At 45.0% G+C, this 68,706-nt stretch overlaps 1 protein-coding gene across 2 annotated transcripts; it reads left to right on the top strand.

Moving 5' to 3' along the window:
* Positions 1-8,501: 8,501 nt before the first annotated feature.
* KATNAL1 (katanin p60 subunit A-like 1) lies at positions 8,502-41,693 on the top strand. 2 transcript variants are annotated; one of them, XM_010572707.1, is made up of 11 exons: positions 8,502-8,663; positions 17,450-17,610; positions 19,568-19,736; positions 26,921-27,045; positions 27,548-27,653; positions 32,435-32,593; positions 33,464-33,590; positions 34,556-34,690; positions 37,011-37,137; positions 38,680-38,899; positions 41,265-41,693. In XM_010572707.1, exons 1-10 carry the CDS (start codon positions 8,502-8,504, stop codon positions 38,876-38,878), a joined length of 1,470 nt encoding a protein of 489 aa, XP_010571009.1. In that variant the 3' UTR covers positions 38,879-38,899; positions 41,265-41,693. The 2 variants fall into 2 exon arrangements, with proteins under 2 accessions (XP_010571009.1, XP_010571008.1); XM_010572706.1 differs by lacking the exon at positions 41,265-41,693 and having other exon boundaries at positions 38,680-39,235.
* The last annotated feature ends 27,013 nt before the right edge of the window (positions 41,694-68,706 follow it).

Raw genomic sequence — 68,706 nt, 5'->3', positions numbered from 1 at the left:
CCGGGGGAGGGTGGATTGGGCGGCGTGTGGATGGAAGCGGGGGACTCTGCTGGAGGTTGAGGAAGGAAGGAGTACGAGGAAAGGGGCAGCTGGGAGCGTAGGTGGATGGATGGAAGGGGAGAGATCTGCTGGAGGAGGAGGAATGGCTGAGCAGATGCAAGGGGAGGGCTATGCGGAAGGCAGAGTGCATTGGAGGGTGGGTAAATGGATACGGAGGAGGCAGCGGCCAAAGAGAGCCAGGAGCTCGTGGCTGTGGAAAGTTTCCCCAACCAGTTTACTTTATAGTTTGCATTTTCACGTGTCCTACCACGCTTTGGCTCAGTTGAACTTGTTGCACTAGGTGGTCTTTACATGAGCAGACACAGCATTACTTTTTAAAATAATTTTACTTCATCTCTATTGTGCCCACATTTCTGTCATGATGTCAGTATTGGCATTTGTCTCTTTTCCCTCTCCATTTCCTCTGATGACAGTTCTAGTGTTATCCTTTATCTTGTATTCCCCAACGGGCATGAGGGGGAATAAAATTACAGTTCTTGTTCCATATCATATTTAAAATATACATATTTATGACTGGTATATTAGAGGTAGTTGTTTTTTCTTCCTGAAAATCTGCGTCTTAAAAGCATCAGTACTTCCTTTTATATGAATATTGAATGTCTATTCCTAATACAGTTTCAGATGTCACAGAGATGGGCTTCTTTCCAACGGATGTTTGATTTTTATTGCAGTTGAGGGGTTTTGGGCGGTTTCTTTTTCTTCATTCCCTCCACCCCCATGTCAGATATATCCTAGGTAGGCTTAGGCTTCTTGCAGCTCCTGATACTTAGCAGACTGCAGAAGTGAACATCACTGCTGCAGCACGCTTCCAGGGTGCTTTGCTCTCAGAGACTTGGGCTTTTGAGCAGGTAATGGAGAGGAATGGATCTTGCCCTGAGCTAATCACAGTCTCAAGATAGAAAAGTAAATGGAAGACAAGGAAACAACAATAGGCCTTTATCTGGTTTTCTGTGTAAATAATTGCAAAGAAAAAAAAAAGCTGATTCTTCTGGGGATGAGCTGAGAAATCTGAAGACTTGATGTCTGTAGCACTAACAGCAATATGCATATAAATGTATATTTTAAAGAATATATACGATTCTTTAGAACAATTTAAAAAAGCAAAAGTCTCATTAAAAAATACATACTCATAGTCCTAGAGAGCCAGTTCTTTGGAATTCAGAGGGGAATTTGAAAGGTGGAAAAGTATTCAGGCCTAAATTCTGACCTTATGAGTCAGGGTTATAAACACATGTGTGAGTCCATTAAACCTGCAATTATTCATGGAAAGTTTATCTGGGTTGCAGATTGGCTGCACTAGGAATGTAGCAGCACCAGAACTGAATCTTTGTGGAGCTGACTATGGTCTGGCAGAGCTCATGAGCTGCAGCGCTGTGGGAACATGGATATATGCTGTATCCAGGGCCAGGTGCAGAAGCAGTTTAACTGCCTTTCTTGGCACAGAGCCCGACCTAATAAACACTTTGAACCCAAGCTGGCTCTGCACAGACCCGTCTTGGGAGTCTTTGGTGGCATGTTTGCTCTACCAGAAGTGCTTACACACGGGATGTGCAGAGAAGCAAGTGGCTCCACAAAGGGACAGAGGGATTGTTGCTTTGGGCCGAGTTCCACTTTGTTGAGCTCTGGACAAGTCCTGCAGAATCCTTCAGGTATCTAAGCCCTGCATCCTGTCAGAGGAGGGGTCGGTCACCTCAGGGCTGGTGCCACCTGAACACTGGCTTGGGTTTGGTGTGGTACTAATGCCAGAAGCCCTGGAGACTGTGCTGGAGAGAAGAGAGAGGTGTGGAGCCAGCCTGGGTCCATCAGGGCTGAGAAGGGGAAGAAGCTAGCAAGCCTCTCATTGCCTAAACTGTTGTGTGTATGGAGCTGCGCTCCCTAGAGTGCCCTGTAGTGTTCGTGTTAGCTGTTTTCGTTTCTGTTACCCAGCCTAGCTGACGAACACTTCGTTACTCTGAATAATGGTGATGTGACTGTACAGATATGCCTGAAGCGGGTACGTGAGCTGCTCTGGGGAAGGACACATTTTGCTGTCAGTTTTAGGAATAGCACAGCCATCTCTGATTCTGCTCCTTCTAGTTCCTCAGAAAATTGTAGTTCAAAGGCTTTGCAAATGGCCATTTCATTGTCCAGGGTGCTTTCTGTTTGGTGCAATAGTATATAATCTCTAATTAAAACACTGACCAACTGTTTAGTGTTTCTTACGTATTTGTGTTTACTGTTAAGTTGTGGTGAATGTCTTCATTTGAAGATTTTTTTTTTTCACTTGCGTTTAAAGTAACATTCAACTCTCCCTTTCAGGTTAGCTCTCAGAAGATTCCACAGAAAAATAGTTTGAGACCTATGTGCATGCTGCTTCTCCTTCCCATTTCCATACACATTTCCCCATTAACTCCACATCTGCTATTTCAAAACAGTTTCAGTGCAAAGCAGCCAAAAAACAGTTAACAGAAAGCAGTTAACTGAATTGAAAGATCCCTCGGTGCTGGGTTTCCTGGACCACGGGGTGTGTGTATGTTTTCTCTGGTGTGTGTGCTGCTTTGGAGTGACATCTCGAACGGGGATAGCATTACCTACTGCAACTCCTGGTGCCCCTGCTGCGGTTGTAGCCGTTCTTGTCTTGCTGTGATGCACACAGCAAAAGGAAAAAAAGAAAAGCGCACTTGCGTAGCACACTTCTCGTCTTTGATTCAAGAAGCCATTTAAATGTAGTTTAAATCCAAATGTGCTGGAACTGAGCCACGTTCTTATTTATATATATATTTTTAACAGGAGTTGTGATCCTGTGAGGTAATGATTGTTCGCTTCCACACCAGTCCATGGGACCACAGCTGCAAGTTTAAACAAAGCCAAGTTAACGGGGAAAGACAGATTTGGCTGTGGAACTTGGCAAGCCTTTTGTTTGTTTGTCTTTTATCTGACAATGATCAGTTAAAATGTTGTTTTTGTCATGCGAACGTAATGCCTGCTAATTGTCTGCAGCATCAGAGATTGCTTCTGAACAGGGACAGTTAATTATTAGAAATGAAGACCAGTTTTTCTGCACCCAAGTCAAAAGAAAAGGGATAATCTTTCTGATAAAGCAGGCAAGATTTATTTAAATTTTTTTGAATAATTAAATTTTTTAATAACTTAGTCTTAAAAATAAAAATATGTCAAGCATATGAAAAAGAAATACAGCATGTATTTCCATCAGAAATAGACTTCTGTAGGCTTCTAGTAGGAATTGCATGTCATGCAGGGAAAAAATGCTTTTTTCTGCCTCTGATATTGTTCCAGTTAGTGTTGCAGTTTATGCTTTTCCAGGTAAGGTATTGTCATATTGTTGTATGTCTCTATTTTAACAAGTTTTAACTTTGAAGAGAAAATGGAAAATAGGATTGTTGTACTGTTTTAAGTGAAAACATAATCGAGGGAGAGGAAGCTGTTTGAAACTGGTCAAAGCTGGCTTACAAAACCAATATGGCCTTAAACTAAGAAGGGCGGGTTTAGATTAATTGTAAGGAAAAGCTTCCAAGCAGTAAGAAGAATTTGAGAAAGGAACAACTTCAGTTCACTGCTTAGACTCTGGTAACAGAAATGGGTGCACACAAAAAGTGGAAAAATCCAAAAATTAAAACCTCTTAACACTGGAATTTGCTTCCTTGCTTTGCTCTGTGTGGCAATCGTCCTGTTCTGGGGTTGTGCAGCAGCAGAGGGCCATCCCAGCTCTATTTTGTAGAAGTGGAAAATGTATAGTCGTACCTCAGCACTGGATTTCAGAAGATGGTGCCTAACAGCGTGGCTTTCTGTCTTGTGACGTTAGTCGGGTCTCTTACATTGCATTTTGGGATGCCTGGCATCATGCTGCATGGCTGATTTACAGAAAATGAGAAACAGAATTAGTAACCAGTCTTCATCTGTGTATGTCCAGGCCTTTCCAGATGTTCAGCTGTCCATTCAGCAATACTGCACAGCTGCTATGACGTGAGACCATATGTCCAGCAATCTGAGGGAGCTGTGGAAAATTTTTGGTCTGCCTGGCTAAAATTTCGGTCAGAGCAAGACACATGTCCAGAAAAAAACAGGTATATTATAGCCCTATCAGTGAGGAATTAACAATTGATTCAAAGAAAAAGTCTTATTAGTAGGCAGTAAATAAGGCTTGATACAACTATTGAAACAATGAGACTAAAGCAGAAATGAGTAACTGCTCATTTAACGAGTGTCAGTCCGCCCTGTGCAAGAGTCGAGTGTCTGTGGAGAAAATGGGACGCGGTTGTGTAACTGGTTGTGTCAAAACATGTAGGCATAAAAGCGACATGTAAAGATAGCAGAGATGCCTTTCATTTTGGCACTTGCGGAGTCGAATGTTCACTATCAAGCAACAGGAAAACCCCTGCTACAGCCCCCATCTATAGGGGAAGGCATTTATTGCCTCTGGTAGCACTGTGGTGAGGTTAAGTGGGAGATGGGCTGAAGGAGGGCAGTCGTCCTGCATTCCCACTGGTGTTGCTCACAAGTTTGGAATAGTGTGCTAAACAAGCTGTCCTGCTTTGCCCACCATTCACACAGCCACTGTATCTGCCTGTGGATATGTTTGTGTATGTATAATGCTTTAATGTTAAAATAGAGACTGTCTTTTGGATCTTGCTCAACCTGTGTGTTGCTTTAGTTCTGGGAGAAAAATTCTTTTCTGACCTCAGATAGGGATCAGCTCAGCTTATGTTCCAAAGAATAGAGATTAATATCCCCTGTGACCTTTTAGCCTAGTTGCTGCAGGGTTTTTCACAAGTGGGCTTAAGACCCCATGTGTGGCAGCTATGCCGACATGAATGTCTGTAATGTCTCTTCTTGTCAATGATCCGTGAACTAAGGAATCTCCAAGGATATCTTGATGTGCCGTGGAGCTGTTATGGTCTAGTGCAGGAAAGAACCATGCAATGATAGAATGAAAAGCTGGTGTCACAAGTAATGTGTAAGTTGTTCTAAATGTACCTGACAACAGTTGTCCCTGGCTGTGTATTTACTTAAAAAACGTGGCTGTGATATGGTAGGAAAAGCAAATATTTAAACAGAACCCCAAGCAACAAAAAACAAACAACGGAAGTGCTATTTATGACTTCTGTATTTCTGGTTCCTTGGATGTTTGCAATGTTGTATGAACTCTGTAACATAATGTAGAACAGATAATAAAAAATAAGTACATAACATGAAAAAGCCCCCTCCTAGTTCGAGTTATTTCTTCCTCCCCACCCCCCGGTGCTGAAGAGTGAGGTTGTCCAGAAAACAATCCAGGAAGGAATTCTTTCCTAAAAATAATTTTTCCTTCATTTTGGCTGTACTTGTTTTGACTGACTTTGGCTATTCTGAACGAACGTTGCCATCACTGGTGCATGTAAAAGGTTTGTAGTTTGTTTAAAGTATTTTTAGCCATGAGTTTAAAATAGCCAGTCTTTTTGCAATAGGACCTCAAAGAACTGCCTGGGGGTCGGGGCAGCACTGATTTAGGACTGAGGTCTGCAGTTGCTGTTTCAAACATGTCTGAGGTATATTCACCTTCTCAAGCTATATTACCTGCTTTGGTGTCTAGGGTAGGTGATAAGTAAAAATTGAAGTGCCTGAATCTAAGAGAGCTCCAGAGGCTTTTGTCAGCCTAGCTCTGGAGGCATCTACTGCTCAGTAGGTACGTACACGTACATCCACCAACCTCCCTGTATGCTCCAAGTGTCAGTGCCTGTCGATGTTTAGAAGCTCTCCAGCATGACACACTGGGCATCAAGCTCTTGCTTAAGCTTCAGTGTCACCAGTATGACCAGCTCTTGGTTGCTGGAGGAGATGGGAGACTCTCCTTTGGTTTCCCCCTGCAGTTTTAAGACCATGTAAATTTTTCTGCCTCCCACTTCCAGCTCCCTGCGCTAACCACTCTTGTGAAGTGAGCATGTGTTTGTGTGGCTGCTGTGCCTTGCCTCCTGCCCATGGTTGGCCCAGCTTCCACTGGAGACAAGGAGGTTGTCTCCTCTGGTGAGCGGGGCACTTTTCTGGGATTAAGGGGAGCTGGATGCGAGTGTCAGCCCTCTTAAGGCAAAAGGGAGTTAAACATGCCTGCAGGGTGGGAACTAGCTGTAATAAACAGATACGAGAGATTGCTGCAGTAAGTGCATGTTCTGTTTAATGGATTTCTAGGAATTGAATGCAACAGTTCCTTAGAAATATTTTATTTACTCTCTCTTTTTTGCTACATGTGGGGAAAACCTCCAGAGATTTGAGGACCATTTTCCTTATGGGGACAAGCTGGTTGTGTAGCAGATCCTAACCTGGATGTGTTTGAAGACAGGGCAATGGATTCTGCCCCAGGTGGTGTTTTGTTCATTTATAAGTTGACTCATCAGACCTGAATGGGTTGTAACCTATTTTCAGCTCTTATCATTTTATCAAATTCCAGTGCAATGTAAGTGACATCACTTTTTCCTATCAGTTATCATCTTCTGTATTTTAAAATTAAATGGTCTTAATTGCGACAGAGCTAGAGCTCTCCAGCAATGTATCCTGCCCTTCCTCAGCACTGGGAAAAAAACAAAATTAGGGTTGTCACCCTTTCCACCTTAGTTCTGCTCCTGCCCAGAAGTTTGTAACAGCCCTTGGGAATGATCTGCAACCTGAAACGTGCGGCACAGCACGAGGACGAGTAAGCCCCAATGCGTCTTGCCGTGCTTGGTGAAGTGCCAGCCGTGGGGTAGCAGCGTGTTCTTGCCATCAAAGCCTTCAGCCACGTGGAAGCTGTGTGGCCTGTGGGTTTAAGTGAGGGTAGCAGGTTTCTACGGCTTAATTGCAGGGAGCAGGGATGACGGGGTGGTGGAGCAGTCCTGGTGTGCAGCTGCAGGCAGCAGGAGGGACCGTCAGTTTGGCACTCGAGAGGCAGAGCGTATGTTTGCTATAGGCAGCGTTCAGGGAGGGCAGAATGAAGGTCGTGTGGATTTATGTTTAACTTATTGTCAGAGGTTTGACTTTTGCCAAGCACGAGGGAATACAAAGGCATAAGATACATCCTCCTTAATGCCATCTTGATCTTGTCTTGTCTGTTCTATAAAAACTACTAACGTTTTTATAACCCGCTAGGCTGTGAAAGGTTGTTTCTCCCTGTTCTGGCTTCTCTCTGCTACCACCTGCTCCTACTGCACGCACCCCCATATCACGGGCTGTCTTCAGCTGTGCAGCCTGATCTGTGTGCTGCGCCAGGCTCCGCGCCCTGCTCTCTCCCCTTCTGGCTGTATCCCTCCTTCCCTGTTTCTTCTCCACCACCTTGGTCTTGCCAAAACCTCGATGCAGCTAGTGGATGACCCTCCCGAGCCGGCCTCCTCCCCCTTGGTCAATGCAACTCTCTGCATTGGGTAGCTATGAATCGTAATTTTTTATTTTTGATTTCCAGAGGTTTATATCAGGGTGAATGTCAGGGACCCCACCCGTCCCAAGTCAGAGGACAAGGGAAAGGAACTGATGCTCTTTTTGTGTGGTAAGGACCTAGACTTTGGGTCATGTGGGATTCAGATAAAGGGGTCGGCACTGCTTCAGTCTTGAACCTTAAATACAAACCTGGCTGTACAACATAGCTTACTTTTGAATGTGTGGTTTAATATTGCTTTCTTGAATGGTTACTGGGAAAAGTTGGACTATGGGTTTGCCTTAAAGTCATGCTGCGATTTACTATTTGTATAAAAAAGTTAGTAAAATCTATAAATCTTACATTGTTTTGGGGACTAGGGGAAGGTTGTACTTTGGGAATCACTGCTTTAAGAAATCTTAAATTTGGATTGCTAACTCTGCCATAAATCCCAGAGTGACATGTTAAATTTAATGAAAAAATCCAAGTCGGCATGTAGATGTTGGAGTACTTTGAAAGAATATTTAAACAGAATGAGGCTCTCAACTTTGTCTATAGTAGAGCTGTCATTCAACCATATCATAATCTCATTAGGGTGAGGGCTCTTGAAAGTGCTAAGTGCAGACTTCCCTGATGCTGGCTGGCACATTTAGGCACGTATGTAATACAACAGTATAAAAAGCAATTTAATGCCTCCTGTGATTTGTGATTCACGGGTTGATGGCTGCCAGTATATTGTGGTGATCTACAAATTAAAGTTTGGCTTGTTAGGTTCAGTGGGGGCAGGGCATTTAATTTTCTTGCATTAATTTAACAGGATTGGGGCCAAAGACAGCAAAGAAGCTGTGTTTTTTATCACTATAAAAGAGTTGTGATTCATGATCTCAAACCTTAGGCTAGTAAAGAGATACTTCAGGGCTAAATGGTGGAAAATGAGGGGGACTGGACAGGAATGGGGGGCGGAGAGACATAATTCAGCTATGAGAGGAAAAACAAAACTAAAGTGTCATGGTCTGAATTATTCTACAGCATGTAAAATTCATTTTTCTGATGATTATGTTCTCTTTTAGACTTTTGAGTGGAGATGAATTTAGCAGAGATTTGCGATAATGCCAAAAAAGGAAGAGAATATGCACTCCTTGGGAATTATGACTCTTCTATGGTATATTACCAGGGTGTCATCCAGCAAATCCAGAGACACTGCCAGTCAATCAGAGATCCAGCAATTAAGGGCAAATGGCAACAGGTAAGGTGAAATATGGTTGCCTTTATTCTATTACTTGATATTTGAAAAACACACTATACTTCCCAAACCTTTTAAGATGTAGAGGACGTATACTTCAGTTAAGTTTACAACATTTCTTTTACAATACTTTGTTGATATTTGTGGGAAAATAATTTTTGTGGCGCATGCAGAAGGAATTCTTTTGTTCTAATTGAATCAATTTTTTTGTTGTTTTCACTTAGGATGTCTGGCTAATCACTGCTCTGTTTGTGGTGTGATTGTCTACTTTGGAAAAACTGTTTTGCTGAGGGCTTCCTTTTGGTGTTCTATCTTTTGACCATCTGATGTCCCATAAACTAAGATGTGAGCGGATGGGTTAGCATCACTAGAATGGTTGTCTGAGTAGCAGTTAACTATAATGCTACAGTGTGCAAATTCAGATCAGGTTTCTAAAACTCCAGGTAATACTCTTAGCCTGAGTCTTGCACACATGCATCTCCCTGCTAAGTAGAGTACTGTTGAACCCAAGGAAGTAATGCGCAGGTGAAATGTAAGAACTCTCATTTAACACTTTGAGTATTTAAGTCTTCCTTACATTTTGTCATCCCATTTTCCATTGTACAAAACATGCTCCATTAAGAAAAAAATAAAAATTGGAGGATAAACGTATAAAGGTGTATTCCAGAATAAAGAATTCATGTAGCATAAATATTACATTTTGAAAGAACATAGCTCCTATAAAAGGTATAATTTTGCAGTAAGTAGCTGAAGAGATGATTACAAGAAGAGTTTTTCTAAATATCATACGTTTAAATGGTGTCACTTAAAAACAGAAGCAAATTTTTCCTTTTTATTACAGCAGGTGCTTTGTTACGGTTTTGTGCTTGAAACATCTGACACTAACAGAGTATTTTGTGTACTGATAGCTACAACACTGTTAGCAATCATTTTGCAATGACAGTACTATTCATAGGTATTTATCATAGAACCGTAAAAGTCTGCTTATTAAAAGCTTGCAAAGCGTGTGCATGTACAAGCAGCAGGGATAGTGCCTAGCTTTCCTCGTGGTGTAATAAGCTGAATGTTGTATTCAAGCTCCTCCCCACCCCAGGGCATGCTGATAAAAGGTGTTCATGCCCCATGTGTGTCCTTAGTTTCTGTCAAACCTGTAACTGACGTGAAGGTAGAGCATGAAGCTTTCCTTGTTCTGCAGCTGCATCACCGCATTGCCTTCACTTCTAGTATTTAGTGTTTCCTCTGATGACACTGATTCTTCCATTAAACTTTTAACAGCTCTTATCTTGTGAAGGTTACTTCAAGTCTCATGATGTTGTGTGTTGTTTGAACTGCTTCAGAGAAGCCTGTGTACCATGGAATGCATGCTGCACATTGGAGACAAGCCTCAAGTAATAAAGGACCATTAACACAGTTCACAGGATTATTCCCTGGGGAAGGCAGCTGGCTCCTTAGCAGAGGATCTGAAGTTGGCACCTTCTCAGAAATTATCCCTTTTAGGTAAAAACAGAATGGCCCCTGACAGTGTCCCATAAATGCTTTAGAGAACTGTCCCCAGAAAGATCAGCAGCAGGTGGGGTAGTGTCTGTCACGCTGTGCGCTCATGTTAATTCTGAGACTTCCCAACACAGCGGTGGCAGATGAGCTTTGTCAGACTATCGCTTTGCTGTTGCTGGTGCCAGTCTCAGCTCAGGGACAAACACCAAAAAAGTAAGAAGTGTGATTAAAAAAAAAAAAAAAAAAGGAAGTCCTTCATCCCCAGGCAGTTTGCCTTCTCAGTCATTTATGGGACTACCCGTAGCGCTGGGAACAAAATGATATAGCCCTGAGAGCAAACGATGCAGCCCTGGAACCACTAGCTTTTCTATACCTGCACCTGAATGGTTTGGTGAGACCTATAGAGGTAGACCTGCTTTCTTACCCACTCTTGATAAATAATTGTTGTGCTTTCGCACTCCTGGAGACAGACTAAGAGGGAGTCTGATGATCTGGATGTTAGCACCGCTTTCCAGCTCCAACAGCAGCTACATCCAAACTGTCAGTCACATTTAGTAGCTGTCTGACAGACAGCCTGTTCTGAAAAAAATTAAGCCCAAAGTCGGATCACAAGAAGCACTCATTCTCAATATTAAAATAATACGTAGCTATTCTTTTTAGATCATTCTCATGAAAGAGCTATGCCATACAGATTACGTAGGTTTAGCAAAATTCAGGTCTAACCCACTTGGTATCAATAATGTGCAAAACCAAAAGATTCCCATACCTGTATGCTTCTTGCAAGCGGCACCAGAAGTAAAGCAACCCTTAGGTCATGGTTAAGGGGATGAATGCAGTTGATTTTTACTGGAAATTCTGTCTCTTCTGGTGTATGCAACTAGCCTGTTCTTTAGGTTCTTCAGTTTCTCCATCCTCTGAGGAATCTGAGGAGGATAACACCACTGGTACCTTTTGGAGGTGGAGTTTAGCAATCTCTAGCAGACACTGGGTTGGTAGAGCTTTTACTGTTGGGAGTGGTCCACAGTGTGAATGTCCATGTAGATAAGTGCTCAAAGGAGAAGATTGTTACTTAAACCAGTTCTTCTCCGAGATGTACTGTCTGCATGCACATTCACAATGTTGAACCTCCTGAAGGATTCCTGGGACACCGATGCCGAGGGGATCTGGCAGTATGAAGCATGTCCTTCCTTTCTGTACTTTTGCGCGCAGTGCACGAACAGGGTATTTGTCCTACTGGTACTTCTGAGGCAGTGAACTCAGTTTCAGGTGTTTGTGTACATGTTGGCTCATAAAATAGGAATGTTCATATGAGTACCATCTCAAAGAATAGCTATAGCCCTGGCTCTGCAGCTGACCAACTCATACCTGTTACATGAACCATTGTTCTCCCTATCTGGTCATTTCTCTATAGTCGGTGCTCCATCCTGAATAGGTACCTCGTGCTAGATGGATCTGTTTTGTTGCCTTGTATACTACATGGGATTTTTCCAGCAGTTTATTGAGCAACGTAGACCAGAGGTGAACCAGAAATAGTTGGGATTTTGGGTCAGACTCCCAAACACTCTTGATCTACCTCTCTTTGCTTAGGTGTCGTTGTTTTCAAATTTCTGCGGGTTGGTCTGGATAGAATGGTATTCTGTGCAAGTATTTGGTGGCTTGTATTTCATGTCACACAGTCAGACAGCTTCAGCTTTGCAGCTGGGCACCCTGATTTCAAGGGTTCCTCGGACTTGGTGCTGATGGTTGGGAGGAACGTGAACATGTATCTTCTGCTCCTCTGGGAACAACTGACTGGCTCAGTTCCACTTGGTGCAATACTGCTTCTGGGACTTCAAAATCAGCACTGACTGGGGGAGACAGATTGTGTTATTAGTCTGACATGACCTGCAGAACTTCAAAAGGGCAAAAGATGCATCCTGGAGGGTCCACAAAAGCAGTGATGTGACAATGTAAGAATTCTTCTGACCCTTTGGAAAATTCATTATCATTGACTGTCTGAAAACTAGCTTGGCTGGGGGATATCAAGGGCAACCTGCTCTGGAGACCCTTATTTGTTTTGCATCCAGGGAGTTCCCAGCTTGCTCTTGGGTGGCTGAGAGTAGCTCCATTCTTATCCTCACTCCTAGGCCTCTGAGCTCATTTGAAAAAGAAAAAGTTACTTCTTTGCTGGGCTTTGAGGTTTGGCTGACATGTAGGCATATTCATCCATGTAAACGCAGGCTGGGACTGGAAAGGTTCAAAATCAGAAGCAACTCATCTCTTTTTCTACTTAACAACAATAAAAGGTAGGTTTACTCCCATGACTGCTACTGTGAACTTTACTTGTGTTGACATTCCCCCTGTTTATTCTGAAAGAGTTTCTTGGCTGTTGCAGTCTTTTTACTAGACAGCTGGCTTGTAGGAAAGAGCTGCTTCAGTGACAGTTCAGCAGCTGCAGAATGACAGCAGAACGTGCCCCCGGGAGATAGTACTGGCTTACGACAAGGCCAGCGGCTGTCGAGCAAAACCTGCTGCATGTTATAACCGTGTGCTCTGTGTTGCACAATATCTGAGAGCACAGGAGCCTCAGCCAGAGCTGAGGCAGGAGTTCAATGATTCCCAGAGTGCTTGGAGCAGCCAGCATGGCACCCTTACAGACCATGGTCACTGGTGCAGGTGATTGGGTGCACTGTATTCTTGCTTAAGGAATAAAGGATGATTTTAACTTTTTTAAAAATTTTAAACACATTTCAGTCAATCAGTGCTTATGTTGTTTTTGCTTCATGCCTAGGTTACTCCATAAGTAATTAAGGAATATTCTGCAGGTAACTCATGAAGAACTGTGATTACAGGAGTTATACTTTGACTCCATGGGATCAGACTGGGTTACAGGGCATCCATTTTGGGTATAGTTTAGGGAATTGTTATTTTCACTTTTTTAAAATGGAACTTGTTGAATAACTAACACTAATTGCAGGCAGTAATTTCAGGTTTGGAAAACATTTTTATAGAAACTTGATTGGTTTTGTTCCAGCATGATATAATTTAAAAAAACCCCAAACCACCTTATTTGTATTTACCAAGGTACAAATACTCGTGCTTGTTGCTGTGGCAAGTTGTGTAGAAGTACAAGCTCTAGCATAGCAAATAAAAGCTGGTGATGCCAAAGATACAACAGTTGCCAGATTGTGAAATACAAAGGAAGTCCCTGAAATGGTTTTTGGAACTACCACTAAGAAAGAGCGAACTCAACTCTTGGTCACTGTGTTATATACCCATATGTTAGGATGTGTTTTCTGCTTAGGTACTGTAAATTGTTAGGGCTGGAATGTCAAAACAAAGCTGTGGGGCCATCCCCTGGGCTGAAGGGCTTTTTATCAGGCTTCCCAACATCACCCAATGCCCACGATGCTGCTTCTGTGGAGGAGGTAATGTGTCTGGTAGGGGTGGCTGGTGGAGTGTGGCTCTGGGGAGCAGGCAGTTTCACACGGTAGCTGAAACCCAGCTAACATCCCGCCATGCCTAGTGAGCCCAAGCTCTCTCCCACCTGGTCTTCCCTCCAGCTGCACCAGCTTCTCTCCCTCCTCTGCACCCTGCCGTTCATTCTCCTGGGATTCACCTGATCACAGCGTAGCAAGCCAGTGCAGTTTGCTAACCCAGCAAAAGTGTCCTTTATTTTCTTTCAACCCTCCTAGGCTAATTTTCTGCCATTTTACCAAGCTGGGTTACTGTATTGAGATGCCAGCATTGAATCCAGAAGAGTGGCGGCAGAGTGTGGTTGGGGAGAAGAAGCAAGGAGAAGCAAGATCTTCCTATTTGGCAGTGATGGAGCTGCTAACTTGGCTCACGCTATCTCCTGAAACTGCTTAAACATAAATAACCTAAAAGCTTTCTTCAGGCTCTTTACAACCTGAGCTGAAACGCCCCGAGGGCACTGGCACGCAAGGGAAGGGTATGACAGGAGGCAGAGAGACTGGGGGAGTCCAGACCAGTGATTGTCCTGTTTGCAGCCTTCCAAGGTTGCTTCAGAGTAGCACTGATCACTCAAAGGTGCTGCTCAGTCACCTCCATAATTACGGCACAGCCCTTCTTGGCTCATGTCTGAGTTGTTTCTCAACTGCAAGAAACTCTTTGTGCACCTGTTTCATCTGACTCGGTTTCTTTAAGGCCCCTAGGAATTTATCAGTTGGTTTTCCTTTGTGGTCCTGTTCTTTGAGTACCTTGAGGGTTTTTTGTTGGTTGGTTTGCCAGGTACTGTCTAAGCGGTAAGGGTGTGTATTTCAGAGTTTGGTCTTCTCAAGTCTGGATAAGAGAAGGCCAGCAGTTGTTACTCTATTTTCAGCTTCCAATGCATCAAAGGCTCATTTTCTCTCAATTCTCAGATACTGTCCTCCTTGCTGGTCCAGAGAGCTGAATGACAGCACTCCGGCCCTCAGTGCTAGCAAGTTGTTTTCCACCAACTTTTCCGCATGTGTTGGAAGGCTGATAGGAGGAATCCTGTCTGTATTCCTGGAGCACTGGAGTAGGAAGCGGCTGTCTCTCATGGAGCAGTGCCCTGGAGGATTTACGCTCTATCATTCCTTTGTACCTCACAGCAGCTGTTTGGCTGGATTTATTTTTGGACAGGAGGGATGCGTGTTAGACAGTTTGAAGGAACCAAATTAGTAATCAATCACATTTGTAACTCAGCTGGAAGTTCTTGCATTGGGGGATGTGTCTGCTGATTGTGTGATGAGAAAGCAAAGAGAGCAAAGCAGGGCGGGGCAGGGGGGGCATGTCAAGCATTGACTGTCTTTACCAGAGCAATCCTGCCTGAGCTGGATGTTCTGTGTCTTTGGAAAGATACAGCTACCCCATCTGAACAAGCAAGAAGGCTGCTTTGCACTGTGAAGTGATCAAGCTCTTCCCATACCGAAGGCTCCTTTTGTGCAGATGCACATGGAGGTTCTAGTGAAGTAAATGCAGTGTTGCAAGAACTGTGCAGGGCCTTGGGGATTTACCATTCACTTTGCTTCTGTCCTTGCTGGTATCTTGCTGACAACAGTCATATATATTTTCCTTCTTAAACAAGGTTTAAGTGTTAAACCAGAGAAGAATTTCTCTGTGCTGCTGAAAGCTTCTATTTTGTCCTTTTGGTGGGAAAATTCCTGGAAAATATTAGAGTAGGACAATACATTACTGCGGGATGTATCTGGTAGTATTTTAGGAGAACTGTAGGATCCAGAAAGGGGTGATGTATGTTTGTTATTGAGTGCTGACCATTTAGTCATTCAGTCTTTTATACACCATACCCAGCAAATGGTTATGTCAGCACTTTCTGTCTTGAAGTTGCCCCACCAAAAGCGGAGGGCTGCTGCTGCTCTTTTGAATATCTAGAGCAGGCTGGGTGAGGAAAGACGCTGTTCGGAGAGGGGAGATGAGAGTCTGCAGAGAAAAACGGGACGAGCAGGTGAAAATAAGGCTGGAAGAGGTATGCTTCTGAATGTGTGCTGACAAGACACCTCACCCTGCACATACCCATCGTGGTTCCTTTACAAGCACACAGGGAGATGGGAAGATCTCAGGCTAGCGGCCACATCTTTTCACCAGTAAGCACCATTAGCAAGAACAGTCATAAGATGTGATGCAGTTTAGTAGTAGTTCCCTGATCTGCTGTTGCTATATTTATAACCTCAGCAGACAGTCTGGATGTGCAGACTTCCATTCTCCTGATCCTCTCGATTACTCGCAATCTGCTCAGGATATGCACAGCAAAGAGAGTCTGGATTTCAGGCAGCACCATTGACATCTGTGGACATTGTCCTCAGTTGCCTTCCTCTATTTGCCACAAAGTGAATCCTGGCTGCAGCATTTCCAGGCAATGTTTTTCCCAGCTTTTTTTAATGTGGATGTATGACATGAGCACAGCTGGATGCCTGGTGTCTTTCTTGTAAGCTGACTTCAGATCCTGGCTTTTGATTCAGCCTTGCAGGGTATGCTAGTTGTAGCCTCACTCAGTAGTGTGCCTGGTGGCAGCCTGCAAATATCCTGACTGTAGTGTTTCTTCACAAGAGCTTTTAGAGTCTATGTGCCTTTACAGTAGGGTCAGGATGCCTCTAGCTCCAGCTGTGAGCCTGTAACAGGCAAGATTCACATTGGCCTAAGGTAATCTTAGCTGCAGAGTGCCAATACTGATTTCTAGGCATGCACAGCAATGCATGAATTAGTTTTAGCTGTGCACCAACACTTCGGTGAAGAGGTGACATCTGGGTGTTACGACCCTGAAGTAGGTAAAAACCAAAGTAAGCACGGAGGTTGATCCTGCAGGATGGAAGGCATCACTGAGTGTAGGTGGAAAACTGGTAAGATGCAGTACAAGTGCACTCAGGTGAATCCTAGTACATCTTAAGCTAATGCACTGAAAGCTTATGCTTCTGAGCAAGAATGTACAGTGCTGGTTTTGGCTGCTGGTGTGTGCTAAGAACCAGTGACCTTAGCATACAAAACTTGAGCTTATAACAAACCATATCACTTAAAACTTAGCAAATTTCTACACAGATTTTATTTTTCCTAGGTTTCATGGAAGAAAATTGGAATGAACAAATATCAAGTAAATAATCTTGAAATTATTGCAGTAGTTCTAATTCCCTGACTAGTGGCAATAGAAACATCAAGTATAAAATTCAGCTGCATAATTCTGCAACCTGATTTCTTTCTGAGACATCCTTTCCTCTAATTTTTATTTCACTTACTCTACTTATCATTTGAACTTATGCTATAGGGTGTTAAAGTTCCCATTTTCTGTTCTAATCTTTGCAGTCCACCAAAGAATTGGCTTGTGCTTTGACTGTATGATGATGTTGTGCCCCTCACAAAGTTAATTTTGTACTACTATATTTTAATGATTTAGCCAGTTTTATAACTAGGACCTTGGAGACTGTAATCAGAGAAGTTCTTTTAAGCCAGAGTAGTAGCAAATATGTTAAAGATCTGCCAACAGCACCCTTAACTAGTATAAAAGTGTGTGTATGTGTGCATATATATCAACATGCACACATAAATCTAAGCATCAGCACATGTTATGGAAGGGTGATCGCTGTGTTGGCAATCATGTCTGGTCATGACATTGACAGGCAGGAAGATGAACTCAACAGAGATTCAATTGTTTATGCTGTTGTTAAAGATCTATTGTCAGCCTGATAGGTCTGGGGTTTGTGAATGGAAAGGCTTGGGAGTCCCTGCTTTTGAGGGTGGCGTGTGTTTTGAGGTACTTTCTATGGGTTTAAAAAAAAAGTTTGAATTGCAACAATTTTTAAATAACGTGTGTGTTTCTCAAGGTCCGACAAGAATTAGCTGAAGAATATGAACAAGTTAAGAGCATTGTCAACACTTTAGAGAGTTTTAAAATGGATAGACCTGCAGATATCCCTGTATCCTGTCAAGATGAGCCTTTTAGAGATCCTGCAGTTTGGCCCCCTCCTGTTCCAGCTGAACACAGGTAATGAGAGGCTCAAGCAGCGTGGGTGGAATAAAGTTGGGTTGCCATAATTTTATGTTCTTTTTTGAATGCATCCGTAATGTGAAAAGCACATTTCATTTACCCCTTAGTCATTTGTAGTAAAGAATTATTATAATTCATTGGGGGAAAAAAGTAATTAAACTACAGTTGCATTTATTGCTGAAGTTCTAAAGAAAGTCTCTCCTTTATTCTGGTAGGAGTGACTAGCTAAGTGCCTGGAACTAGAATCTGCTGGAGAGTTGGTGACTTTCTCATGTGCAGGGAGAAAACTTTTCCATTTCAGTTTATTTAAGCAGTTGAATTCACTGATGGCTGAGGAGTTGGTAAGGGGCTGGAACTGAAGGATCTTGAAGGACATGGTGGTTAGAAATCGCTCCCTAGCTACAGATAATATGACCTGTGTTTAATCCATTAGTTAGTTTTATTGCTAAGCATGTTCTGTTATACATGGTGTTTCTCTTCTGTAACCACCTTTAAGGTAACTTTAATTAGCTGAAAGTTTTCTCAAAATAGATGCTTGTGCATTTTCTGAAATCCCTATTTTCACCCTAATAGAGCTTGACACAGGTTGTTGGAAACAACAGATCTGATTTAAAAACAAGAATAACATTTATCATGCCAACATTTTTCTAACATTATTATAGCAAAGAATTTTAATGTGTGTATACTCACATAAGCAAAGGAACAAATGAAAATGGGAGACCTTGGTTGACAGAAAGAAGTGCCAAGTTTACTTGTAAATTTATGTGCTTTATGATTATCAGACAAATGGATCTTCACTTTTCAAAAAACCCTAAGAATGTAAGTGCAAAATAATATTAACGCTGATTACTTTTGTGAGTGGTAGAAATGATTATCAGAATCTTTGTGGTAATGTTACATGGAGTGCCAGATGTATTTATTCTTGTATCTTTCTTAGAGGTAAAGGCCCAATAGTTTATCTGCTTTTTTAAGCTGAAATTTAAATCTTGTGCAAATAAGTAAGGGAAATCAGCCACTCTTTTATGCTGTTAAGTTTGATGAAAATGTATACAAAGCAAAATGTAACAGTTGTATCCAGCAGTGTGTTTAAGTCTGTAGTCTTTTTAAGCCATATTCCAGGAAACTGTTTTTGGAGTTAGCAAATTTTGAGTTACTGAAAACAAGAATCAGTAGAAGGTTTCATAGGGGGCACTAATTAAAGTCAGGTGACATTCCTGGCCATTTATTTTAGTTCTCTATTTTAAGTCCAATGCCTAGAACAAAATGACTGTGACGTTTTGTCTTAAAACCAAATCCTTTCTTCTCGTGCCACTGCTGAGTTCTCTTTGACATTGTGAGTGATGCACACAAGTATAGGTGGTTGCAGTTTGGCTCTGTTTGCTTTTGCTTTCTAGGCAATTTTTACTTTTTGACATTTTCACACAGGGGAATGAAGTCAGAGGTAGGAGGATTGTTTTAAAATTCTCCCTCCTTTGTTTTTTGGGCCTGTCAAAGGTATTAGCCAGCTTTTTTTCTTTAAAGTTTTTTCACCAGGCATGTCATCTGGTTGTGTAGAACTCGTGCATATGAATGTAGCCTAACATAATCTCCTGGTCTGGAGTCAGAGGAAAATACAGTTTGAAGACTTCTAGTAAATTGTTTCCTCTTTTGTTACATGTGTGTTGGTTTGCTGTAAGATTGGTTAGGAATACTGATCTAATAGTATTGGTAATTTTCTTTTTTTCCTCTGTTGAAACTTCTTTTTCCTTTTGTATTTTTTTTCTTACTTTGAATGTCAGACAGAACCAGAAATATGTTGCTGGATTTGCAGATACAGGGAGATAAGACTTAGGGGCTTGTCAGCTTTAGTAATAATACACTAAGGGAATTAATGAAAAACTAGAATCCTTCCTTCTTAATGTTGCTCTTTTTTCACTGTTTTTAGCATGTTTTTGTTGTGGTTGCTTGTTGTTAGGGCTCCACCTCAGATAAAACGTCCCAACCGAGAGGTAAAACCTTTGAGGAAAGAATCACCAGGACTGCAGCCCCGTGGGCCTGCGGGCAGAGCACACGCGGTATCCAAGGGTGAGAAGTCTACAGGCAGCCGCGAAAGGGAATCGAGAGCTAGAGGACGAGATGACAAGGTAAGAAGTGGGGAAGAACGTGGTGGGGAGGAGTTATGATGTGGCAGGTGGCAAAGGGAAGCATTATTAGTTTTAGGTCTTTAATACAGATAATAATAAAAAGCCACAATAATCCCATGCAAGAAAACTTGGTGCTTTCCTCTTGCCTCATGGACAAAGCATGTATCATGGGGATATATAGTAATAATGACAGCAAATTAAGGAAAATTCTGTCTTGTTTGCTCTGTCTTGATTTGAGAAGATTTTTTGATAGGGAGGAAGCATGGTGGCCTGTTGCTTGGGGGTTTCTTATCATCTCAGTTAGACCATGGGCGTGACTCTAATCCATCAGTGTCAATCAGGCGTAAAGTACCTTCTCCTCTTTCTCTCCTGCCCTTTTTTTTAAAAAAAGGAATCCAATTCAGGTCTTTTGTAAAGATTTCCATGTAAAAAGTGCAAAAGTGAAACCAGTGCCCTTCTCTAGACTTTAAGCATTGTGAGTGGAGTTGCACAGTACCATTGCCTCTGCCACACCATAGTAAAATTTAGGTATGCCTAGAAGTTCAGGACAGTTCTGTAAATGCATTGATGCTAGGTAAATCTGTGGCAAATTATTTGAAGTTAAATATTTGAAAATGATGTGAGGGAGACATAGTAAAAGCAAACTTAGCAACTTTCGTTTTCTCTAGTTTGTGGAAAGGGTTTTGTACTTATTATAGTGTTTAGGAAGATGCTTCTTGGAAAGGCTTTGTTTTAAAAATAAAAACAATGAAATAAATTAGAAGAAGTTGGAGATTCTTTCCTCTCAAGACCCATGAAAAAGAAGCAGCACTGAAGTGAAAGGAAAGGAGAAACAGTGATTCGCTATCAAGTAGTGATGTCAAAGGCAGGACTGTTTTGTGGCTGAAAAAAAGGTCTGTGTGCAAATTGCTGTTTCTGACACACTTGGATTTTTAAATTTAACTGTGGAGTCAGTGCCAGGAACCCAAGGAATCTGTGGTATAAATGATACAAGTCAAGAGCGTACTGAAGTGGTTTTACTTTCCTGACAGACAGAGATACAAGCAGCCCCTTCCTATGGGGGCACACAGTATTGTACAGATCTTGATAGATGAATAAGAAAATATTTAGGCCAGTTTTCTTCTAAATGAATTTGGATAGTCCCTTCGTGGCCTTTCTATTACAGGTCACTTTTTCACAGTGCAGAGAGAACTCAAAGATACTCTTTTTCCATCATGAATTGCTTTTCTGATACACAGGAAAAGTATTAAGTTATCCCAGCCCTTATTACCATCTGTACGTAGGGCCAGACAAATTTTCAGCAGTGCCACTGAGTGACTGCACAGATCAAGTTTAATCACTTTAGAAATCTCTCTACCCTGGATCAGTAAGATTTAAAATAACAAGTGTTCATCCTGCAAGCTATAAAAATCTTGTGAAGATCTGTGAAATTATTTACAGTTCTGTCAGCTATACAGGCAATTGGAGCTGTGGTGTGTGACAGGTTCACCAGATGTGCTTGTGTAAGGCAGCCTTCAAAGTCTTAGCTCTAATGAGAGTGAACTCTGCTCTCAAAGCTTTCTGGTGATGAGCATTATAGAGCTTTACTATAAGGAGCCCACAACAACATGACTTGTACAATACTTGTCTCTGGGAATAATGCGATTAGCAACACTACTGCTGTCAGATGGAGGAAGAGTCATGAAGGTGTTCCATTTAATATAGTACATTTTAAACGCTACTCTTATCTGAATAAATTGGTCACTAGGTGGCAGAAGGAAAGTATGTCTACTCTTCAAAAAATACCAACACATGTGCTCTTGGTTTTGCCTTTGTCTGGTTACTTTGTGGCTATTTGACTTTCTTTGTCTGGGGTATATATGCAAAAATCACACCAGGTTACAAATTCTCACGTGTTGTATGACCATTTTTGCATGGCATCCATGATTTTCTTTTGAAGAAAATTTTGAATGAAACAGGAAGTAGACAGGCATGGGAAATGAGAGAAGTTAATGCAACTTTCCATATTTTGCACACAGGCATGGAACTTCCTTTGCAGTTTTATCCTTTCTTAGTTTGCAAGGGTTTATGTTCTTCAGTTTCTGAACTAAAGCTACAAGGAGCTTACCTCTGTAGCCTAGTATGTTGAATCAAACAGCTTCGGTAACTCTTCATGTTAAGTTAAAAACAATAGGGCAAAACTGAAGCCTTAAACTAGGTAACCAGATACCTCTTTTCTCATAATAAGTGTTTCAGCTCTGTAGTTCTTCTGTTTGGGTAGTTGGTTAGGACTACTTAGAACATGTAATGAACATGGACGCCATATCCATTTCCTAAGATGTTGGTTGCAGTGTAATAGGTTGTATGCTGTCCTGGCTATAATATCTCAGTGCAATACGCATATTTATTTGTGATAATTTTTCAAGGTAAATATAGCTATAGTATGTATGGTTTAGAAATGTTTTGTCTCACTTTACATGTTATGCCTTCTTTCACCATTTCTCCTTCCCAGACCATATAATCTTTTCATTCTGACTGTAACCATCTTGGATAAGGAGTTTTAACCTGACTATGCTGTAAAATGACCTTTTGTAGTGCTATATAAAATAATTTTGAACTGCAACCCACTGGATAGTGTTTATCCACCAAACCCTTTTATTTACGTGTTCCTTTTTCTAAAATACTGCTTTCAAGTGCTTCTTCCTTCTTAGTTCCACTGGAAATTATTAGGCTTGTTCTCAAGGTACCTTCTGCTGTATCATTGCCAAGAATTTTAGCTTCCGTTCAGTAGTTCAGCTTAAAGAGGCAGCATGAATGCTACCTGTATGTCTTTTAGAAATTGTATAATACCATATCTAAGCACTAGAACACATTTTTAGGAGTACTCTTTAGCTTATTTTAGATTGCCAGTGGACAAGGACATTAGATATTGCGAAGGATGTGAAATAGACAAGAGCTGTGCTGCCATATCAGTGGATATTAAAATTGATGAAGATATGACTTTAAAAATTTAATTATTTTTGCTTGATTATTCTGATGTGCATCATGGGAAGCAAAGGCAAGGTAGATTACAGGAATATGGATGTGAGATGAGGTAGTCGTATTTAGGTGGAGGCATAGACCTCCATGCATTGGGACTGGAAGGCTGCATAATCTTTATCCAAGAATGCTGAAAGAACTGGTAGGTGAAATTGCAGGGTTGGGAGCAGAGATTTCCAGTAAAATCCATTGGGTCTGCTGTTGACTCATGTGAATGGTGAGTTGTGTTGACCTGCATGTATTTAGAAGGGGAAAGGAAAAGTCATTCAGGCAATTAGAGTTGTTAATTTTGCCTAAACAGTGTGCAAAGTTTTACAACAAATTTAGAATGGACAAAAAGCGAAAGACTTGGGACTAACTGGAAAGTGGAATAAAGTGAAATATGATTTCTTAAGCAAAGGTGTTGCCTTTGCCAGCACTTTCTTTAGAGTTCCAGTTAACATCTTAGAGAAAGAAATTAATCTACCTGGATGCCACATAGGAAGCAATTAGTTAATCTAGTGAGTGTATGGTGTAGAAGAATTGTAAGGTGGGGAGGAATTAGGCAGCAAGGAGAATGTTAACAAGTGGTACTGAAAGAAAAAGTATCAGTAAACTGGTAAATCATCTATGGATTTCCTCAAGACTAGAGATTAACTCTTGTTTTATCTTTATATATATATATATATATATGTTTTATATATAATAAATGACCTTGGCACAAAAAAGAGGCATGGGCTAATTAAATTTGCTGGTGACACCAAGCTGGGAAGCACCATCACCAAAAGAGGAGAATAAGGCTGTTGTACAGGAGGAATTGGATGACACTGTGCTGGAGTCATGGAAATGGGATAATGTTCAGCGGTGCAGAGCAGCAGGCCCTGTACTTGGAGACAAGAATTTCTGCCAGGAGCTGGGAGCTCAGCAGTGGAGAAGAAGAAACACTTGGATGTATCAGCAGAAATCAGATCAGGCTGAACTTTCATTTGGCATGTCACCTTTTCCTGGTGGTGATGGGAAAGGCTGGCAGCTGGAGTGATGCACAACCAGGTGCCACCTTTGGCTTTGGCAGCGAGAGTTGAAAAGTGCATCTGGCAATTGTTGCTCGTGTTCACGTGTAGCGGGAAGAGTCTGCAGGAAAGTAAGATGTCTACAGGACCCAGTTCTGGTCATTTAAGCCACCAGGGTTATCCTACGTGATTGATCTGTTTGAGGTTGCGTCTAAGACAGCAGTATGATACAGCTGTGGAAATTAATGTAAATTAAATCCTAGGCCCAGTTTGTTGAGGTGTTACCGGCAGAGAGAAGACATACTATTATTAGGGGGCCCTGGTGAGACAGAAGCTGGAGTATACTGTGTGCATTTCAACAGCTGTGCTCAAGAAAGATGTATTCGTATTAGGAGGACAAAAAAAAAAGGGTTGCCAAAGTGAACAGGTAATTGTGTTCAGCTTGTGTTCCAAGAAGAGACTTAACTTGGTTTGGTAAAAGAAGGCAGAGCACACCCGTGCTGCAAGTACATCAGGGTGTTGGACACATCAATGAGACAACTGCCAAAACTAATGCACAAACTTAGTACAAGAGTAGAAATAGATTCATTTTGGAAACAAGGTTTTTGTTCCAGTGGAGTGGTACAGGTCTGATACCCCTTCCTGACAGAAAGCCCAGCCAATTTTTTTAAATGTGTTTAAGTCAGACTTTTGTTGGCCGAGGAGAAGGTTACGTGATGGGATTGCCAAGGGGACTGGGTGGGAACAGTCCTGTGTACCTCTGTCTGTTGGCATACCTTCTTAAGAGAGAAGCCATCGCAGCAGCTTTATTTAAAGCTGTTTTGGGAAAGTAATTCCACAAGAAGAGATGAGGTTATGACTGGAAAAATTATGCTTACTCCTGCTGCCTGGATGCAGGTGACATTTTTTTAAATTATTTTTTTCTAGTCTCTGCTCACTTACCTGCTGACCGAGGATTGCATGTTGCACCAGTTTGGGACCAACACTGACAATCTTATTAGATATGAAAACCGTAAATACTTTAAATCTTGGTTTAATTCTGGAACTGAAAAACTTGAAGCTTTCAGTGTCACTGAAATGATAGCCAAGGTGATGCTGAAAGCACATCTCCCAGTTGGCCGTTCTTTCCCCTCTGTTGCCAAGACATGCCGCAAGCAGCAGGAAAAATAACTGTCCCAGGAAAAGCGGTGAGTATCGCAGGACCTGGCCGCAGGGTGTTTGGGGCAGGCCAGGCCCTTTCTTTCCCCCTTTCTTTCTGTGGTTTTTTTTTTTTTTTCTGCTTCTTTGAGCTACATCACACCCGCGCCTGGAGTCGCCTGCATTGCCTGATTGGCATGTTTGCCGCCTTTCTGGCACAGCAACCAGGCTGTGCCCAGATCTGCCAGCCCGGGCTCGGGTACGGAGGTTTGATCTGCTGCTTCAGCCTCCTCCACAGTGCGCTGCAGCGATCCGCCCTGCCTTCTCCTGCTTTTTAAAGCCTGCCTTAACTCTGTTTCACCCAGAAAAAAACAAAACATCCGATTTGTTTTGAGATGTGCAGAAAAATTCTTCCACTAGGAAAACCAGTCCGTTGCAGAGGGATCGAGAGACTTGCATAACAAAGACGGACAGCAGATACCTTTCATTCATTGTAATTTTTTTTCCTTCTTTCTTTTTTTATAGTTACATTTGGATTCAGTTTTCTCTCTCCTGAAATCTTCCAAACTCTACAGGGCTTTTTTTCTCCATTTCCTTTTTACGCCAGACCATTACATTTTTGACACCAGCTTTTTGTGTAAACACAACTTTCGGCTTTCTTTCCATTGCAAAAAACTGATCTGGGAATACTAAACAACACAGAGTTCACTTGGAAGCAAGAAATAAAAACACTGGGAAGATAAACTGCTCCCTCACAGGCCTTGTGGGCAAACGGCAACTGGGAGGGGTGTAATAATCGCTACCTTTTTCTTTTTCCACTGCGAGGTTATTTGTGTGTTTCCAGCTGCCTCTCAGCCCGCCTTTGCCTAGGCTGCTTTTGTCCAGCCAGCTGGGATTCTTGCTTGCTGATAGTGTTTAGAAGCTGAGCTAAGAGTCCTAAAGTAGCTCCCTAGTCAGCCTCCTTCATTAAAACAGCACAGCTGCTTTTCAGGCACTGCAGAATGCTGCCGTGGATCTGGGAGGGGAAGAAGTTTCCTTCTGAAGTGGGAGAGGAGGAGCGTGAACCCTGGTGCTTGAAAAGGAAAATGTTAGTTCACCCCTATAAGCTTAATGGCACTGTGGAGGTATTAACCAGAAACTCCAGGCTGTCTGGGACAGAGGCAGTGTGTGGCTCAGTCACCGAATGAGCATTGGCACACTGCAGAAATTGTTGTAGTTCAAAGAAGCCTGGGTGACTTGGGAGCTTCTTCAGGGCTTTTGGTGCAGCCTTTAAATAAATACGACCTTTTAGAAGCTTTTTAACTGTTTGTGGAGCTGGCCTGTGAATGAGAGGAGGGAAATAGATAGTTTGCTGGTGAGGAAAGGAGAAATTGCTGGGCAGAAAGGCTTTAATTAAACAAGGGGAGGGGATCTTCTTGGTTTTCCTCCATCAAAGACAATAGGTGTAACAGCTTTTGTGTTCCTTTTCAGTGATGATGCGGTGCCAGTTGTTTAGCTCTGGCAGGTAGTGTGGCAGGTGTAGCATCTTCAAAATATGCTTTGAATACTCTGGTCTTTAGCCAGGAGTTAATGTAGTATTAAGTCGTGACGCAGCCTGCTTTGTGAGGCTGTTTCTGCACTTGTTTCTGCATTTCAGCTGGCCAGGAAGAGTGTCAGTTGTCTGAAGAGTGGTTTAGCACTGTTAAGAGAGTCTGGTTTGCTGCTTTAAAACCAACTGACTGACTGACCAACAAACCAACCAACCCGCCATGATATGTAGTGAGCTCTGATGGGGTTTTATCACTATGAGCTGCATCTGTGAAGGAAGCATGGTGCTGTTGTGGTGGAAGCAACCACAGATGTTTGGGGACTCTTTGTGGAGTGTAGGGTGTGAAGGTGTTGGTTTTGCTGGCCATCATGGTGCTGAGATAGCTGTGTTAAAGCTTGATACCTTCTTGTGGCTTCTGCAGAGGTGAACCAGATGATATTGTTATATATTGCTAGTAAAGGATTTGTTGAAAGAATAACGTCCTTATAAGCCTGTGTGACTTTCACTTCTAGGGAAAGAAAATATCCCAGGAAGTTGGTGATGGGGAAATTCCAAAATTTGATGGAGCAGGTTACGACAAAGACTTGGTCGAAGCTCTTGAAAGGGACATTGTATCAAGGAATCCGAGCATTCACTGGTATGAGGATTTTCTTAATTCAAGTGTTTTTGCTAGTGTGGAGAAGGAGAGAAATTATCCTTCTTCTAACTCTTAAAACAGGAAGCCATCATAATCTTCTAGAAAGCAAAACAAGGTCTTTTGGTTTTAACAGTTTATTAATTTGATTACAGTTAAGCTTTTGTTGCTAACTGATATTATGTGCAGTACATCCATTACAGGTACTGCTGCAATGAAAGTACACTCCAGAGAACATTAAAGATACCGCCGTGGTGTTCACATTGTCCAAAACAATTTTTAATTAAGCAGCTTTGGGTAACTTGAGTTGAAAATAATTTTTTCCCTACCTTCCAAAAGCGGATTCAATTTCAGGTCACAGGATTGTAGGAGTGCTCTCATGAGGCATGTGCTGGCATGCTAAAAGAGATGGTACTAAGTGAAAAGCTTTTCTATTTTTCTTGTCTAAAAATAGAAGAAATACTGTTGTATGGGAATCTTATACAAGTTTCTTCACCTTGCACAGGGATGACATAGCAGATTTGGAAGAAGCCAAGAAATTATTAAGAGAAGCTGTTGTTCTTCCAATGTGGATGCCCGATTTTTTCAAAGGAATCAGAAGACCTTGGAAGGTGAGAATTTATTTGGTGTTTTAGTAAATGGCAAGCTGTAGTTATGTATGTCTGCTGCTGTAATGTGTGTGGATGCCTGCAGCAGAAGGCTTGAAAGGCAAATAGGAAAGAAAAGGAATTTGTTCGTGAAATCCTTTCATGACAATTCATGTAAAATGCACTGAAAGAAACAGCTGGAAGTGTACACGGGCTTTACAGTAAATAATAATTCTTTTGTATTTAGTCAGTCATAGCTTGTTGACCTTATAATACTTTCTCTATGTCAGCCTGTACATGTGAGCAAGTATATAGGGTATATTGACAGCAGCAGAAATGCTTAACAGACAGCTCTGCTTAGGATTATGTTGGCCACTCTTCAACACTTCACGGAGGAAAGCAGTCCTTGGACTGTTTTATTCTGCATGTGCCAACTCTCTCTCACTCAGACTGCAAAACTGCAGGCTGGATGGTGCAAGGAGGCAAGGAGAGAGAGGGGGCTAATCTGAGTGATGATTTAGCTTTGCAGTTACACTTGCAGCTGGGCACAGTTACTGCTGGAGTGGGAGAAATTCCAAGTGGGAGAATGAGCTGCAAGTGGGGCAACGGAGGGATATAGGACTGAGTTGGCCTGGCTGGTGGACAAGAGGTGAGACCAATCTGGGCCTTGCTTAGAGCTAAAAGGAAGAGGAGGTTGCGGAGCATTTCTGTAAACAGAAAATAAAATTGTCTTGCTTTTGTTGTGGGATGGATTGACACTTGTTTTGGGAATAACTAGTCCTAACACAAGGGCTTTCTGGTTACTGAGAAGGATTACTGGGGAAAAGAGACTGTTGCAAATTGTCTGTTATTCTGAGTCTGCAAGGCAATGGCATGCGTAGGGAATGCTGTGTACATGAGTAGTTTCTGTGGTTTAGTACGCTGGTTCAGCAGTGTATATCACATCTTGCGTTACTAACACTTGCCCTGTCTTTTCCTGCTTGGTCCTTGTACTTCTCTGGCTTATACTTGGGTCAGACCCTCAAAGCTGTCCTTCTCCAGCTTGAGCCAGTCCTAGATCCCCATTATTCTGCTTATTTACAAAACGAAGCCCTTCAGGAACTGATGAGTGGAAGACTTGTCATTTTTGGGGCTTGTGTCTACAGAGAGTAAAGAGGGGAAGTCGGAAAGAGTGGGAGCTGATGGCGAGAGCTGGGAGATTGCTGCTTGAGGACTGTTCATGGAGGTTTTAGTGAGTTGCAGGGGGGCAACACAAACCTAGAGTCAGCCCAAACCTAGACCCAGGCTATATGGCCTTTGGGGTTTAGAGTGCTTGTGGTCAGTACCAGTGGCCTTGAGGTTAACCTTAAGATTTACCGAGCTATCAGCTTGGACAGAGCCTAGATGTCGTGGGTTACAAGTGTAAGGTGAGATTTTAGTGTCTTTTGAACAGCTGAATCCCTCTCTTTTCCTCTTGGCATAGAGGAAGTTGATCCATACCCTTATTATAGACTACAGGGGCCCTGTCTGTCCAGTCTTCAAAAGTTTTTAAGGCAGTGAAGAGCTGCTGTGCTTTTTTTCCCCTATTAACATGTCTAGAGGATGTACTGGCCATCTGTCTTTAAGGCAGGTATCTCAGCAGAGCGCAGGAAATGTGAAGACTGCCACTGGCCTTGTCTCCAAGTGGTGCGGCAGTGGATAACAAAACAACAGCCTGGTATTTTAAAGAGTTACAGTCTCCATCTCTTTGCCTGAGATTATCTTTTCCTACTGAGCAGTGTCGCTTCTGAAAACTAGGTGGTTGTAGACATGGAAAAAAATTTTAAGATTATTTCCTCTCTTCAGTCTGAAATGCAAATTGATTTCTGAAGAGTCCATGAAGAGTCTTCATTGTTAGCCTTTTCCCTGGTGACTTGTGAAGCTGTAACTCTCCTGAATTTATTTTTCACACAGAACAGCATGTATTTTCCCTACTGTTGACCTCTGACTGTGCTACAAGGATGAGAAGTTTTGAAGGGAAGACTGTTTCTTGCAGTAATCAGTGTAGCAGCAGGCATTTGTTGAGCCTGGGCATTCAGGACAATAATTCAGGGAAAAGGCAGCCAAATCTGTTTTTGGATGCTCAGACTCTCCTGAGAACAATTCCCAAGACAGCCCTCACAGTTTGTGCCTGCATTCAGAGGACGGTGCTTGTATGAAGGAGCCAGCTGTCTTCCTGATTCAACACAGGTGCTGTGTAGTTGCAGCCATGGGTTTCTGAGTGTTCCCGGGCTTGCTCTTTCTTTTTCTCCGAACTGTTTTGTGCCAAGAAGGCCCAGTTGCTCACTGTGCTTCCCACTGCTCTGCTAGTGATTGTTACAACAACAAGAAGTCACCCTGCAGTGATTTCATCAAAACACTTACTCCCTGCGGTGCATTTCAGCTTCTTATTGGAATACTTTGGATTAACAGAGCCTTAGAGGAAGAATAAAGAAGTCTTTGTGTTTGTCAAGGATTTTAACTAGTGAGTAAGTGGCAGCCTCCTAGTCTGCAGAGAGAAAGAGCAACTTGATCCTATGTGTTTCTGTTTGCAACCATGCACATCTTGTTTTGCTGAGAACTCAAGTTCTTTTTTTTTTAACTGATATTTCTATCATGTTTATCCCCAGAAAGCTTGGTTTTCCCTGGCTTTACACCTGGTGTGGCTGCTTTGCACCTGTGTTACGCACATATAAAATGCCACCAGTTTCACATGCAAGGTAACAGTCACTATAATAGTTACACAGGAGGTGCAAAGTGATGGGCTTCGATTTCGGCAGTGAGCGGCATGTGTGACTGAAGCCAGAATTCGACCTTCCATAATAATGGAGGACCAAAGCAATATCCAAAAAATAATGTTAGTCCCTTGTATCATCAGGTCCTGCAGTAAACACAGTTTGTCAAACAGAGGGGTCAAGTTGATTTAAATTGAAGTGCAGCTTCTTTTAAAATATTAAATAAACACATCTCAAGCTCAGAGAGAACAGTAAGTCATCTCTGACCTGCATATCACAGGCTGAGTAATTTTCAGCCGGTCACTCCAGGGTTGTACTTGCAATATTATTATAATATCAGTATGACTATGCAGTGACTCAAATCACAGTATATGTCTGAATGTTCAGGGGGAGAAAAAGAGTCCATTTACTTTTTATGCTTGCTGCTCTGGAGCTTAGGGAACCTTGGGCAGCCTGAGGAGTGACATTGGACTGTTAGCTGTATGGATGGTGTGTGAATGTTTCTAACTTAATTTACCGATGAATGTATGTTGAGCTTGCATTAGCTAAGTGTTAAATGGCAATAAAGGTATTAAGAGTTAATGGAAAATGGAGTACAGAGAGGCTATTGCTTTTGAATAGTACATTTTTGAATAATTGCATTCCCGGTTGATTTGTTTTTATAGATCTCTTCCATGTCATTCTTTGTGCTTTTAGAAGTAAATTTTTGTGAGGAACAGATGAAATCTAATTTGCTATGTGGCTTGCATTTAACAGATATTTTATTGCTGTGGCATTTTATGTAAGTTATTAATTGCAAAGCACATTATGATGTGCAATTCTAATTCTAGCTAATTTGATTACCCTTGCAACACAGTACAACTTTACTTTAGGAAACTTGTTAGCATGTAATAAGATCTTGCAGTTGGGAGGGAAAAAACCCAAGCTGCTTGAGCGCTACATTTTCATAGTGCCATGCTTAAAAATTGCAGTGCCCTATTCTGGCACTATGCGGGCATGGAACAGTGTGTTGTCCCTCTCCAGCACTGCTGCTGAAAGGGTTGGAAAGGCTATCCATAAAGATAACTGTATTTAGAAATATTATCAAGAGTGATTAACCAGTCTCAGTGCTACAGTCTTAACATGGGTCCTGAGATCACTCTGTGTCTAGCTAAAAACCTGCTTGCGTAATGATGGGTAAATGTGCTGAGCTGCAGAGACATGTGCTTCTTACTCTCTCTTTCAGATAGACCACAGATGGAAAGACAGTCTGATGATGTGGATGCCAACCTGGGACTTAACAATTGTAGTTCAGTTTTCTAGTAGAAAGCTTTCTGAATAATCACTGAGGTTCATATTAGGCTTTTGTGGGACTGAGCGGTAGTCCCCATAAGCCACGGTTGCTTATCTGTAAAACAGAAATAGCAGTGCTCTTCTGCCATCCAACAGTCTGGTGAGGATAGCATTTCATCCAGGAACTGCTAAGATGCAGCAGTATGGCCACAGAAGTACTGAGATGGAGAGATTAAACAGTATGACAAACCATTGTATTCAGTGAATGCTCTCGTGCATACTTAAATGTAAAAATCAACCAGATTAGTACATATACATCATCAGGATTTTCTGGCAAAATGTTTTTCTACAGAAAAATGCTCTATTGAGGGAACCAACTTTCTGCAAAAGTGTTTTGGTTTCTGTGCAGCTTTCTTTGTGAAGGAGCCTTTGTTCCAAAAAGAAGAATTCACTGTCTTCATCTGCCTGTGCAGCCCCTCGTGAGTTGGGAAAGGCCTAAGTTCAAGTCCAGGCTCTGTCTGATTCAGAGCAAGGCTGTAAATCTGTTGTCCACTTCCCAGGTGACAGGTGCAGTGACAGTTACCAGCTTTTGTGATTCAGACTCCAGTGGAGTGGTAAGAAGAGATCAGAGAACACTTCCACACTGTTCTCGAAAGCAGGATTCTTGTCTTTTGTTTTCCACTGATGACGATTATGTTATTAAACAGTTTAAATACAGATCTTGCATCATATTGAGATGTAGTGTAAAGTACCAATTGCAAAGTTTATTTGTTGTTCATTATCTTTGTTTTCACCTTTCAGGGCGTGCTGATGGTTGGTCCTCCTGGCACTGGCAAAACAATGCTAGCAAAAGCTGTTGCTACAGAATGTGGAACAACATTCTTCAATGTGTCTTCCTCTACCCTGACGTCTAAATACCGGGGGGAGTCCGAGAAGCTGGTCCGCCTCTTGTTTGAAATGGTATGTCCTCGATGATCTGGGGATCACTAAGGTGAGAAAGGACATCTCTCTTGGTTTCCTGCCCCTCCAGTAGCATGTTGGAAGCACGGAGTTCATTGAACTGACAACCCTTCAGCCAGTTAGAAAAACATAATCTCTGTGTTTCCAGCCTTTTCTGGTATGTTGTTGAGGATTAAGAAGGAAATGGTTCATCACCGATGTTTAGGATAGCATTTTCCAGACTAAACGTAGAGTTGTGACCTTGACAGAAATTCAGTTCTTATCTGGTTATGGGATAACAAGCCCATGGGAGGTAGATTTGAAATTGGAAGAGATTTGGAACTGTTATTCTAGAAGCAATACATGTTTTAGTTCTGATTCTGTTCTGAATGATGGACACAGGCTTCTCAGTGAAGTGTGGGTGCGGTCTGTCATGTGGGGTACGTGAAGGACGTGCCCATGTGGACCTATACTGAAGGGTCATTCACCTCTTTGGGATCCTCATTGCACTTCTACAATACTCTCAGTTAAAACCTGTCTCCGTTGAGATAGGCTGAGCTCTCTTCTGTCCGCTATGCTTAACCTTCACCAGCACAAAAACCTGGACATGAAAACTGCCTGTATTTTGATTGTGTTCCTTTTCCCCTTTGCAAGACCAGTTGCTGAGGAAAACCAACCAACCCTGAAAGACCCCTGACTCAAGAAGTACAATTTAAAGTGTATAAACTTCAGCATGTGCCAGACAGTTTGTAAATCAAGATCTTGAATTATTTTCTTGTGACAGGCAGGGAAGATATGTATGTGGTATGTCTAGTGGGGCTGGGTCGTGGTCTGATCAGAGCCTGTGCTTGCTGCTGCAGCCTTAATAGTGATGTTTTCATTTGAATAAAGGCAAGGTTTTACGCTCCAACAACAATCTTCATTGATGAGATAGATTCCATTTGCAGCCGCAGAGGCACGTCCGATGAACACGAGGCGAGTCGCAGAGTCAAGTCAGAGCTGCTTGTGCAAATGGACGGTAACAAGTGTTTAGATCCAAGTTTGGGGCTGGGGTGCTGTTTCTTTACAGGTGGGAATGTAAGCACTTCAGTAATCTGCAAAACCTGGCTTTATGGGTAGGGGAAAAATAGGGCAGAACTTGAGAGCAGTGTATTTTTGGAGTGTTTGAAGGCAGATAACTGAAAAGGGCATTCTGCTTTATTTTTTCTAAAATGGCCATTTTGATAGTAAATTGAAAGCTCCTGTTTAAGAGACAGACTCTAGGAGAAGCAGATCATGCAGATTTGTGCAGTTTAATACAGGTCTTTAATTTTTATGCAATTTGAACAAATTTCTCCCCTTTGCCAGAGTCTCCAGCTCAGGGACCCCATTGTGAGATCTGATTTTGCTGTGTTCTGTGGTGGCAGCTAATATTGACCTTTTAGTCAGATTCAGTACCTGTTCAGTGCAGGTGCACATAACGAGAATGACCATCTGAGAAATACTGTATGGTGTAGTGGTTTGATAACCACCTCTGTATTGCGGCTATTGTTTAACTACTATTTATTAACATCCTTAAATGTGCAGGTTCATTGTGGTAAACTCAGGGTAGGCAACTTTTTTCCCCCAAGTGATAATTTCTTTCCAGTCCTCATTTGGGAGGCCAAGGAGTGATTCCTATTTCTTCCATTGCGAGATTTGACAGATACACCACTTTTGATGGGACTAGTAGGGCTATCCTCACATATGACTGTGTTATTAGCACTGTCAAAGAAAGCTCTCCCCTGACTCAGCAAAAGAACGACCTGTCCCCCTCTCTGTGACAATGATGGTCTTGTCACACCTAAGCTGTGGGAATTTTGGAAAGGAGCACTGGGACTATATAGAGCTGTTGCTTAGCTTTGTCCAGGCTTTTGCAATGTTTGTCTGTGCAGTGTTTCTTAGCAAGCATCTCAATCAATAAGAGCTGTGGAGTGAAATTGCTCTAAACTGTTGTGCTTGCAGGGGTAGGTGGTGCTCTGGAAAATGATGACCCTTCCAAGATGGTTATGGTATTAGCTGCTACAAATTTTCCCTGGGATATCGATGAAGCTCTCCGACGGAGACTGGAGAAGAGGATTTATATACCTTTGCCCACAGGTATGTTTGCTATGACCATTTTCCTTTAAAATGGCCTTTGCAAGATGAGCTTAGGATTACTGCAGGACTGTTGGGTTTGGGAGGAGAAGCTTGATGTTTTTGTGATGAGCAGTGAAATTCAAGGGTTAATCATTTGGCTGGGTTGCTTTAATTTTAAAGAGAGTGAGAGAAAGAAAAAAAAATACTACTTGCTTGGGGGCTTAAAAACAAAGAGCTGCGGCATTTCATTGCAGGCCCATTGATGGGTTCTTACATTTTGAAAGAGAGTTAGTTTTAATGAGCTTGGAATTATTTTAAATGTTTAACAGTCAATCCTTGACTGATCATCAAAGGCAGCCTTTGGACATGTTCAGAAATATTGCAAATGCACTCCGTGCCCTTGCAGACAAATGCAAAGAAGTGGATCCATGAATTTTCACTTACAGGCTCAGTTCATTGTAAATCACTGCTTGCTTGCCTTTATGACTGTGCTTCGAGTTACTCAGAATGCAGCAGGCTGATTACTTTGCTGCCCTAAGACGTCTCGGCTTGTATTGTCTTTCTTGGCTGTCATTCACCTGTCCTATTAATTTTGAGATTCCCATCACTTGAAGTTTGCATAGCTTCGTTTCTTCTTGGTACAGTGGATGCCTCATCTCCCTGCATGAGCACTCAAGATAACAAGATGTGTGTTCATAGTGACAGCAGTTGTGATTGAGTTTAGCAGGTATAAGGACACTTAATAGCTCTACAGCTTGTCTTTGCAGCTTACAGGCGGTAACAGCTCCTAACAGGATGCCTGTCTTTATGACCAATTAGTTTAAAATCCTATCAGCTCATGCTCTTGTTTCTAATTAAACCAGATTGTTTTTTGACACAGTGTATTACACCCTGGACAACATATGAGATGTGCTCTGGTTTTATTTCCAGTCTTATGTTCTGTTGCATCTATTCTGGAAATAAGAATGTTGAGCTGTTCTGGGCAAGTCTAAATGATGCATTTATAACTGCTGTGTGATTTGATGTGGTCTGGCATTTTAATTGAAAAAGTGACATGATATGTCATATATACACCTGTATATTGTAGAATTTGATGCAAGTATATATTCTACCATGTTTCATTTTCAAAATACTGCAAGGACTTGCTTAGCCCCATAGCAAAGATTAGAAGAATGTTCTCCGATACAGGATGCTCTCTGCAGGTATGCTGTACGTACATCGTGCTCTGTAAATAATAAATCCCCATTTTATAGCTAGTGCCAGTTATGTGTGATTGATAACTATATTCTTGACAGTTCTGCAAAGCACACAAAACCAGCAGCTTTAGACAAGCTTTCTAATTTCTTTTATATTTCCCCTCCCCCCAAAATTAAAAAAAAATTAATTAGGGATAGCAATAAATAAAAAAATAGCGTGGACATTTCCTTAAGACTTTTAGCTTTTCCTAGTGCTACTTCTGTTGTGGTTGTCCTGTTTCCTAGGTCATAAAAATTGGTCACTGTGGAAATAAAGATGCTGACCTGGTATATTTTTCTGTACAGTAAAAGCCAGGAAAGCATTCGTCCTCTTTTTTACCATTCTTGTGCAGAGTAACACTGAGGCCTAAGCTGTCAAATGTGAATTCCTTCTTATAAGCGTAGGCTGCTTAACATATGTACCCAAATGCACATATGCCCATGCCCTCTACAAGAAAAATGGTTAATTTGCTGCATAAGTGCTCATTTACACAGCTGGTTATCACTCTGTGCACACTGCATCTAGGTCTGAAAGTGGGATACCAGGACATTTGTATTGTAAATATATTAAATATGTTTACTGTATTAATGTATCTGTTTTCTATCAGGCTTCAGCAGCTTTCTTGGTAAAGTGCTTAAACATATGCTTAAAGTTCAGCCTATTGTTAAGGGGTTTGTGCTATCTGAAGCTCTGTTAATAGAATCCTCATTGTGGTTCTAATGAAACTGTGAACAATATGCAGTCAAACACTTGAACAGCGAGTGAATCCAAAGGGATGTGAGAAGAAGCAGACATTTGTAGGATTGTGCTTTTGTGCCCTTGGGTAGTATGTGACCAAATGCTTTGTCACCTGAGACATAACAGACATTTTTAATGACGTATGACTTTGGAAAATGTCTCTAGAGCATGCTGTTTTAATATACTGCTTTTAGCCATATACTTCACTGTATTAGATTGCACACTTTACTATGATTTGTTCTGTCTCTTTCCTTTTCTTACGTTAAGCCCTTTTGTTTGTACTTTTCACTGAAAAATCTAAGTCGTATTTATATCTCTTTTTAATGTTACTCTTGCAAGTCTTCAAATAAATATTTTTATGTTCTAGCAAAAGGCAGAGCAGAACTACTTAAGATTAATCTTCGGGAAGTAGAACTGGATCCTGATATCAGCCTTGAAGAAATTGCTGAGAAGATTGAAGGCTATTCTGGTGCTGACATCACTAATGTTTGCAGGTATCTCATTCCCCTTAATTTGCAAATAAAACTGCATAGAACGTCATCGTTTGCATTATGTGATAAAAGGCAATACCCACTACAACTGAAGCCATGCTAGCAGAAACTATGTTTGAGGCCCAAATCTATTTACTGGAACCATGTGTTACTGTCATATGGAGGGGTCTAAAGACCATGGAGTAATATGTTGTTAAGTTTTCTTGGATCTGAAGAGAAGAAAATTCTCTGAGCAAATATCATGTTACTGTTGGCTGCATTTACTGCATTTGTCTGCATTTGTTAATGTAGTGCAAAACAGGTTTGGATTTTTTTTTTTTATTTTATTTTTTTTTTTTAGATTCCATGAGTTTAAGAGCTAGAATTTTGTGTTACAAAGGAACCTTTCACAGAACACTTCTTTGGGGCTTCTATATGCTGTATGTTTGGACAGCCCCCAGTGCAGCACGGTCCTGATTTCTGCCTGAATCCTCTAGGTGCAAGGGTGATACAGATAGTTTATAGCATTAGTATTGGATTTATTTCTATCCTTTTCCCACAATTTGTTCCATTTTTTTACAAACTTGTCTTTTCTGGTGGAGGATAGGTATTTGAAAAAACTTATCGGAAGGAAGTCTATGTGCCTTATAACATTAGGATCCCTGCCAAGAGAAACCGATCCTTTAAGAACATGGCTTGGGATTTTTTTTTTTTTCTTCCCCTGCTGCTTTGCTGAAATTGTGAAATGACTCCATGGTTTTGAAAACTTGGTGTGTGTCATGCAGTGCAATAGTTAAATTACCTGTTCTCCCTGAGGCCTCTGTTATCCCTTGCTGGGAAAAACCTGGGGAAAGAGAAAATGTAATTTCAGACTGCATGTGGGCCGTGGTGTGAGAAATGAGCAGTGTTCTCCATGCCAGTGGGCCACGCTGGCAGCGTCCGAGCTGGGGAGGAGTCACAGAGCAGGTAGGGCGTGAGGAGCCACGGGCACTGATGCCCTCAGCCCTGCAGGACCGCGTGATGCTAGTGTCTGATGCCTCCTGCTCTGCCCTTTACAGATTCGGGTGCTATGTCCGAGCAGGCAACAGAGCTGGGCTGCACTCTGAACACGTGCTGACCGTCCTTTTGGGCTACACGGTGGGGAGAAGGTTGAAATCTGGGAGGATGGGGGTGCAAAATCCAGACTACTTTAAAAAAAAAAAAAAAAGTCTTTGAGTCTTTGAGTGCAGTTCGTCTCCCACCCTGCCCTTTCCTGCACTGAAGTTGTAAAATTTCATCTCTATGAATCATTGTAAAAGGTTTTCAGTTTTATAGTTTTAATTATCTCTGCACATTTACCATATGCTTAAATGGGTTTTGGTGCCAATGCATTCTTTACGTTGAATTAATGTAGTGATCTAGGAACATGGAAGCTAAGAAAGATGTGAACCGCATCTTCTATGGTAAATAAATGTTCTCTTAAGTGTTCCTGCCAGTGGTTTCTAGCAAGAGAATACAATCAAAATTCATAGGCTTACAGCACATGCTGCTAGCAATTAGCTCCCATACATTGTCCTGTATTTCTAGGGATGCGTCTTTAATGGCAATGAGACGACGTATTAACGGCTTAACTCCAGAAGAGATTCGTGCACTTTCTAAAGAGGAGCTTCAGATGCCGGTTACCAAGGGGGACTTTGAGCTGGCTCTGAAGAAAATCTCCAAATCTGTTTCTGCTGCAGACCTGGAGAAGTATGAAAAATGGATGGCGGAGTTTGGATCTGCTTAATCTCAGTGACAGTTCTCCTTTGCTAGAGTTTTATGGCTTTTGTTGTTTTCAGTTGCAAAATGAGTTAAAAGTCTTTTTAAAGGTTTAATAAAAGGTCTGCCTTTGCCCCCATCCCACCCCCTTCTGGTGACAAGATCTTTTAAACTCCATTTGCCTTTAAAGGGAATGAACACAATAATGAGCTGGTATTGTAAAAGATATTTTTATCTCTGAAATAGTAAAATAAGACAAACAGGAAGGGAAAAATTACACTTGTGAGGATAATCTTTTTATTTTCCAATGAAGAGCAGTGTTACTTAACCTCCTCATAGTTATCTTTCATGGCTGGAATCAATAAATCAGCTGGGGGATGTGACTCCAGAGGAGCTAGCAAGGGCTTGCTGTACCCCCTGCTCTTAAGCACTACATTTCTGTGAAGCTGCTGACTCTGCCTCACTTGAATGTGGCATCGAAGTTACTGTTCTCTCTCTCTCCGCTCGGATACTCAGAGCGAAGCCTGTGGATTAATTGGCAATACACAGAGGAAACAAGGATTAGTTTTCCATCAAGGCATGGGCTTGGCTCTCCTCTCATGTACACCCATTTGGAATTGATGTCACTTCAGACTGGATTGGTGTTACCTGTGATGAATTCCGATGGAAATGAGAGGAAAAGAAAAGGGCCTTGATTGCTCTTAGTCTGGTTTGTACTTGATCTCTGAACATAGTTTGTACCAGTTTGACCAGTAATCACTTTGAAGTTTTACCAGTAGGCACTTTGACTTACGTTACATCTTGCACTTCTATGCGTATGTATCATCCTATACTTTGTCTGTGCTGTCTAGATATTATTATTATTATTATTATTATTACTATTATTATTGTTATTGTTATTATTAAAGTACCAAGAGTTTAATACAGTAAAGACACTAACATCGAGGCTGTCTTTAAAACACAAGGCTGTCCTTAAAACATATGGCTGTGGACTTTCACTTCTGATTAGACATGAACTCTTTCCTAGCTTTACTAGGCAATGGGATTTGCACCTGTTTATGTTGTAGAACTGTTCACGCTTATTTTTTTTAACAAAGGTTTCTTAAAAATGTATAAATGTTATTGATTTGGGGAAAATAATCTGTATGATCTCATTTATGTTCTTATCTGTTTCTTCCCTTCCCACGTACAAGTGCAGGGATGAGAAGGGTTGGGTTATAAAGTCTAGCATGAGAAATTGTCTCTCTAGAGTATAACTGTCATGCTGACTATGTGAGCTTTTCACAGACTTGGGCTGTGAGTCTGACATACGAAGGTGTTCCATGGTAAGAATGAGAAGGAGACGTCAAATTTATGGAGGAATATGTAAGCTCTCAAATTTTTGGTGATTTTGTGAGCTAGGCCTGAAGTATCTTGGTGGATCTGAGTTGCTCTGCGGTTCCGTAGGTATTCTGCCCTTCAGCTCTCTGCTGAGACTCCTAGTGGCATAGCCAGATGTGGGAAATTGGAATAAGAAACAGATAATACCTCCTCTTGAATGGAAGTATATCTTTATTTGCTCCTTTTTGCTAGTTCTTGGAAGTTCCCGATAATGTCAGTAATTCAGCCCACTGGTCTCTTGGGCCATGACATGTGAACCACTAAGGCAAATGCTGCTCAAGTCTGTTTACTGTTCAATAGCAAGGACTGTCAGGATACGTGCATGACAGCTCTGCAGCATCTATTTGATTACATGAGTGACTTTTGAAGCTGTTTTACCACTGCTGCTTTGTCTGTCAGTATTCCTTTTTCTTTCTTTGTATGTGAAGACCATGTCTCAGTTTGATGCTGTCATAAAGGGCTGCCCCAATTTGCATGGAGAAACACTATGGAGATTCTGTCAACCTTGCATTTGACATGAAACTCAGTCAGGGCTTTAGAAGCATGTTTCCATGTGGCACTCCAGAAAAATATCTTCTGGGGCCCCCAGACCGGTTGAGACACAGCTGCTGTTCATATCTTTCCAAGGACAGAGCATCTCCGCTGCCTAGCGTTAGGCCCTGTTACACTCCTGGACAGGGAGGTTAGTGCAGAAAGAACACCAGCTTTTACCATCTTCAGCTGCAGGGAGAATAAATGCTTCTTTCCTGACCAGTTTGCACTAAGTGCACAGCAGAGTCCTTGGGATTCACAGTACCTGTGGCTGTCAGACTAAAAGGAACAGTTCTCTCTGCATTGGAAGATGAGCAAGCAGAAGCCGCATTGACTCTTTACAATTTTTGGATAAATTCCTACCAGGGCTAGTCTGTTCCTCCCAGGGAATAACTGGACCTCTATAGAGAGAAAGCTTTGAAAACATGACTAGAGTTTGTCATTTCTTCCTTACGAAAGCTGTAGGCTGCAGCCGTTACTCTTGTTTGTTTGTTTTACTGCAGTAGAAATCAGTAGAGCTACGCGACTCTTTTGTGGCCAATGCCAGATTAGCATTTCAAGTTCTCTCACTATAGAGGCTATTGCTGCCCGAGGAGCTTAGTCTACACAGGCAAGATCTAGAAGGGAATAGACATGAATGGCAATAACTTACCCTGTTCAGCTGCGCAAGAGCAGTGCTGGGATACAGCAGTTGCTGCTTGGAAAGGTCTAATTACGAGTTTTCTCAGTTTCATATTGCAAGCAGCAGTGCCCTTCCTGCAGATGAAAGCACAGCGTTTAGCAAAAATGTCATTCCTTAGCTCTTTGATGAACCTTCTACCTTAAGGCGTTAAGCTTTCCTCTTGGATATTAAGCAAAAGTCACTGTACTGGGCATTCCCTCTAGCAGGAATTATTCAGGTGCTGCAGTCTTTTTCTCTAAAGGTCATGATTTCTACCCCAAATACGTTTTTCCTGTACAGGTCCATTCATCCTTTACTGCTGCAGAACAGAAAAGTGAAAGTTGCTGGGCTGTGGATGTTTATGTGTATGATGGTTGTGCCCAAGCGTTACACTCGTGACTTGGGCCCCTGGAAGACAGAGACCATCCTTTCCCTGCTGAGACTTTTCAGGATAGGGACCTGACCCTGTATGCTGACCCTTACATCTTTACCAAGTCACGCTGGTGCACTCGCCTAGGTGGGCTTGGAGATTGGGTTATTAACTCAAGAGGGGAGCCAGCGGCGGGGTGCAGCAAGGAGCACCCAGGGAAGGAAAGCCAGGCCAACAGTGACAGTAAGTCAAGGACCTAAGGATGAGCTTATGGCTCAGCGTAAGTCCAATTTGTGTCCCGCTGGTGGAAACCCTTGTGTAGGGATGTTGGATTCCTCAGAGCACGATGTACATATCGCAGCCTGCTGTGACAATTTGTTCAGTCTGTGTCTGTATGTGTATGGAGATACACGCACACATGTGCGTATGTGTATATACACGCACACAGTGTGTGGTGCTTCAGTAGTTTGTACCTAAATTACATAAAACCATGTTTTAAAGCTGTGTTTACATGTCTCTTTCTAAACATCTGTGAAGGCCCTCTTGGGTGGCACTGTTAGTTTTTGTACAATAAGCAATCTGGTTGTATGAAGTAATAAATGTACGTGTAGAGTCTGTCTCGCTCGGGTTGGGCTGTGAATGCTTTGCTGGTAACTGTTTCCAAAGGCTGCCATACGATGGAGATCTCAGCGTGTCACGGCGGTGTTGGACTCACCAAAGTCCTGGACAGAGGGCAGTTAAAGCAGAGTCTGGTTTTTTTGGATAATGCTGTCAGCAATGCTTTGCCTCTTAAATTGGCCTTTCATTGCCACAGGCCATAAAATGGAGAACGCTCCAGTGCCCAGCACGTGGAAGGAGGGTGGGGGAGAGGACAGCAGAGGCCCCAGCAGATGTTCAGTGTTAGCACCTGATTCAGACCTCACAGAGCCAGGCAGGCTTTTTTTATTACTTGCCTCTGGCCTGGAAGTATAATCAGGCTCCAGAGAAGCTATATCATCAGCTGCCTGCTAACCAGAAGACTTTCAAGAGCAAAACTTCTGTTAGGAAAGAGCTTTCAAACTTGGAAAGAGACCCCAAGTCTCCTGGGACTGAGTTGATTATTTGAATTTTCTCACTAACTTCCTTATGAAAGAATGTGTAGTTTCCAGTGTTTCATAATGCCTCAAACATGAAAGAGCGAGCGAGGGAAATTGCTGATCAAGGGATTTCAGGAGAGGTCAAATCTTTGCATAGAAAGTTCAGCTCACCCCAGTTTAAAAGAGACTGTGAAATAGCAAAGGTGCACTGACTTGTTCTGATCATGGTAAAGATGAAAGAGCTTGTGTGCTGTAAAGAAGTCCTCCAGCAAGCGAGCAAAGACTTAGCTGTACAATCCAGGCATGAGGTGGAAGCAGCAGAGGAAAGAATGAAAATTTTTTTGTCTGTTTTTGGAATAAGCCACCCTGAATCAGATTGTGGACCGAGATTTTTTTTTTTGGATCTGTAGTGACAGAAAAGTACACGATGAACCTACAGGTGACACTGTGCTGCCAGGGAGCAAGCAGGGAGCCTGGGAGTGCCAGAGCAACACGCTGGTGTAAAGTGGGTGTCAGCACCGCAGCAGCGGCCGAGGCCCACGCTGTGTGAGCTGCCCACCGAAAAACACTGTAGGTGCAGACTGCAGCCAGGCTGGGCAGGAGTAGTCTCAGTAGCCCTCTGATGGAATAAAACAAACTGCATAAAGCCAACCACGTCGGTGAGAGCAAAGGCAGAGAGATGCTTCGGTTCAGAGAGTGTGGCGCACGGTCTTTTTCCCTGCTGACGTCAAGGGTTTCGTGAGAGCGCTGCGCGAAAGCTTGGCCGTGGCTGTGGATGCCTGAATCGCCTGTGTTTCAGAGCCCAGCTTCCACACGAACCTTAGCCACAGAGCTGCAGCGGCAAGCGATGTTCCCACCTCCCACAGCACAGGGGCATTTGACCTTCTCTGCTTTCTAAGGCAGCCTGGTTTTGTAGGCTGGTTGTGACCTGTTCTTCTGACCCACTTACCGCATACACGGTTGCTCAGTACCTATAACAGAGGAGTTCCTTTTGTACAATACAGAGCTGGTTTTTGATCAGCTAAAGCTCCATGCTCCTACACATGTCTGCACCTAGGTGTCTTGGAAAAATCCAGGCCATTTTCCTCTTCTTTAGCAGGCCCCAACTAGCATTAAAAGTGTATGGGATGAGATGTCTTGGCTAGCCTGGTTGCCCGATGCAAGAACACTTACCTCAGCAGCTGAAGAAGTGCCACAAGGAAAGTTCTGGCTTTATTAGGAAGAGGCAAAGTGTGGGGATGTTGCCATTCCTACTGCATGGGCACAGTTAGGGTCGTATCGTCTCCGAGCTCTGTTTTCTGGTTTTTGTGTATTTGTGACTTCTTTGTTGTAGTAGGAACGTTTTTCTCAGAGTTAGGGGGAAGCCATGGGGTTTTTGTTCGGTGTCTGGGTTAGGGTTTTGGGGATCCCATGATCTGGTTGGTACATGGAGCTGCTGAGCCCATTCCCAGCATGCTTACTTTTGGAGGAAAGCACCATGCATCCCGCTTGGCTGTCTGGCTGTACAGTAAGCAGTGTAGCTTTGTGCAAAGTCACTTACATATAACATTTAGAATATTAGTTTGAAAAAGAGAGAAATTCTTACTGCCAGTTTACAACTGTGTTGCTCCCATTCATGAGCAGTCTCTTGCATAAGTTGTTCAACCGATGTAAAAGAAACTTGGAAGTAAGAGTTTTTTGAACTTGACTTTGGAGAGCAAGAAAGGTAGAAAAATATTTGCCTAGAGGAAGATATCGGAGTACCCACGACGTTGAGAGCTGAAATTTCTTCTTTTTGTGGTTTTCCTTTTTGTCTAGCAGTTACACTGCTGGGTTGCACTTTCTGGTTCCAATTTGTTTTGAAATAATTACCATTGTTTATCCATCTCTCAGACAGCCTTTGCAGATGAATTGGTTCCACAGAGCCCTCTTTTCCTTAGCAGTTGGTGTTCTTGCACAGCGTGTTGTGTGACATCTAATTGAACGGGCTGATGGCATGAGATCTTCCTTGTGAAGTAAAGGTCACCCAAATGGTGAAGGTGAGAGGAACTGCACTGAATACCAATTGGACTGGCGGTAACAGAAACCATAGCAACTCTGCACAGGGTTTATAAATATAACCGAGAAGAAAAAGGGAATAACCTTAAGGAGCTGCTGACAACACTGCAATATGCATGTTGATAAAAACAGTGGTCTTTGCATGTTTGCCAGTGTGGAGAATGTATTTAAGGGGGTTCAAGTGGCTTGGTGAACAAAGGAGGCCAACCGCAGGCACTGCCGACAAGTTTCGTTGCCCAGCCTTGCTGCTTAAAAACATGCCAATCTCCAGGGCTGGTTTGTTACGCCCACTACAAAAACTACATTTTAGGTAATCAAATTTGACTTCCTAATAGCTTGCTTCCCATCTTGAAATGTCGTCAGACTTTGGGATGTGCTGGGGCCGGAGTGTTTTTGGAGGGCCAGAAGAATAAGGGGATGTTAATAGCGATGTGTTTCTGTAGTGTCCTGGGGCTTTGTTGTGCTGGGTACCATTCAGGTGCACAAGAAGAGATGCTGCAAATGCTTATGGGGAGTTGAGGTGGTAGGAAAATGAGGAGAGAGGTGGAAGTGAAGTCACTCACCCAAGGTCCTGGGATCGGTGGAGGAGACAAAGCTGTCCCTCTGACTCCCAGTTCTTGATCCTAAAGCATACAAGAGTGTTTTTAAGTTGCTTTTGATTTGCAGCCCCCTAGCATTTTTTCTGCTGAGGCTGAAGATCCCTGTATTGTGAATTAAACACAGCAAGTTTGTTTTTCTTAAATACCTTCTGCAAGCCCTTAACAAATAGCCTGTGGGGCTCCTGGGGGCCTCAGATGATAGTCTGGAAAGCACTGGCCCATGTCATCCTAAGCTTGCCTGAATTTCTTATGGAAGGGAGTCTATAATGGATGCTGTTGATTTTATTTTCTTCTTGTTAGTTTGCTTGGAAAGATGAAGCTCAGTGGATGTGAGGTGCTTCTGGGGAGTTTATTTACAGTGTGTTTTTTTCTGTGCAGATTAGCATTTCATCAGCATATGGCACAGCCATTTAAAATAAATATTTGGCTTTCCTTAATTTATGCTCGTGTAGAAAGGTCCCCGAGTATGCATATCTATCCCTCTGTTGTATCTAATTAGACATTTCTACCATGGTGCTGGGGGACCAGCCTCCTTCCCCCTCGCTGGGGAGCTGAGAGCTGTGATTCACGCGCTCCTCCCCTGCGTGATGGATCCGCGTGCCTCAGCTCGGAGGGCAGCGGGGCAGACGGCCGGCCCCTCCGCTGGCGGCCCCCCCAGCAGCACACCGGCGGCACTGCCAGCTCAGCCTCTCTCTCTCGATCCTGGGGAATTTAGATTTATTTAAACCGGGAACCAGCTTAAGCAACGCTTGGCGCCCCGTCCACGCTCACCTCCTTCACCCGCCAAGGCGGCTGCGCTTTTGCAAGACGCAACCCCAAGCGAAGCGTGTGGGAGCAAACGGTTTCAGCCGGGGAGATGCTTGGGGAGGAGGTCGGGCAATGGCAGGGGAGGACGGCATCCCGGGCAGCATCCCTGGGTGCCCACCCGGTCCGGGCAAGGGAAATCAATGGTGAGGAGAGGGAGAAGCGCTCCCCCAGGCATGCAGTACGGACATGGATGGGAGAAGAGCAGGAAACTTATTTTAAAACAAAGGAACAAATGAAAAACTAATCAGTTTTAAGACGGAGCAGAGCCCGCCACAGCCAGTGACCCAGGAGGCCTTTTCCAGCTCTGTGCCATATCCAGATGTTTTGTGTTCTCACAGATGATTTGGAAGCTTTCTACTAGTTTCCAATCTAAATAAGTTCACACTTGATTTGTATCCATCTGATCTCGTGCTAATGTTGTCTTCTAACAAATAGTTCTTAGTCCCTGATATTTCTCCTAGATCCCTGAATGTATTTATAGACTCATCATATAAAGCAACACCTTGTGTTTTGTTAGACTGTACAAGCTCCTTCAGTCTCTTTTATAAGATGGATCCTCTTCAGCAACCTTTTTTGCCATCTGAGCCTGTTTGTTTTCTTAAAACAGATTACCAGAAGTGTGCATGATGGGTCCATAAGGTGTACACAGCAAGTTACCCAGTAAGGCAAGGAAAAAAAGAAATTGCCATCATGGTATGTTGCTGTAATCAAGCAAACAAACCGAGTCTCTGGTTGTATAACCTAAAGGAGGGCGGAAGGGTTAGGTATATTGTTGTTGCACAGCAACTAGGGCTCATTAGTTAACTGAGACGATGGTAGGCAGTAGGATACGCAGGGAAGGGGGGGAAGATGCAGGAGCTCTCCAGGCGATGGCAAGAGAAAGGATTTGGGTATTCTGTTCACGGGGGATGCAGCTAGGTGCACCCACACAGCTTGAGACCACAGCGTTTCTGGGGATGTTTGGATGCTGCCCAGGCAAAGGGGAAGAAGAGATTTGGGACCAGCTAACAAGCTTCAGGGGTAGCACGGCCGCCAGTAACCAGGGATGAGGGTGAGTGTGGATGGATCACATGTACCTTCTGCCAGTCTCCTTGTCTCTGCCTTTCTCCTGTGTATGCACAGAGCCCAGCCAGGGCCGGGTTATCCTGACACTCGTACTCAGGTCCCCACTGCCACGGGTACCCAGTCACTCTGTGCATGACCCTGCTGGTACATGGTTCTCCAGGGCATGCTCTTTCCTCTTGAGCTGTCCAGAAGCAAAACCAAACTGCAGCCTCCCAAAGGGAGCCGTTAAGCATTTGGCACCAGAAATCCTATTATGTGAAAAATGAACCCGCTTAGATTGAGTCTGTTCAGCAGATTCCCTTCATATCTGGTGGTGGTTGTTACAGCCAAGGTGGGAATAAAGCTATTGCGCTTCTGCTCCTCAGTGATGAGGACTGTTTTGTGGGTTTTTTGGTTGTGTTGCTGTGCTGGGACTGTGTGTAGGCATGCCTGCAGCCTGCGGCAGCTGCGTGTAGACACCCATAGCTTTGCTGCAGAGGGTTTGGGGACCCTGGGAATGTGAAGGCTTCATCTCCCATTAGAGACCCAGCAAGTCTGCTTCTCAAAGACTTCTTCCAACTGGAGGTATTTTATGCCTTGTTTCAGCTCTCAGACCTTCTGCTAGGATTTACCTGGAGGCTGCCTGGCCAGTGTTTTCCTCTAATGGTGCAGAGGAGGTTTAAGAAGACAAAAAAACTCTGTCACACTAAAGAAAAAAACGGCTGGCCAGATTCAGTAAAGGATGGGAACAAGCTTGTGTCTGAACGCACCTGACAGAGCCCACTGCACAGCTTCCCAAAGGGGAGTCACACTTGCTTGAGGCGGTGTTGAGTGCGATCAGGGAAGGACTGTGGGACAGGATGAGGAAGAGATTGGTGGTACGAGTTCCTGCTGCTGGAGCTAGTCCTGGGATGATGATGCAACTGCCCAAGTTAGGATCCATGACCGCTTTAGGGGGCTGAGTTTGGAGCTCCTCTTGTCCAACTGCAGATATTTGTGTCTGAGCTGGTCACCCAGACTCCCTGCAGAGTGGGTGGAGAGAAATGGGCAAGCTTAGGACAAGAGTTCTCTGACACATCTGAGATGCCTGCTCTAGGATCAGATGAGCAGCACCTCCAGAGTGCCGTTTCTTATACAGGGACTCAAGGAGAAGCAGTTTAGATGATAAATTTTGGGTGGGAAGAACCTCTCCGTGCTGGCCTGTATCTTCTCAGTGCCCCTTGCCCTCACTGTCCCACCAGCATTGCAGCCTGGTGGTTACCTACCTTCAGATGTCCCATGATCCCTCAGTGTCTTGGGTGCAGACACAGAGCACACGGACCCTTGACCACCCTGGTATCCAAGTCAATCCCAAGCTCTGTCTCACTGCAGTTTTCCTTTGCAGACAGTTAAACCCCCTCCTCGGTCCCTGGAATGATCCTGGTTTTAGTTTTTCCTGAACCAAGGTTAGCTCAGCCTGGCCAAGTGGGACCAACACACTGGAAGTAGCGAGACCGAGTTGGTAGCATGGAAATGTCGAGGCTGTGCACCTTCATCCTGGTCCCTCCTGGCAAACACCATGAGATGGGACAGGACAGAGACATTTTTCCAGGGGAGCTGTAGATACTGGTACTAATTAGGCAGGATCTGCCAGGAGACGGCAGGGGGAATTCTTTAGCAGGAGACAGGAAAGCATGAGAAATTTGGGAGTTATCAGGGGCCTAAAGAAGGCTGAACATCCAGAGCTCAGGCTGTTGTACAGCTGCTTCCTCTCAATTTCTGCAGCATCTTTCCCTCAGACCACAGCATCCCTCGGGTGCCGAAACAGAGTCGTCTTTCCCTCAGACCACTCTTGCCCAGCAGTTGCCAGTGGATCTACTGTGCAGATACGCTGGGCAATGGGAAGGGTGGGATACAGCCTGGCTTTCACTGTGCCTCGGAGTGATTCCTAAACGTGTAACGTGGGCATGGACTGGTCAGTCTCAGCAAGTGGCTTTCTGACAACATTCTGCAGTGCAATGACCAGGCTAGGAGAGGCGGTAAGAGATGGATACTGCCCATGTCTGCTCCTTCCTTAACAAAACTTAATAACAATAAATCTGAGCCTCAGGAGGGGAGGACAAGGGAGAAGGGGGTGTTGGAAAGAGGTGTTTCTTTGCACCATGCTATATTTTATAAATCTGTTCTGCATGGGTTCTGGTTGCCTTTGGGGCTGGGAAGCCTTTTTTCCCTCTTTGATATATAACTCCTGGCTCCTTCCTCTCAAGCTGTGGAGTTTTCGCAGGATATAGGCAGGCTGCACTTGTGCTCCAACCAGCATTAAAATCATTTAGGTTCTCATGTCTTCTCACTCACCCTGGCAAAGGGGATGAAGATTCAGGAGAGGAGGTGCCAAGTGGTGCACGTGAGGTGATGCATGAAAACAGCCGGGTGTCCCCATCCTTCAGGATGGGGTCAAGCTCATTTCCAGCCTGATCTACCCTGCACAGGGCTGAAGGCGTTCCTGGAGAAGGTGATTGGAAATACCGTTACTTACACCAAATGTACTAAAAGGGAGGTGATGAGTGTGATCTATCCTCTGAGAAAACAGATTCATAGTTTATATGGCTTCAGTGGTTTCTCATAGCTAGTGAGTTTTGCTAACAAACACATGCTAAAACCAAATTCCTTGATTTGGGTCGCAGAAGGACTCGGATGCCCTCACCTTCTCCTGCTTGGATAGATGGTTGTGCTTTGCAGCTAGGGTGAGCTAGTTCACCCCAGAAATCCCCCTGCAGCTGCAGAGAATTGGTTGCCCCCTTGTCTCTCAGTGCAGCACACTAGATTTTTGTCTCTTACAAGAGGTTTGGAGCTGATTCAGAAGAGCGCTCGAAACACGTTTATTGCCAGGCTGCCCGCTCTCACCCATCTTCTCAAGGGAGGGGGACAGAGGGTCCCATTACAGGGGTGTTGCTAAGAAAATTGATCTTCCTGTGGGCACAGCATCTCCTCAGAGATGGTGGCAGATGAGTGGCCCGGTTGTGCGAGGTGCTGGACAGGCACACAGGGAATGACCACCCCAGCCTGAACGAGAAACCTGGGACACCAGTGAGACAAGCCAAGGTAGGAAAAGGAAGAGGCAAGGGCAGCAACAGGAGATCTATCATGGACACGGCCAGGGTGTACTGATGGTTTGTTGCTGTTGCCAATGTTTGTTAGCAGACCGATGGATGATGTCCTCCCAAGAGGCTGCGATCAAACACAGCCTTTGCTGAAGGAAGCTGTCCAGACCACTGCCATGGGATGGCTTCTTGCTTGGCCAGGCAGCTCCTGGAGCCAACTGGGGCACTGTGGGGCGCAGGCAACTGGACGGGGCTTTGCCTGGTCTTTGTGAAGATGAGGCTGGGACCGTTTCCATTTGCCCCTGAAGAGAGATGGCAACGTATCTCCTGGCTCGGCTACCTGAAGGATTTCTGCTCCCACCAGGATTTTCCAGCTGCTGTTGCTACATGGCACAAAGCTGGACCACTTGCATCTGTGGGAAGCTCTGCTCTTCGTGTTCAGTTTTACCTTGAAACAAATTCATTTTTTCCTCAAGAATGAGTTTAGCACGCTACAAATGTTTCAATATCTCCTCCAGTCTCTCAGGACGCATTATGAATTTACATTTAAGCCTTGTTTTTTATTTAAGCCTCAGAGTGTTCGGTGTAATTTTCCTGTACAGAGAGGAATATGCAGCTATTGAGTGTGCAGAACCCGCTTGCTCAGCCAGCACAAATCCCTCCAACGGGGTTTCATACACTGTGTATGCGGAGCCTATAACCCCTTTGATTTAGGGTTCCTCAGGATGTGTGCTTGCACCAAATTGGTAAATATTGACATTTCTTAAGCCGCGCAGAGGCTGCAGAGCACAAGAGCTCAGCTGGAAGGGATTCAAAGTCCTGCTGAGCTCTGAATTCTTGAAGACCACTTGACTCCTAGAGCCAACAGAAACCTCCCGAATGCAGCCATCTGCAGAAATATGTCCTTAAGAAACCACAAAATCATCAGGGAAAGAAAGGGTTCGAACTGCTTTCGAGATTCATAAGCACTTGAGGAAGTTTTAAGGTCTAGAATAGCTTAATAGTTGCTTTACATGCCCAGGAGTTTTCCATTTGTGTGTCAAATGGAGCTATAGCTGGGGGGCTGGACGCAGTTCCCAGCCTCGGGGATGGGTTCAGGGCACATGGCTCTTGCTCAGAGCACCTTTAGCTTTAAAGCAACTGCAAAAGTTTGTCTGCAAAGTGCTGACTGCAAACACGCACCACGAGAGAAAAGAAGAATGTGTACACGCCAGGCTTGTTTAGAAACCGCAGATGATTTACAAAGTAAGCTTAATTGGAAGTTTCTCTTTGCGGCTTTCTGACGTACTATTTTTCTGATGCAGACGTGTAGGAGCTGTTTAAAAGGTCCATGTTTACTAATGAGGAATTGCATAGTTGGGGATATATTTATTAACTGTACGTGTGCAGGATGGGGAAATGACTTCAGCAGGAGCAGCAGCAGTGCAAGGAAGGGTCTGGGTGTCTCAGGGCATTACTAGCCGGGCGTGAGGGACTGCTCTCCTGGTGGAAGAAGGAGCCTCTTGTCCTTGTCCCCTGGGCATCTGTCCCCAGTCCTGGCACTGCGGTTAAAAGAACAAGTAAGAAGCAGAAGAGGTGCAGAGAAACATAGTCTGTGAAGGAAGGTACTCAGAATGAGGGTCACTTCATTCTAAAGGAAAAAACTTTTAAGGGGGTTTCACTTGAGAGTTTTTAAAAAAATCTTTTTTTTTTTCTTAAATGTCTTTTTAAAAAAAATCTTTAAAAATCTAAAAAGGAAAAGATGCTAAAAATTTGTAAAGAAGGAGAGGGTATACCATACTTGGTGTCCACTGTGGGTAAGGCAGAGGAAAACAGGCTCAAGTTAACGTATGGGATATTTATGTTAAACATCAAGGGAAAGAATACAAACATCCCCACAGGAAAAACTGAAAGTGTTGTGGAGACCCCATCCCAGCGAGATGTCTCTGAACCACAAACTGTCCCCCATGAATGGCGCTGGAGGATCCGTTCTGCCTGTGAGCAGGGGAGTGGACTAAGTGATCCTCCAGACCACAATTTGGGCTTCACAACCTTTATCTCCTTCCCCTGTACACTGAAATAATGAGTTTATAAGCTGCTTCATGGAGTTGCTGCTGGCACCCACCGACAGAGGCAGTGGGAAATGTTCAGTTTCAAGAGCCTGATGACATTTTTCTCACCAGGCTGGATGAGCATCTCTGGGTATGACCATGCTGCCCAGAGCATTGCTGTGTGGAGATACTGGGCCAGGCTGGGGTGCTGGCATTCACCCCCCAACTCCACGGTCCTGAAGGTGTTCACATGGGATCAGCCTCACAGCATCCATCCTCCTACCCCTGGGTGTCTGAGAGCCCCAGTTCTCCCTCCCTGTATCCCCCCCCAGCCTTAACAGTGACCACTTAGCTTACTAACTGTTTATTAATACGTTAGGGGACTGAGTTGCCTCCCCAAGGATTTTGTCCAAGAACGTGACGGGCAACTGGACAAAGGGGCATATGAAATGACATGCGGAATTTTGTTTCCGTGAAGCTGGATTCTGTCACCTCCCAGGTTGTAATTCAGGCAAACTCACCTCAATTTCCATCCTGCAGTAATCCCTGCCTCTATCCTGACATGCAGAATTAGCATCCAAACTTGTCTCGAACACCTCAAGAGCTGCAGTACCCATCGCTCACTTTGCAATTTTCTTCTGAGGGTTAACATCCTTATGGTTAACAAGTACGCCTGATTTCTAATTCAGCTCAGCGTGTTCTCCAGTGCCCATCACTGTCTATCTGTGTGCTGTTCTCGGTCTAAATTTTTAGTACCCCCTTAGCATCCTGTATTTTCTCTCCACACATGTACTTATACACATCATCAAATCACTTCTCAGTTTTCTTTCTGACAAGTTACAGAGGCTGACCTCTAGAAGTCTCTCCCTGTAAGTGGTTTTCTTCAGCTCTCAAACCATTTTTTATGGCTCTTTTCTTCACCCGCTCCAATTTTTTGATGTCCTCTTTAAAATATGGCACCTCAGCAGGATGCAGTATTCTAGTGTCAATCTGACCAAGGACGTACACAGAGATAAAATCACCTTCTATTCCACTTCACAGTCCTGTTGCTAATACACAGAAGGACCAAATTAGCTCTTTCTGCTACAGCAGACAGAAAAATAGGTCCCACATTTAAGAACCAGAAGGCTAGATAGTGGTATTAAAAAGAGAAAAATGGAGCCAACATGAAAGCAGAATTACAAACTGGGGCAGCATTAATAGCACAGTGTGATACTAGCCTGAACACATTAGTTGAAATAAAATGCTGAGAAAACAGTTTCTTCCACTTCGGAGCCTATTGCAAGCCTCTGCTGCTGCCAAGGCTCCTATGCGGTGGGCAGGCTGTGCGCCGGGGCGCGGGTCCATCGGCCGGGGGGGGCTGCAGCGGGGAGGGTGAGTTATTCCTGTATTGCACAGCTGCGCTTGGGAGACCCTTGCTAAACCGTGCCATCAGGCTCTCTGGAAGCATGAGGCAGCCTCGGAGCTTTCCTGGGGTCAACCCACGGCTGGGTGCTGATAGATCAGCCCTGCGAGATGTGTGGTACCGCATACACGAAGGCACCCGCGGCCCTTTATGCTCTCTGTCTTCTCTATGCAAAATCTTTCCCAGGCAGGAGGGTTTTTCCTAAATTCCCTAATTCCCATGCCTGGTGACACTTGCTGAACACAGAGTCACTGTGTCATTTGCAGATACGTTTTCAGTACACGTTCTCAGCGCAAGCCTTATCTTCCTATAGTGGAGACGGTGACCTGACCCCGATTGCTCTAAAATCTCTGAGGGATTCCCTGAGGCAGCTTGAGGGTAGTGTGCCTTGTGCCCAGTGGTCAAGTGTCCTGGTCTTTGAAGGCTTTCTGTGAGATAGTTCCTTAGTCTCCTTCTTCCTCATTTCTATATCTGTAAAATAGGCTTAACAGTTTTGCGGGCTGCTAAGATGCTCAGATCCCATCCTAGGCTTTCTTGTCGAGGTGGCAGTTTGTGCTGTTGCAAACCCGGTCGCGCTGCTTCTGCTCTCACAACAAGGGTGACGAGGTGTCTCCTTCGTCCCTGCTAACCGGCTGGTGCAGTGCTGGGGTTTGACCCCCACTGCTCAGGCACCCCGGGAACCTGAATGCTGCGGGCACTCTCAGTCCTGTGCTCGCTGTGTGGGCTTCTCGTGGGACCCGTGTGGAAGGGTGTCCTTCCCTCAGGGGAGGAATGAAAGCCAGGGAGAGGAGCACTGGAATAGAGAGACAAGCGTCGGAGGACTGATGGACTGGAGAGAGTCTGGTGGAGGGTCGTCAAGATGGCTGGAGCCCACGAAGTACCAGGAGATGGTGAGAGAGCTGAGCTTATTCAGTCGTAGGAGGAGAAGGCAAAGGAGAGATCTAATTTTTTGCCGACAACTACCCTATGGGAGGTGATAGGGAATACGAATCCGGACCTTTCTGGGAGGTGCAGGGTGAAAGGATAAGACACAGTACAGGAAATTCTGTTTAGATATAAGGCATCAGGTTGGCACCATGAGAGTGGTCAAACACTGGCAGAGGTTGCCCAGAGAGTTGGTAGTGTCTCTGTCCTCGGAGGTGTTCAAACTCATCATGGCCCTGATCAGCTTGCTGTAACTGGACCTACTTAGAGCTGGGCTGGTACCTGATGACCTCCAGAGGTCCCTTCCCTAACAGTTATTCTGTCATTCTCTGACACATTTGAAGTAACCTGTAGGGCAATGGCAGCAAGGTGACAACAGCCATGATCTCTTGAAATCCAGGCTATGAAGATGGCTTATTGGCACAGGAATAGGGTAAAATCTCATTCTCCTGCAGCACCACTTTTATTAAAGCAAGCGGTGTGATCTCAGCCCATCAAGCAGTATTTTACTTTGGACAAGGTCAATGCACAAAGGAGCTGACGGGGGAGCTGTGCTGTTGATGGTTCTTTGTCCAGAGATGCCCAGATGCCCTACAAGCACTGCTAGGAGCTCTTGTAGAGGCAGCAGTTGCACCAAGGCCCTGTAGTCAGACCTGGACGCTGACGCTCCATCTTTGCGACCTCTTGGCCCGTGATCCTAATTAATGCTCAGGTCACTGGCAGTGATGAAGAGAAGACTAGCGAGCATCATTAGGCAAGGTTGGGGTGATGTGAGAGGGTGTATGAGGTGGGACTCATCTCACCTAACTTCAGCTCTCCGAGGCAGGGCATCCATCCCAGCTGGCTGACTGGGCTCTCCCAGTCATCAGTGGAAGGAGGTGTACTCCCCGGGATGATTCAGCTCATCCTAAGGTGTGTGTCTAAGGTCAAAGAGTTGAGTGTTGATGAGGGTATTTGGAGTTTATTGTCTTTCCTTACTGGCTACAGAGTGGGACTCTAATCGGGAGATTAGAGAGGCAACCAGCTTAGACTTGGCCAGTGGAAACAACCCATTTTGGTGTTTGATTACCGGTGTATGTTAAGAAGCCGCATGGCTCCACATCGCGGGGAAGGGACCAAGTCCCTGTGAGTGCCAGGCTCAGCACCAAGCCAATGTCTTGCCTTCATGGCATCAGGAATCAGAGTTTTAGATGGCTAAAGCTAGGGAGGAAAGTCCCATTCCTGATGCAACGTGCTACTATCCTGAACTTCTGCTCTTTCAGAATCGTTTTTTTCATACTGGGGAGCTGAAGAGTTGTGCTCCCTGCTGAAAAAAGCGGTCACCTTTGGTGGAAAATACCACCTCAGCTTGATTTGCACTGGCCAGGCTACCACAGGCATCTGTGTTCCTCATTCTCTCCCCATTCCTTCTTCCACTCCCTGATTCCAGACACCTCCCCAGTGCCCTCACATTTCTCCAAAATGGTATTCATCATTTTGTTTGCTGACCCTACCTCCTGTGCTAGCAGAGGCTTCTTCTCCCTCTCCAAGCACAGCTGCCACATTACATACTCCAGAGACAGTCTCACAAGACTTCAGAAAGGCTTTCCCCTGCTATTCAAAGAGAGAAGGGCATATCACTACTTGATTCTCAAGGGCAACCTGTGTTTTGATCAAGAAAACAACTAGTCTGGCCTATCAGTGCAATAAGACTGAGAATAAAGCCAAGAATGTTGGGCTACATCTAAAAAAGATGTGCTCTGTCAGCACAAACCTGGCAGGTAAGTTTTGTATCTGTGGAAATCTCAAAACAATGTTTTGGAGGATACCTACAAGTCTACAGACAAACCACTGTGCAGGAGTAGGCTGTTTCCAGGGAAGGCTCTTGTCTTCCTCAGTACTCCTAGCAAAGCAGCAACGCTGGTGACCCTGACACCCAACGCGCTTTAATTCGTTGTAAAATGGCACTGATGGAAAAGCAGACTTGAGCTTGTCCACAGGGTACACGAAGTTATATGTTACATACAGAAATTTTTCCACCATTGCAAAGCTCTTCCTGGTTTTTAAATTTATGATTATGCACTTTCAGCCCTGCGTAATGTCATGAAGCATGAAAGCATTTCATCTCTTGTTCCGTTTCTCACATCTTTGTAAAAAGGCAGTCTGTTTTTAAGTCATAGGGATGGAGCCAGTGTCCTCTACCCATGAGACTGCTTGAAGGAGGACAGATGTTAGGTCATTTAGTTCAGCTACTAGGCTGTCTTCACCAAGATTTCCTATTCCCCCATCATGCTCCCCCCCCGAATTGCTACTCAATAGCACTTCAGCCCTAGGGCTTCTGCTCCATACCGATCTCCTAACTGAGATGCAAGACTGGAGAACTGCATATATCACGCTCCAGACGGTGAACTGCCAGCCAGCTCCGTCAGCAGCATGTCCGTGGGTCTGGCAGGTCCTAAAGCCACAAGTTACATGGGGACCATTGGTCGCCAGAGCCCGGGAACTGCTCTGGAGGTGGTGTCTCAAACGTGGAGCCTAATGAAAAACCTCTCTTCTCGCTACCATAGAAACTGAACAGACTTAACAACAACTTGTTACTTCTCTCATCTCCAACAGCTCAGCATCTGAAGTGACTTGACCTATGAAGAAATTTGCATTAAGTGTCACCTGATAGCTGGAGAAGGGAGATTGAAGGAAAAAAAGAAGAGGAAACTCCCAAAGCTCTTGTGAAAGCTGCTTGGTGAAAGGGACGCTGCTAAGAAGTGGAGGCATTTCTCTGGGATGAGAAGCAAAGGAACAGAGAGGCCAAGAAGAGATTGTTGGCCAAGAGGAGTTCACTATGGACATGGAAGAAACCCAGCAGGGTGGCTCCGAGCTTTGCTGTGACCCAGCAGAGCTGCAGGCTTCATGGGTACATTGCTGCTGGACAACATTTTCTCTCCAGCACTCCCTTTCTTGCTGATAGCCACACCAGTGTGAAGCTGCATTCCCCAGGGAGCACTGGTTGTTGATGGAGTCCCATCTCATGAAGAGCCTGTGGGAACCGAGGGCCCTTGGTCCCTCTCTCTCCAGCCAGCCCCACCATTCCCAACACCTGCGAGAAGATGAGGCCAGCCACAACGAGGGAGGGCTTTTGCAGTGAGTCAGCAGCTTTGTGAGCTGAAATGCCCTCCGTCATTCAGCTCAACCCCCTGCTGCTTATGCTTTCAGGAAAAAATAAATATCCGTGTATTAATTTTGGTTTTTAATTATTTTTGCCTATTAGCAAAGTGCCTGATACAACAAAAGCCTGTCTGCTGTTGCTTTTAAAGCTCTGTGTCCTACATAGGATCTGCAGAGCTCTCAGACTGGCCAGGGACTGGAGCAAGTTTTATAAATTCACAGAAACGCAGGCAGCAGGAACAGGCTCTGGCAGGCTCCTTGCTCCGTGGGCAGGGAGAGCAGCCACGCTGCAGTTTAATTCTTGAAGATACAACCATTGTGCAGAATAACCCAATGTGATATCAAGACACAGCCCCATCAGTGCCATTCAGGTGCTTTTTACTGCTCCTGGCATCTCCCCGAGAGCATCCACCATGCTGGGTATCACAGGTAATAGTTTTAGAGCGTTTTTACAGGTATGTCCCCCATTTTAACTAGCCTTGAACAACCTATGTAAAGAGTTAAGACAAGCAGATTGTGAAAAACTAACAGCACGGAGTAAAAACACCCCTTGAAACCTAGAAAACCATGGCAACGCCAGAGTTTTACCATGCAGCACAAGCCAATCGCAAGCAAGGGGCAGATGAGGTTTGTGTCCAAAGCATCTCCTTCTCCTGTCAAACAGCTGCACAGGGCTAATACCGCAGGGTGACTGTCATTTAGGGGTTGGCATTTCGGGGGTTGCTGAATGTGTCCTGAAAATGGGTGAACTTGTGCATCCTTTGCACCGTGCTCTCACGGCTGTGGTGCAAAGCTGCTGTTGTGGTGGTTTCATGACGCGCTTGCCCGGTGAAAAGCCAGAGGAGTTGAGGAATCAGGGGAGAGGAGGCAAAGTCAAGTGTCCAAGGCCAGAAGGAACGATGACACTTCAATGCCCTTGTTGACAACCATCCTGGCAAACAGGACATTTCGTTCGCTTCAGAGAAACCAGGTGAAATTTCTAGCATCAAAACTTTTGCAGCCCGACTCTGCTGCCGTTGGCCTTGCTAGCTTCAAGGGCATGGAGCACGAGCAAGGAGCGTCCCTCCTGGTTATCAACGCTCCCTGTGCAGTGGGTCACAGGCATTTGGGTTTTATCAGCGAGGAGGTCCTGTGCATGGACACAGAGCCACCGACAGCTTCCCAAGCAAGCCTTTACTGGGCATGGTGACGGTTCCTTGCTGTGGTGGTGGTATCTGCAGCTCCTGCAATCCAGCAGCTTAGGCTGCTGAGCAGAGCTGCAGGTGTCTGGCAGCAATGGTCACACACCAGTGACAAAGGAGGGACCTTGCCTGCAGACCCTGTCCCGACGTCTCGCACTCACTGCTGGCCATACCAAGCCGCAATCCTCTCCGCATCTGCTTCTTCAACCTAAATTCAGGGCCACGCAGAAGAAAGTGGCATCGAAACCCCAGTGTTTCGGCAGCAGCTGCTCCAGCGTGATGTCTTTTCCCATTATCTGCTTTCCTTTTCCTATCTCCATGCAGCTACAGGGTGCAAAGGGAGGACGTAGATAGCTGTGGTCACCGCTCCCAAAACCAGAGGTGAGGGGCCCCACGGGCAGCACTTGGTTTCCAGAGTCACGTCACCTCCCTCCGGCGTTTGGAGGGTCACACCACCTCCCACCCTGCGCTGGTGGGTCGGTGGGGAGCACCGAGAAAAGCCAACGTGCTGCTGGGGGTTGAGCTTTGTGGTGGCCAGCGAGAAGCGGGGACACGTCCTGATTTACTGGTGAAATGCCACACTCCCGCAAGCCACTGTTCCCTGCCAGTAATCGCAACCCCTTCTTCCAACCTTTGTGCCAGCTGCTTTGAGGAGCGGGGATCAGCAGGGGTGACTTGGAGCCATGGGGACCCCCGAGCCCAGTCAGTGCCTGACCACCCCTGGATTACAAGATGTGCAACCCGGTCATCGTGTCACCACGCCGGGAATACCACCACGCCGGGAATACCACCACGGCACTGGCAGGGAGCGGCGTGACCGCAGCCGGTGCTGCGGGATGGGGAGGAGGAGGTGGTGGTGGTGGTGGCAGTGGCAGGAGAAGATGGAAGAAAGTCTAAAGGCGCTGAGGGTCAACACCGCGCAACACCGGTGCTTGCCTTAGCGTGATGCCGGGGGTCCCGGGGCTCGGTGGGGACCATGTGCCGGGGGGAGGTTGCCCGCTGTCACGGTGGGAGCGAGTGCCTGTCACAGCGAGGACGGCTTGGAGAAAACCAGAGACGTGGCTGCCGTGGTGCTGGCACGAGCCTAATGTTTGCGGACTGTGGGTGCCGCTGTCTTTTTGGCTGGAAGAGCTCTTGCAATGAGATGTCTGGCACTGCTGGAATAACCTCCAGCATTCACTGCAGCTCTTGCAGGATGCTGCAACAGCTTAACCTCCCCTGGGAGAGATTATAAAACAATAAGTTGTTGTTTTATATGTTTAATGTGGTAGTAAATTAGATGAGGAGCACAGCATTTAATTGTGAAGCTCAAAAAGCCAGATATTATCCACAAGCCCTGACATCTTCCCAATGATATTTTGCAACCCCGTGGCACAGGCTGGTCAGAGCCGATCTCTTCCCTCCCAACGCATCTTTCTCATAACCGGGGTCATTTTGCCTGTGGCAAAGCCTCCAGGAATAACGCTTCCCACCGTGCCCTGCTGGCACCAGACCCCGCTTCCCACTCCGCTGGGGCTTTTTGCAGCAGGGCGCAGACGTGTGGAGCCCGTCAGAGCCTGGGACGCACGACCTCTCCGGCTGGCAGCATCCCTGAGCACTGCTGCAGCTCAGCGCACCGATGACAGCCTGCAGAGCAGCCCGGAGGCTGCCACTGTGCAGTACGGGCAGGGCTTTGGTCATCCCCATTTGTCCCTTTTTAGTTTTATTCTTTGCCCCAGCTGGGTTCACCCACCCATGCCCTGAGTGAGCCTGGCCGGGTGGGAAGGGGCCGGATCCGGAGGCCGTTGCCCGATGAAGCAACGCCATTTATTTGGCTGAAGAAGTTGCCCCAACTTGCTCAGCTGGGTGCCTCCTGCCAGCGCAGCGGCATCACTGCGTGCGAGTCCCATCTTTTTGCCAAAGACCATAAACCGGAGCCGGGCTGTTTTGGGTGGGACAGCCCAGGCGGGTGAGAATTGTTCACGTACACGGGGTGCCTTCGACAAAGTCACTATTTACTCTGGGTGTCACCTTTCCCTCTTCCAGGTCTCACCCTGCCTCTTTGCGAGTGTGTGGTCAGAAGCAGCAAATCCCACCAGCACCTCGGCGTATAGCATCATCCTTGTCCCCTTCCCTCCCTGCGTTGTCACACCAATTTGGGCAGCATCCCTGCTGCAGCAGGTGCTGGGGGGGCTCAGCCGTGATACCCTGGTTCGGTATCACAGCTCCTGGACGCGCTCTGGGAGTTTTGGGAGTTTGAGCTTGTTGGGTTTTTTAAAAATTTATTTATTTATTTATTATTTTGTTTTGGTTTGGTTTTATTTATTTATTTATTTATTTTTGGTTTATTTTTCCTTCCTCCGTCTTAATGTGCATTTTAATCTCATGTTGAACTTGTTGGCACCTGTCCACAGAGGGCTGGGCATACCTGTAACAGAAGAACCTGCTCCTGAGCAACTCCCATGCAGACTCCATCCTGAAGCAAAAGGATTTATTTCTAAATAAATAAGTTTTGGACTAAAATTGTTTTTACTCTCCCTATTCAGCCAGCCGCTCTGAAACAGTTTCTCTGGAGGTGGTTATTTTGGTCTGGTTTTCCATGGAGATACTGGATGCACGTGCAGTTTACTGAATATTGATGCTGGCACCATGAAATGGTCTCCTCTACAACCCCTCCAAAAAGTTTGTTTTTACATGACAAATTATTTCTTGGTCTCTCAAGAAAGTGCCTCCCAAGACAGTGTCTCCCCAGCATTAGATGCTTGGGAGACCCTGTCTTCTGGCTGGACTGGGCTAGAACCACTGTAAGTGGTTTTACTGTTGTTGGACAGTGTCTTTGTCTTGGATCAAACATTAGGGGTTTGGGATGTGTTTTTGGCACAGCAATAGCACTTCATAGAGGACAGTTCTTTTTCTGTGTTAGCTTTGTCATGGGTCGGTCTTCCTCACAAAATAACTTTTTAAATTATGCTAATGAGGTTTCAAACTAGACAGGCTATCACGGCATGGAGCGGAGGGGAGGAAGAAGAAGGTGTGACCATTGGCCATGCTCAGTGGTGGAGAGGGGTACGTACCAAACAGCTACACCAACACACCACAATTACACGCAAAATAATCAAGTCCAAATTGTCCCTGCCAAGACCCCTCATGGCATTCGCCCCAAAGCTCCTGTGCCGGCATGATCGCATGGGAATGGTTGTGGACACCCTGCTGTCTTGGGTCAGAGACCCTACGGGGACCTGAAAGTAAGTGGGCAACTCCCCAGAAGGGGGTGGGAGGTGATCTGTGGGCAAATGCCACCCAAACACCCATCTCTGCTTATCCGGGCAAGGAGCTGACATCAACCCACTGAGGCGAAGTGCTGGGGCGCAGAGCTGAAACCCGTGGCTGGCTGCTCATCGGATGCTTGCCGTGTCGCGGTTGCCGTCTGAGGAATGGTCCAGATGAGGAACCGCAGCCCTGACACAGACGAGGGTGCGATGTGACGTGCTGGACCTCACACGTGCTTGTTTTGGGGGTCTTCAGGATATAGGACGTGGCGGTTGTATCTGCATCAGTGGCTGGAAGGTACCGTGGGCTGTTCTCTGGCTCTGCAGCAGCTAGATTGGGGGGGCCCACACCTGTGTGATTGAGCTCTCTGTCCCCCAAAACAGGGTGGCTGCACTCAAGCTACCTCCTGGGAAAGGCCCTTGTCCCACACTAACTCCCAGAGCATCCCCAGGAAGGGTTTGGAAGAATCATGGTCAGCGTGGATGAGCCGTAGTGGGCCACTGAGGACTACCCCCGGGGAATGCTGCCTACCATGGTCACGATGCTAACAGGGATGTAGCTAATGAGTATTGGGCTGACGGGATATTTGAAGGAATATTCCAAATTTCTGTCCGGCGTAGGTCCATTTTTACTTGTTTTTGTGAAAACCATGATGAATGCTAATGTGTATTTGCAGAAGACGGGAGAGCTGGTTGCTGGATTTAACCTGGCACCACAGATGCTGAGAGGGGCTGCTGGAAGGAGCAGAGCTATGGCCATACACTAGATAAGAAGCTCTGCTTTGCTTTAAACTGGGCAGAATCAGACCCCAGCAGACTGTCAACATTATGTGACGGGGAACCGGCCGTTTGAGCAAACCACTCATTAGCCCATGAAGCACATCAGCCTGCCAGCAACCTTGAAGGCAGCCGAGTCAGCCCGTGCTGTCAAGCGAATGGTGCCTGAATCCAAAGACATCACATTTACCAGCCTGGGACCTTCATTCCACATAATTTTTTTTTCTTGGAAAGCACTACCGACTGCTGCCTCCCCAGCAGCACGCTGGTTTGGAGGGCGGCAGGGGCTGGGCATTGGCAGGGGCTGAGGCTTCAATTAATTTGTTGGCAAATTAATTAGGGAAAAGAGGGAGACCGCAAGGGGCAAGTGACAGTGCCAACAAACTTTACCCATCACTCTGCCCTACCTCCCCAGCAGACCTTCTTCTCCGAGCTCCTGGGAAGGGCTGAGCTCAGGCTGCCCAGTTCGAGGCGTCCCCGCAGCACTGGCCTGCGCCTCACACTTATTTAAAAGCAAACCAGACAGGCAGCAGAAGTGCCCAAGCAAAAACCCGAAGCATGCATAACAAAGCTTGGGAGCTGCTATGTTCCACACGCCACCAGTTACGTAGCCAAGTAAATAGCCCCGAGGCGCTGGTGACTGGAACGCTGCTTTTTCATGGCTGAAAAGTGATTCTATTTATTGAACATTTGTTTTACACTTGAGAGCTAAAAAACCTTCCTTTTCCCACCTTCTGTTGGAGACGATGCACCTCCAGTGTGTAACTGAGAGCGAGCTGCTTCTCGGGGGAGAGGAGCTTAATGACTCATGGAGATTCACTCTTTGCTCAGCCCGTGGGCTGTGATGTCCATGCAGAAGCAGCTTAGTTCTTCAGGAGTAGAGCCCCTCTAAAACCACAAAGGTCTCTGACTCAGGGCCTTCTGGCAATTGCATGAACAGAAAGGCTCAAGGACAGTGACATAAAAATGTGTGTCAGACGGCAGCAGCGGGCTGGCGCTTGGGCAAGGCGGTTGGTGGGTGCATGGTGGCCAGGGGAGCCTCAGTGGGGACTTTGGTTTGGGTTTAATGATGCATAAGGAGACTCCAAGAGGCTCCAGAGCTCCTCCGACCTCAGGGATGGGATTATAACATTTTAGCTGACCTCCGCATCCCGCCCGGGGCTTGTTCAGTAAGTGCCTGGTGATGGGTTTTGGTCCTTCTCCAAAAGCGTGCTGATGTTTGTGATATCTGGTTGCCTCATGGCAGTCACACCAGTTGGGCAGCGCCTGTCTCGCAGCATCCATGAGCAGACCCCCAGGCTCTGGCACACAAAGAGAGGGTGACCTGGGTTGAGTGTGTCCCCTTGGGTAAATCCGAGCTGTGCAAACCTCTATTAGTGGACTTGGGGCCGTGACTGTGGGCAACGGAGACAGGGACAGCAGCCCCTTAGGGATGGTACAGGTCTTCTCACCAGCCAAGGGGAAAGGGCATCTTCAGTGGACCCATCTGCCGAGGAGGGGTCCCGCTTCCCTTTCTGTTTTACTTTCTGAGTAACTACAATGTGTGCGATACCACGTGCAAGACATCCTGACAGCACTGCTCCGCAGAAGCCAGCCCATGTTACCATCCCCAGAGATCCTTGTCCCAGAAGAGGAGGTGACGGGCACAAACAGAAACAGGAGGCTCCATCTCAACATCGGGAAACACTTTTGCACCGTGAGGGTGACCGAGCACTGGCAAAGATTGTCCTGAGAGGTTGTAGAGTCTCCATCCTTGGAGATATAACTCACATGCCAGTCTGTGTTAGGAAAAGCCGCGTTGCATCTGCCAGGAGGTGACCCAACGACGTTGCATCTGAGCAAACTCCTCTTGCACCCGGGCTTGCTCGTGGCCACGCTGCTCTGCCGCAGCCCGGACCAGGAGCGTGTGTTTGTCGTTCCTCTGGTCCCACTGGTGGGCACAACACCTCTGGGACGAGCAGCGTCTCCTTCCCCCGTGTTTTCTTTACGAACGCAGTGGAGAACCAATGCAACGAGCTGCAGGCGTTTTTCTATCCTGGAGGTGCAAAATAGCAACGGAGGTTACCAAATTAATTGTCATAGTTAATTATTTTTCTCAGTTTATTCATGCTTCAAGGGACCTCTTCCCTGCTGACTTTTCGGAGTGGAAATGTGGGCTGTCTCTGCCAGCCTTCGCCAGTGCTGGGGGAGTTAGACTGTATGTTGCAGATGGAAACATGATGGTTGTGGTCTCTGTTTGCTGTCTGATTGCTTCTAGAGTCAAACCCTCCTGGGAAGTATCGCACATGCAGATAAAGTGTGGCGAAAGCCGGGATTTAAATTCTAAAACAGACCTCAGGAGAAGGTGAAGGAAACCACCTGTGGCAGAAGATGGACCGTGGTGGTACGTGCCCACCTTTGCCTTTGGGAAAATAATAAAATTACTGCTGAAGCAGGAGCTTCCCGTCTGAGTTTGTTTGCCACGCACGGGTCCTGGTCACTTAACAAACTGTCTGGGTCCTGGATATTGGGAGAGAAAGATTATAAATCATTGCTGGGCTAAAATTTCTGCCACTGACCCTCCTCACTAATGTTCCGGTAAGAGCCAGGGCTCCTCTGATCTATTTACTGAAGAATGATTTGCAGAAAATACATCTCTAACAAGGTCATGCCCTTCTTGCGGCTCTGTGATGCACGCAGCGATCCCGTCCCAGTTCACCACTTCATTTCACCGTGGCAGTGGGTATTTGGGTGGGGGGGACGGGATGGGGCAGCCTCACCACATGAGGGAAGGTGAAAGGCATTCACCTGATTTTTAGCATGGCCTGCATGGACTTTTTGCAGGAAGAGTTCAACGCATCCCCATCAGGGCGAGGATGACACCGGCATCTCTGCTGCCGTGTCACCCACCCTTGGGTCTGGGTGGGGTGGTGAGGGCAGAAGACGGTGTCTGCCACCACCTTCCCTGGTCCTTTCATGATCCCGGTGTGCAAAACTCTCTGCCTCACCTTTGCATGCAGCATGTGAAGAGTCTCTACTTGCAAACAGTATTTTCTGCGTTAAGCAGGGTGGAGCTGCCCTCTACCGTCTCCCTTCCATACAACTGCCCGCTTGGTTATTAGAAAATAAAAATGCCAGCCTGGATATGCTGCTCTGCAGTGAATAGGGCTCTTGGGAATGAGCCAGGCTTCCCTGCGATGCCACATTTGCTCGTGGAGGTGTTCAGAAATGGTATTTCTGCCGGCTGGCAATTTCCCCAGGCTCAGTCATCCATTGTACGATGAACAAGAAAGCAAAATCGGATCTGTAAGGGGTTGGGCACCTGTGTTGCCCAGGGAGGGTGAGAGGATGGAGGCGCTTGGTTCTGATTCTCAGATGCTTCAGTGCCCCTGGATGCTTCTTAGGCTTCTGTGTTTTCTGAAGTTCCTACATCATCCCCAGCCGTTTCTGCTCCCGGCAGAGGAGATCTGATGGAGGGCTGGTTTAGTCGGATATAAATCCAAAGTCCCTTGAATAGAATGTAGAAAGCACATTTAAATAGTAGTTTTTAAAGCAAAACTCCTCTTTTGTCACAGAGGAGAATTGGTGGTGTCATGCTGGTGCATTCAGCAGTCAGTGTTGCATTGCAGGTGAACACCAGAGAAAGCAGAAGAGATTAATTCCCTTACCCTTACCCTGCATCACTGTTAGCATTTTGGGGTCTGGAGGCTCAGTGCAGCAAAACAGCATCAACTACGGCCTTGTGGTTAGCAGAGCATCCAGCCCCGGTGTCACCACACAGATGACAAGGCTGTTGACTTCTGTGATCTGCATTCAAAACAGCCAGCTGAGCTGGCGGAGCTGGTCCTGATAGCTCACACACATTGCTTGGGTGGTGGCGGCGGGTCTCCAAAATCAGGGTTTATTTATTCCCTATGACCAAGAAGCAGTAGGACGAAGTCCCATGTCCATCTGTTTCTTCCCGGCTTCCTGAAGACTGCTAGGTCTTCTCAAGGGATTCCTCAAAGATGCTGTGAGAGATGCTTTAGCCATCCATGCCAAGGCGTGAACACAGATGGGGAACAGAGGGGACAGCTGGGTTTTGAAGTTGCATCACTATTTCTCTTCACCTGGCACAAGGATGCAGTGTTACCCCAGGTTTTCTTTAAAGCTTCTTTCCATATAAATGTCAGTGAGAGAGAGAGGCTGGAATGAGATATCAGGTGAAAAAATATCTGGCTTTTTAATGCCCAGGCGGGTATGATCTCCAGCTGTGCATCAATGCCAGGCGATGGCTATGCAGGGAGAGCTCTGGAAATGCAGTTTTCATTTATCCTAAAACGATGAGTGAAACCAGGAAGGCCAGGCACAGAAAAAGGCGTGCGGTGGCATCTCTGCGCAGCCAACTTTCTTCTGCTGAGCTTCGGTTTCCTTCGGTTTCGTCTCCGTTGTGGTCCCCAGCGGGCTCAGCTCCTGCTGAAGCTGCCCGGGTGCCCCAACCTGCCCCACTGGGTGGGCAACTCTACAGCTTCTCCTCCAAACTCTTGTCACCCTCAAAGGAAAGTCCCCATACCCAGAGGTGCCTGCAGACCATCAGCAGCAGGAATGGAGGGAATGGGGGTGCAGTCTGGGAGTGCTAAAGGGGAAGAATAGAAACTTTATTTCTCTTGCTCAACTTGGAACAAAAATGATGATTTTTAAAACTAAACCATCCCCCTCATGCTTCCTAATTTAATGTGATTGATGATAATTTGGTTGGACAGCTGCAATTTTCACAAGTACCTTGGTGTCATTTTGGGGAATGGAAAAAGCATTATGTTGATTTGAGCTGCAGAATTAGCAGTGGCCACTGAAGTGTACAAATAAAAATAACACTTCCAGGACAGTTTGGGATTGGAATATTAAAGGCAGCAGTGGTTGCTGCTTTCAGGAAATTGGAGATGGAGTGATTCAATGTTAAGTGTTTCAAACATAGCTAGCAATACAGCAGTGTTTTAATTAAAGGTGCCCAGAAGTAATTAATTATTTTAACAATTCAAGCAGGAGATAAAAATGAGGTTCTCACCCTTTTGTAAATCACTGTACTGCATCGTGTTAGCAGGATGCTGTTAAGGGATGGTCCTTTTTTCTTGAGAATTTAAGTGTTATTCTGGGTCTACAACGGCAAAAAGATATAGATGGGATTATTGTTTTGCCCAAGATCAGACAGCAAGTGAGCACAGAGCCTGGAAGACAATAACATCCCCCCTCCAGCTCCTGGGCTTTGAAGCCAGGGTGTACCAGTCTGGCAATTTTGTGAGGTGCCGCAGAACCAGAATTTCCGTGGCCCGGGCGCTTTGCAACCATTTTGCCCTTGTTGTGTGTTAGAGGGAGCAGCTATAGGAGATCCCTGCTCAGAAAAGACATGTATTAACATCCTTCACTGCTGAAAACAGGTCTGAAGGACAAAAATCCCTTTGAGAAGAAAGAATTACTGCCATCTTCTGCCTGGCGAACCTCCATCAATTCCTGATAGCCTCTGGGGCTGGTGGCCAGTGGCAGCCTGCACGGGGTCTTGCCATGATCGTGAACCACACATCCCATCTTTTTGCTGTTGCTGGAACCTGA

This window comes from Haliaeetus leucocephalus, unplaced genomic scaffold (assembly GCF_000737465.1).
Source record: "Haliaeetus leucocephalus isolate CR32 unplaced genomic scaffold, Haliaeetus_leucocephalus-4.0 Scaffold351, whole genome shotgun sequence".
Lineage (NCBI taxonomy): Eukaryota > Metazoa > Chordata > Aves > Accipitriformes > Accipitridae > Haliaeetus > Haliaeetus leucocephalus.
The sequence above is the reverse complement of the archived record's forward strand: the minus strand, read 5'-3'. Positions and strand labels throughout refer to the sequence as shown.

Bases quoted from the DNA above. Each gene is read 5' to 3' on its own strand.
- KATNAL1 (XM_010572707.1), top strand. From the start codon at position 8,502: ATGAATTTAGCAGAGATTTGCGATAATGCCAAAAAAGGAAGAGAATAT. The intron at 17,611-19,567 runs GTAATGAGAGGC...GCTTGTTGTTAG, and splicing joins CCTGTTCCAGCTGAACACAG to GGCTCCACCTCAGATAAAAC. The intron at 37,138-38,679 runs GTATCTCATTCC...CTGTATTTCTAG, and splicing joins GACATCACTAATGTTTGCAG to GGATGCGTCTTTAATGGCAA.